This window comes from Equus przewalskii, chromosome 24 (assembly GCF_037783145.1).
Source record: "Equus przewalskii isolate Varuska chromosome 24, EquPr2, whole genome shotgun sequence".
NCBI lineage: Eukaryota > Metazoa > Chordata > Mammalia > Perissodactyla > Equidae > Equus > Equus przewalskii.
In genome coordinates this window covers 19,059,606-19,131,694 of record NC_091854.1, presented here as the reverse complement: position 1 = coordinate 19,131,694, position 72,089 = coordinate 19,059,606, and the positions used below count along the sequence as shown (strand labels likewise).

Sequence of the window (72,089 nt, the reverse complement as noted above, 5' to 3'; positions counted from 1 at the left end):
TTTGGTTTCCTGGGTACTTGAAACGAAAAGTAACTTGAAAAAAGGGCCAAGATATGAAGTGAGGAGTGAAGTATTTGTTTAAAAAAAACGGATTATTTTACAAATTTACTAAAATTGACTTGAACTAGGGACACTTCCCCGTTCAATTTGTTGAAGTTCAGACTCCAAGATAGAGCTTTTGAATTTAATCATTAGATACTTCCTCTCCAATTATTTGTCATAGTTAGTATATTGAAATATGCCATCTTGAGAATTCACCTTGATTTAAGCGAAGCCAGTATAAAACTCTGGACAATTCTTTGGTAAGAGATTCATCATTTCCCTTAATAAAAAAGCATTAGTACATGATTTGATTAGACAAATTCAATTTGCACAAAACTTTCCAGGATGCATATATTGCATAAAAGGAAAGTAAATTTCTTTTATTAATGAATCTATTCTAAACCCTTGATAATAATTTGATATGTGACTTGTGTTTTTATTCAGATTGCAATTATTTGGAGAATCTAAGCATTCCGGAAATACAATCTTCTTCTTTGGCATTGTTACTATTTTCCTCCTTAATTGGGCTGTTAGGTACTTGATTCTCTTTATTTCTTTATGGCCTGTTATTATCTGGCAAACCTGACTAGTCAATGAAGCCTAATAATTTAAAATGAATGTTATTTATTTCACAAGAGATAAGGTAACATTCTGACAACTTAAAATCATGGCCCAGACAATTGAAGAACAGGAGAAGATATTTTCTCTGAATCCCAAGGAAGACTATTCGTGAACAAGAGTAGAAATGCTTTAATTAAATGTTAAAATTATAACATCATGATTGTTTTTAAGACAACCATATGGGTGCATAGTGGTTCTCATATATTTGCTGAATAAATGAATAATCAGAGATTTCAAACCTATTCCAATTAAAGTCCTGGTGCTTTATATTTTAACAGTCTCTAATAAGGACTATTGTTTGTTATCATCTTGGGTCCTCCAGGAAGCAGACACTTAAGATGGAAATATAAGTGGAAGAGAATTTTCAGGGGTGAAGGATGCTATAAAGGATATAGAGGAGGTGAAACAAGAGTAGGCAGAGAAAGCCTTCAGGCTATGATGTGGGTCTGATACCCGTGAAGGAGTGAGGGAAGAAAGAAGGATTGGGTAGTAGGAGCCCCAAACTACAATGAACTCAGAAAATCTTGAGCAGCTTGTGAGAGAATCCCAGAGCAATGGTTTCTCATTGGTGTTTATCTGCACTGGGCAGAAATGACTCAGCTCTAGAACCCTCGTCATGGTCGGTCAATTTATGGGAGCAGACTGGCAAGAAGGTGCCTCAACCCAAACACTGTGTCAGTCCCAGAGGTGTGGCAAACGGAAGCTGTCAGTTGATCATGTTCCTCACAACTGGTCCTCCACTGAAGGGAGACTAAGTGACACACTCCCATGACTGCCAAAGTCTGTGTACTCCAAAATATTTAATTACTCAGTATAGGGTTCTTGATCCCTTGAATTTCTTGAATTTATGTCCTTTTTGTTCCCTGATGTCTTGAAGACTATATGTATCTGTTGTATGCTCTATTTATTCTCTTTTCTCCTAGAGAGCAAACTCAACATTCAATCATACACTCTTAATTCTGTGACTCTTGGAATATAGCAGTTGTAACAATTGGCAAAGAGTGAGCTAAATGGGGTGGCCATTGTCAGAATAAGCAGGTGGATCTATTTTAAGGTCTTGAATTTTCTTCTGAGTCAAGGGGAAACGTTAGGATTTTCAGCAAGCAGAGTCACATGCTCTGACTTATGTTTTAAAGGCTCACTCTAGCTGCCATATAGTAAATGGGCTGAAGGAGATATTATTAGAGAGAGAGCACCGTAAGCATCAGAGAGAGTCACTATGTAAGAACAGAATGTTCAATTCACCAAGGAGATAAAGAAATTCTAAACATACATGCAATTAATAAAATGGCCTTGGAATATATGAAGCAAAACCGCAAGGAAAATTAGAAAAATTATGATAATCATAGGAAATTTCAACACACAAAAAATTCAATCACAGAAAAAGAAGACCAAAAACATTTGATAAATGTAAATAAAATTCTGCAATCCAACAACTAGACAATTTTCCTCAAACCTACATAGAACATTTACACATATTGACAATGTAAAAAGGCCAAAAAGCAAGACCCAAAAAATTTTGAGATAGGGTAGTTACAGGAATAGATATTCTCTGATCACAAAATGATTAGGTTAGAAGTATATAGCAAAAGATATATAAAAATTCCTGAATAATTAGAAATTAAATAATCATATACTGGTAAATAAATCATAAATGAAGAAGTTATATTGATGGGAATTTAAAACTACCCAGAACCGAGTAATAAAGGACACACTACAAATCAAAATTTAGACCTTCAGGTAGGCAAAGTTTTTTAAAATCAGAACAAAAATGTCTAGCTGTGGAAGAAATGCTCCATTTTACTATATTAAAGTTCTTTTTTCTTTTTTTTTGGTCAGAAATGCTAAGTAAAGTAAAGCTGACAAGTTAAAATTGAGAAATAATTACAATGCCTATAAGTAACAAAAGATTATTAATATCAATAGTATATAAAGAATCTATTATCATTTAATTTAAAAAGCTCAAGAACTAATTAAAAAATGGGTGAAAAAGACATGAACCAGCAGGTTATAAAAAACATATATGGTTAATAATTATGAAGAAATACTCATATTTATTAGTGATTATGAAAAATATATCAAGATCACAATGAGATATTTAGTTTTATCTATTCTGTTGGAAAACTTTGTAAAAATCTGACAATACTAAGTGATCGAGATGTGGATCCACAGACTCACTTATGTGTTACTGATGGGAATGTAAATTAATACAGCCCCTTTGAAAAACAGACACTGTTGTGTGGAATTGTGCTTTCTTTATACCCTACAACCTTAGGTTTGTTTTGAGTCAGCTTTCCTAGAAGGGAGACAAGGATTCTCTTTTTTCTTTGCTGAGGAAGATTCTCCCTGAGCTGACACCTCTGCCAATCTTCTTCTATTTTATATGTGGGTTGCCACCACTGCATGGCTTATGATTGGTATAGGTCCACATCAGGGATCTGAACCCATGTACCAGGGTTGCCTGAAGTGGAGTGAGCTGAACTTAACCACCACACCACAAGCCAGACCCAAGGCAGGGATTCTCGAGCAATGATTTGTTAAGGCAGTGCATTCAGGAGAAACTCACAAGGGAGTTAGGAAGCAGGAGAGGGTAAGCAGAGGAGCTAAGCAAGGATGTGATTTCGGGTGCTCCCTCTGCAGAGTCTTCCCTGCCTTGAGGCAAGGTAGCAGGACTTTTGTGCCCTTTCATTGACTCCCAGCTGCCTCAAGTGCGGAGGGTGGGGAGGAAGGGATACAATCCAGACAACTCAGGTGAAGCTGAACCTATTTCCCAGAGCACTCCTTCAAGGAAGGTTGCAGGTCTAAGCTTTTAGCAGCTGTCCCAGCAGCACCCAGTAAAAGGAATCCCCAAGAATCTGGGTGAGGCAGTGACAGTATCTCCTACAACCTGAGAGAAACTTTCCATGTGTACAAGATTGTTGATAGATGTACGGTTCACAGTGGCCAAAACCTAGAAGTAATCTGTGGGTTCACTGATTGAGCACGGATGTATCAACTGTGGGGTATTCACATAATGAAATACTATGTAACAGTCAGAAAGAATTAACCACAGCCACATGCAACAATCTGGATGAATCTCAGCAATATAATATTAAGTAAAAAATAAGTTTGCTGGGCCCAGCCCCATGGCTGAGTGTTTAGAGTTCTGCATGCTCTGCTTCAGAGGCCCAGGTTCGTGGGTTTGGATCCAGGGCGCAGACCTACTCCACTCACTAGCCATGTTATGAAGGCGTCCCACATACAAAAAAATAGGGGAGGATTGGCACAGATGTTAGCTCAGGGCTAATCTTCCTCAGCAAAAAAATTAAAAAAATAAAAGTTTGCATACACTATGAAAACCTTTTTATAAAGTTAATTAAAAAACTAAACTATACAGGAATACACGTAGATGAGTTTTAAAATATACAATCCTATAGAAAGGAAATGAAGAACAATGGATGTGATCATTGTTACTTGGGTTTAAGCATGGTAGGGGGATGAAGTAAAGGGTGAGCAACATGTATATAAATTATCCATTGAGTACTGGTTTTTGTGTTTAATGATAGGGTCACGACTGCTTATTATGTTATTAAAAACAAACAAATGAATAAAACATAAAGAAAAAAACTGTGTGGGCAAATGAGTGTGTCATGAATCAACAAGTAGGATTAACAAAATTCTCTGCACCTATAATATTAAAGAAATAAGATCTTCTAAGTATAGAATAGAGTTTCTGTTCAAAAGATGAATTAGGGATGGTCTTAAAATTTTGACTTGAACCACTGGAAGAGTGTGATTGTCTTTTACTTAAATAAGGAAGAGTAGAAGGAAAGAAAATATGGAAACAGGTTGATAATGGTAATCAAGATATTGGTTTTGGACAGGTTAAGTCTGAAATGCCTATTCAATCCCCAAATAAAGACATCAGGTAGGCAGTTGGATTTTGAGATTGTAGTTAAAGGGACAGTCTTGACTAGAGATGATGTAAGTTGCTACTATGTATTTAAAGCCATAGAACTCGATAAAGACACTTAGAAAGTGAATGTAGATGAAGTGATAATATCTGAGAATTGATGGTTGAAGCACTTCAACCATTAAAGATCGAGAAAAAGAGAATCAAGCAAAAGTGTATAAAGTAGTAGCATATTGAGGTAGAAAGAGATTTAAAACAGAATGGTCTTCCAGGAACCAGATGAAAAAAGTGTTTCAAGAAAAAGCAGATAATTCATTGCATCAAACGTTGCTGAAAATTATAGTAAGATAAGGACAAAGAACTGATCACTGGATGTCAACATGGAAGTCATCGATCTCCTTGAATAGGGAGTTTTAGTGGAGTAGTGAGGTAGGTGCAAAAAAGAATGGAAGGAGAGAAACGGGGACGGTAACCATAGATCCACCTCATTGTTTAATGTGTGTCTAGTGGAAACAAGTTTCAAAACTAGTGCCCTGGCCCAATTCCTTCCCTGAGAGAGTCCGCTTCAGTGTTAGAAGTGACTACAGATATGCTGATTTTAAGACCTGGAAAGCACCCTAGAGAAGGTTTAATGCAATTCCATCATTTTACACATGAAATACTCAAGGTTCAGGAAGGTAACACTAGTTGCATGCGAATATAAAGCTTAGGAGTAAATGAGAGAGCCAGGACCAAAGTCAGTTTTCTGAATCTTGATTCAGGGTTATTTACATCCCACTGAAAAAGTCAGCTAGCTCACAATTCTTATTTTTCCATGAAAGCAGGAATAAGATGTCTTTTATTTAGCTATCAACATAATAGAAAGCTTTGCTGCTGTGCTTTATATAAGATTTATTGAACCACTTCATTTGCAGGTCATACCACATGTCACCACTTTAACCTGTCCAGGTCCTACTCGTCATTCCAATTATAGCATACATGTCAGGAAGGTAGAGTCTCTGGCCCCCAAATTATGTAGTGCAAAACCAAATATAATTCAATTTGTTATTATTCATGCTTTTGAATTATGCATGAATTTACTTCTTCTATTGGCAGGAATAATTGAGACTATAAGTATATGAGAGCAGGTGACTCCTAACTTCTCTGAAAACCAAGAAGAGCCCTTTTCTCTTACCAGTATTTTTTCCTTTAGTTATAAAAATGCAAATATGGGTTGAAAAACTTAGAAAGGTGTTATTGATTACTTATACATTTAACCTGACAACCGATTCAGTGCTCGTCAAGGGGCATTTTCAATGAAAAATATAGTATTACCAACAAATTACAGATTAGATATACATTTTGGGAAAATATTAATTTATATGTATGTTCAAGTCAGGGTAGATATCCACTTAGGAGAAATTGTAAGATAGTTTCTCAGTCATGGCAATTGAAGGGGAAAGGAAAAGTTTCGTTGAAGAAATAATATGTCATGCTCTTTGGGTGCTTTCATTCAGAAGAAAGATAATACCTTAGGAATATTAAAATCCCCTAGAGTGTGGGATATAGCTAATGTCATCTTTTTTCCTTTCCCTCTCTCTGACTCAGTTGGAAGTCACCCAATGAGGAAAGTATGGATTTGTTCCTTTCAGGGCAGGAGAGAGACAACTAAAGCTCATCAGTTCTGAGAATTGGAAGTTAACACAGGGCATCTTAATAACACTCAGGGTAGAAGTCAGTGCAGGTCTTAAATTAGCCTTCCCTTTGAAGGATGAATATATTGATTACATTGGCATAATGTTCAAAAGCGTGGCTATTTGCTAACTTTCTTCATCTTTTTTTGGTATCAAGTTGGAGGTTTAGCATGTCTTTTGAAAATCTCTTTTGTCTTTAATATTTAATATTAGCTTTAAACGTTTGGTATATGTCAAAGAAAATTTAATATGCTCACTTCTGATTTACTTATACTGAATTCTTAAAACTGTTAAGTTTTGATATTTGAGAAAACTGAAGAGATCTTTTAAAGATTTCTCTTAGTGAAAAAAAGACATTGTATTTTACTGAAGAAAATATTTGTTAGAATTGTTAAAATTTAAGAGTGCTCTTAAAGTAAAAGATAAATCCATAGATAAAGATGTGCATTCCATTCCAGAAAGTTCAATCCCTTTTCCAGATGGCCCTGGAATGAAGGGGAAAAGATGGAGGAAAATTAATATTTTGGGGGTAGCTATATGCGTCTTGGTGCCAGGTGCTTTATTTATATTTTCCTATTTAATTCGCACTTCAATCTTTTTTTTTTTTTGGATTTGCATAGTCTTTTATTTTGCCTAAGAGGACTGTCCTTTGGCTGAGTGTCTTCAATAAAAGGCCTAACAATCAAAGTTAACAACCCATCTGTCTCAACTCCAACTCCTTCCTGGGAACAACTCGTTCTATTGCTTGTTTGTTACCTCTCCTGCCCACCTAGAATACCTATCTTACCAGTCACTGGATAAAAACAAAACAAAACACCGAAACCTAGGAATTGTTTTAAATTATTAGATTTCATTAAACAGCCCAGTTAGACACTTGCTCATTGGAATTTACTTCTGCTTCAACCCCAGTTCTTTGACAAATTCTTTTTATTAAAATATTAGCTTGACCCAAGGATGTCAGAAAGTTAGCTGCCTTGGCATTAGTTACTGCAGTCTGAGACCTCCCCGAGAAGTCTAAAAAACTAGAAACAAAGCAAAATATGAACAGGAAACACAGTTTGCAAGTCATTTAATAACTATAGTAGTATAGAATTTTCGAACTGTTCATTTTTTCAAATTATTTTTCTGAATTAAATACCAAATTTGTGAAACAAAATATTTCGTATGGCCCTGGAAAGAATTGTTAAATGGTGGAGCAGTGCCAAGGAAAAACTTCTTTCTGCATTAAGGAAGAGAGGAGAATGCACAGTAATCTATGTGATAGGTAAGTCCTATTATCCCCATTGAAGAGAAGAGGAAAAGGAGGCTCAAAAAGATTAAGTAACCTAACAAAGGTCACATGGCCATGACTGACATGGCACTGCCAATTTGACCATTTTAATTTATTACCTATCTATCTATTTACTTATTTATTTCACACTTCAATCTTGATGATAATATTATTGAACCCATTTACCAGAGAAGGAGACCAAAGTTTAGAAAATTTAAGTAATTTGCCCAACAGTGCCTGCAAATAAGTAATTTGCCCACCTAAGATCTGACTCTGAAGGTCACACTTGCTACTATAGAGCTGAGCCAATGAATACATTAATGACTAAGTAATACATTAAAAATTTTCCTACAATCACGTTTAGTATAGGTCATATTGTTTTTGCATTATTTTCTAGTTAGTTCTCTCTTCCCCACTGGAATTTGAGCTCTTTGAGGCCTTGTAACATTCCAATTTTTGTGTTTCTAGAGGACTTAGCTTAAAGAAGGGATCCAATAAATAAAAATATATATATTTGAATACATGGATGATTCACCAAGAATTGATGTTTACTCTTCTCTTTTACCCTCTTACATAGAACTCAATCAAGCTTCTTTCAAAGTGTTATAGATTTGAACTTTCCGGCTTGGCCATTTTATCAATTTACTTCAAAGGGACCATTAAACACTACATTTTCCTATAATCTATATATAAATCATTGAAAATAAAACTCTGTGTGTATAATACTCATGATTAGCACCCATAGTGTTTTTACTTTTTAGTTTTTGTTTAAATACATTCCATACTGCTACATAGTTTATTATAGTTTATATTAGCTATAAAATACCCCACTGAGTAAATGTGTCATGCTTTCTTGAAATATTTTCCTATTACTAGGCGAACATGTTTCAATACAACTATTTTATGTAGGTCTTTCCTTTGGGATAAATTCCTAGAAATGGATACCTGAGTCCAAAGCCTGTGAATAGTTAGTAAAACTTCTGATAGATATCACCAAATTGGCTTTCCAAGTTGATTTTCTAAATTATGCTGCCCTTAGAATTACTCAAATTAGTCTACTTTTTTGTAAACTTGCCCAAAAAAGGTATTATTGAATTTTAATAAAAAATAAAGTAATAATTTTAAAATGATGCCTAAATTTTAAGTGTTTATTATTTTAAATTAGTGAGGTAGAAGACTTTCATATCCTTTTTTACTCATTTTATTTCCTGTAGAACATAAACTTTTGGACAGAAGTAGACAGTAAATTTGTTACCTTGTCGTACACGACAAAACTACTTTTGTCATAGAGAGGGTTTTGCATAAGCTCTCAGTCATAATGCCATCCCAAAAACTTAGATTAAAGTAAAATATTTGATGCCCAACCTATTATCAGAATTTAAGTACCAATAATCAGAAATTCTGATAAATGGTTACTTTAATGTATCCTTAAAAGTCTTTTGTGAAATAACACATTGCAATTGATTTCAACATGTAAATTGCCATTCTTTGAGGGGAAAAAAAATAATCTTTGGGTTTTAGAGATGACCATATTCTTTTTATAAAAATAAAGGAGACATTCGTAATGTTTTTCAAATATAACACATTGTCATTGTCAGCTGATAATTGTTAATTAATCCTAAGCTATAACCTACATAATTAACAATTCATTTAAGAGTATCTATGTATCACCAGGGATCTAGGCTACTGAATTCAGTATTTGTAGTAGAGCAATATTGAAGCAAGGGAAGAAAGAACCTGAGACAGGACATAGAATAGCTAATTTATGATCTGGCAATGCCACTAACCAGCCCTAAGGCATTCGATTTTCTTGCCAAAAATTCTGAGCAAAAGTTTCTTCTCTTTCATAGTTTACAAAGTGGTAGAGGGGCTACAGTGTGGTACTGATTGTCAACAACCCTTTGTAACCTCTTCACGGCTAAAGTGTTATTATGGAAAGACAAAAATTGTAAGTTTCAAAGCTTTCTTCCAGTAAAATGTCAGATAACATGCTTTCTGTTCTTGGAGGCAAATTGCTTCTGCTGCTGCTATATCATCCTTATTAACAAAATGAACTTGTCTGAAGTCAGTGTTCACATAGAATTAGATGCTCTCAGAACCTGAGCTGTACTCCAGCAACATTTGGGGGAAAAAAAATCAACTTTTACTCAAACAACAAAGTAGATTATTCACTCATGCACAGAATCACTTCAAATACTGTTAGAGCCCCTAGAATGTACTAGTCACCATTCAAGGCACTGGGGATGTAACATCGAGCAGAACATGAATTCTTTTTCTCCTTCCAATGACATGGAAATGTAAGAAAGTAAGAGTACAGCATTAAAAATGGTTCTAGCAGATTCTATAGGAATATAGCAGAATTGTATATTACTAGAAGATTTAATAAGCTTAGCCAATTAGAAGTGTTTTGCAATCAACTTTAATTGATAGCTGTGTGATTACCTCCATCCAGGGTCTAGTCACGTAATATTGCCCCACCTCTCTCAGGTGTGTAGTGGTTCTGATGCAATCATTTGAGGGCTGGGAACTTCCATTTCTGTCAACAGGTACCTCACAAAAATGAGGAGAATATCTGTTTAAAAGCGTTTGATGAACTAACAAGAAAATGAAAAAGACATAGATTTAGGATTAAGAGAGGACTGGAACACAGCATGACATGTTGAACACTGAAGCAGGCTTTAGCCTTGAGGGTATTTGCTAAACTTGATGAACTCAAACTTTGATTTTAACGGATTCGAGGGACACAGGGGAGAGGAGACAAAGCTCAGGGCCTAATCACAATAGGGTGTCTACTAGGGAAACCTCACTTTAAATGATTTATCATAAAGAGCTACACTGCTGTCCTCAGTATACTGGTGAACAAGAAACACCCAACCCTTCACCCCCATCTCACCCAAATGATGAACTATTTGAATCTTGGTATTGAACAGCAGAAGTCTCTGAAAAATCGTAATGGCAAGTAGGACCTCTTAGACCTGTAGCCTATATTTAGAGTATCTGAAATACCTAGAATATATCTGAAGAGACTGGGCAATTATGCTAAAGGGATCTCAAAATGGTAGTACTTCGAGTCACTGAGCAGGAGAAAATGTAAATCCTCTCTAGGGAAACTCATGTTTACCCTGTGCTTCATGGAAAATGTGCAACCTGTAGTCAAGATTCAGAAAGTACACATAAGAATGAAGCCCAATTTATTCAGTAATTTATTCAATAAATAGTTATTAACATCCCCTGTGTACCAGGCATTCAGCAGTGAAGAAAATAGTTGAAAATTCTAAACTTTATGGTGCTTACATTCAAGTGGCAAGAGAAAGAACATAACAAAATAATTAAAATATAAAATATGTTAGATGGCAGTAAATGATAAGGAGAATACATATTGCTGGTTTTGAAGATGAAGAATGGAGCCAGGAGCCAAGGAATTCAGTCAAGCTCTGTATCTATCTACATCGACATCGACATCTACATCTATATAAACGCAGAGTGAATCCACAACTGGATGCCATGTCGTATCCAGTGAACTGGCTGAGACTGACAAACCAAAGTGTCAGTGAAGATAAAGTATAAGAGAGGCTTGCTTATTGTACTAGTTTTCCATTGCTGCTGTAACAAGTTATCACAAATTTAAAATGACAAATTTATTGTTTTACAATTATGCGGGTTAGAAGTCCAACATAGGTCTCACTGGCCTAAAAATCTAGTTGTCAGCAGAGCTGCTTTCCTTTCTGGGCAGAATTTGCTTCCTTGCCTTTTCCACCTTCTAGAGGCTGCCTGCATTCCTTGGCTCATGGCCCCATCCTTCAAAACCGGTAAAAGTTGATTAAATCCATCTCCCAGTGAATCACTTTGACTGACTCCTCTGTTTCCCTTTTCTGCTTTTAAGGGCCCTTGTTTATTGGGTTCACCAAGGAATAACCCAGGATAATCTCCAAATCTCAAGGTTCTTAATTTACTTACATTCGCAAGTTCTTTTTGTCACAGAAGGTAATATATTTACGATTCCAGTGATTAGGACATGGACATGTTTAGGAGGCTCATTATTATGCCTACCACTAAGGGGAATGTTAATCAGAACAGTGATGAAAAAACAATTTGGATTACCTAGAGTTCAAAAGGCACATATTCCAAGACACAGACATTTCACTCCAGGGTGTACACCCTGAGAAACTCTTTTACCTGTTAATGGGAAGACTTGTACAGAATGTTTTTAGCAGAATTGTTTTTAATAGAAACTAGAAAAAACCCAAAGGATCCTCAATGGTAGAATGGATAAATATATCGTGAAATGTCATAAAACAATATTATATAGCTTGTAAACAACAAGAGAATTAGCAACCTGAGTCATGGTGGATCCACATTCACAAGTGTTTGCTAGTTTGGTTTTCTTTGCTTGATTTTTATTTTTTTCTGTACATTATTATTTTTCTTACCCTTTGCAGGATGTAAGGTATATTTTACAACAAATTAAAAAAAATATTTGCTGGGGTGGTCTTAGCTTTATCACATGCAGGCTCTCTGTCTTTGGGTCAGTTACTTTCCTGAATTTCAAGGTTAATCATTTGCAAAATGGGGATAATTATATTTACCAATGTGAAAACAAAATTAAATAATGCATGTAAATGTATGATAACCCGTAATATGAAATAAACCCTTCTCTATGATTGATATAGTCAGTAATCATAAAAGAAAAATTTTAACTCTACACTAGTAAATCAGTCAACTGTGGATATTAAACAGTTAAAACATAAAAAAATAGATGAAATGCCATAATGGCAGAGCAAAAGATGCTTGACTTTGAACAAATAAAAAGATGGCTAGATTATAAGACTTTTTGAAATTTGTTATTAGACTCAGAATTGCTGTGCATCCTAAGCAGTGGGACACAGCTCTCTGTAGGTCTGAGTTGCATTTCTTCTAAGATTAATCATAAATATTCTCTTTTAGTTTACTTCTCCAAATATCCCGTCTCCTTATAATAAATCCCATTATCCAAAATAATCCAAATGTTCTTTCATTAATTAATTCAAAAGGTATTTATTGAGTGAGTCACTGTTTCAGATACTGGGGATACAGCAGTGAATAGGCTATACAAGGTCCCTGTCCCCCTGGAGTTTAGAGTCATTCTTGCTGAGAGAGACAGAACATTAACATATCCATTATTTATTCATCTGTCCACCTGTCCATCTTTGCATCCATCCATCCTTCAATCCTTTCACATATACAATGATTTTGGATAGTTACATGTGACCATGAAGGAAGAGAATCACATTAGATAAGGAGATGAAGAGTAAGAATAGTGGACTAAGAGTTGGCTCCTAACAATAGGGCACTCAAGGAAGGTTTCTCTGAGGGGCTGACCTGAAGGATGATGAGTGAACTCCAGTGAGGCAAGACAGAATGAGGAAATCAAGTCAGAAGGTGTGCCACTCTTCTTCACTCTGTGTCCACCCTTTCCATCTGATGTGTGCTTTGGGAGACTGACTGGCATAGACTGAATCAAAAGCCTCCCTTGCCTTCTGACTTCTAGGTGAGCTTAGCCAGTGGGCAATACTAGTAGGAGATTAGAGAGGAGCAGGGGATTGAGGTGTTGGGGACTTATTTTTCCCTGACGGGTCTACACAAGCTGGTTTTCTCTTACTACGGAAAGTCAAAGTTCCCATAAACTGGCCCAACCATGCAGCTTTCACTCTCCTCTTATCCTTCAGGCCTGCAGTGGTAAAATCTCCCCATTGTCACTATGCCTGGGGTGCTGGACCATTCCTTGTCACTTTTCCTAAACCCTTCCCACACCTTTGCAAATAGTCTCTTCAACTAGCTTCAAGATGCCCCCTCTTTCCTGTTGAGATCCTGATTAATGGAAGAGCTTTGAAGAAAAGCATGTGAGTAAAACAGGAGAGGGGGGATAGAAGTGGGGATGGTGGGAAGAGGTTATTTTCCGTATATATTTCGTAGATACAACCAAAGTAACTCGATGATGAATTAAGTGTTGCATCTGAGGGGGCAAAAAAGAGAAAGAAAGATTTGTAAGTTTGTTGGCATCAACTGTGTGAATAGCAGTACCGTTAAAAGAGCTAGAGAACAGTGGAGAAGAGGCAGTAGAGTGCTGGCAAAAGGGAGGATGGAAGTCAAGTTTTACTTTTGAGCACGTTGCACTTGAGATTCTTTGGTTTCCTTCTTTGTGCTCTTGTACGCAGTCTTAAAGGGTTAAAGGAGATGGAGAATGGTGGGAGGAAGCCAGGCTCTCGGGGATGGGCACTAGGTGATGTTATTAAGGTCAATATTCATTCTTAGCCAGGTGTGGAGCTCCGGAGAAAGGTCTGTTCTGTAGGTATAAATGTGGTCATTAGCAGCATGTAGGTGATATTTAAGGCTAAGACTGAATTCGACGGCCTATGAGAAGAGAATGAATCTACTCCCAAAAACCTGCAAGCTCCTAACGGACACATCTGTTTTCTTGGCCCGTTGCCATCTAAAAAAAATCTCTTCTGTACTCTATTTCCTATATTTCAGGGATTGAGAACTACAGACTTCTATTTACAGTGACTAAGTGCCAAATTACTTCAACTTTTACTAATTCTTTGCTTCCTTCCCTATAAACAGCCTTTCGTCCTGCACTCTTGCTTACCTTAGCTCTCAAATTTCATGGGAGTTACTATATTCCTTCTCACTCTTCCTTGTATATTTTTCACCTTCTCTCCCTTTCTCTGTGACTGTTAAAAGACTTTCTTCTCACAGTCGGCAAATATCTTCAGCGCTCTGCATGACACACGTTTCTGTAGCTGCCTTCTCTCTCAGAATTCAATCTGTGCACTTTTTATTTTTCCTTCTATTTTAATGCTTTATCTCTTAAGTGTTTGTTTTCTGAACAAACTACATCGTAATGGGTAGGTTGGCTCCAGATTTCCCTTAAATAACTCTCTGCAGAGAGAGAAGCATTATTTCTTTTCCTTCAAAAAAGTCCGTTGTTATGAAAGGATAATGATTATTTTTTAAATGGGGTACTACCAGGAACACCATCCCCCTGCCCCAAAAATGTCACTAAAGTAGCTCCCGTTTTTTAATAGCTAATAATCCCCATTCTGTATCTTCCATGAGATGAGATGTAAAGGGGTCTCCAATTCCTGGGCTTCCAGGTAACAGAATAGTGTCTTTAATTCTTTTCTGCCACTACTATATTTGGATTATATTCAGAGATTCCTTGGTAATTTTGCATCCACTAGTGTGACCAGCTGTCCTAGTTTGCCCAGGACTTTCCCAGTTTTAACACTACATGGTCTGTGCCCAGTGGAACCCCTTGGTCCCTGGCAAACCAGGACGATATGTCAGACTTTCTGAATCATTTGAAAGTACACAGATCAAAAGCAGAGAGGTAGAACTTGCTTTTAGATAAGTGGAATGACTTCAAAGTAACAATTAGGCATGGAGCTGATATGTTTCCCATTTATGAGGATGTGGTTACTGGAAAATAAACTGCTTTTATAAACAGTAAAATTAATGACATCTTTTTCTCATGTTTTCATTCTGATAGATAAAGATGAGTGTAATACATTTCTGGTTCTGGCCTAGGATTGTGATTTATATATCTCAATATTTTATAGTGTTGGGGGCGTATAAGAAAACAGAGCTAAATATTATATAGCTTGTAGTCTTGAAGTTTTATAAGCAAAACAGTGACATGATGAGAAATTAAAAAAAAAAAAATACCCTCATCCTTTTTGCCTACTATGTCCATGGCAAATTTACTCATTGTCTATTGAGGGCTGTGGACTACCAGCTTTTGTGTGCATATCTCATGTTCTTGGCACCCTGTACATTAGAGTTTTTACCTGTCTGTCCTACTATTTTTCTTTTCTACAACTCTGTCAAAATAAATTGTTTCCACGTTTTGTACTGCATCATTTTCCTGTAAGAGAGGAAGACCTCCATTTTTCTTATGTCTACTAAGCCATTTTTTTTTTTTTTTTTGCTTATACTCTCCTTGCAAGATTCGCTTAATTCAATTACATGTTTTAAGATCGTAAGTGGAAATGGCAAGAATTTGCTTCTTTTTGCTTCCCAATACCAGCCAGAAAATGTAAGTTCTCTTAAAAATACATAATACACCTACTTTTTCATTATTCAGGCTTGACATTGGAATAGGTAGGTCTTAACCGATTCCTTCCTTACCATCCTCTTCCTCCTTACTCAAAGTGGAGAAAACTGTTTCTACGAGAATGTGTCAGAACTTACTTTTTTTCTTAAGATAACATGGATTTATCTATGAAAAGCTAAAAAATACATGATCCAGCAGAATTTTTAGTGAACCCCTTGGTTGTTTGGCCCATACTGTACAAACAGTTGGGATTCTGAGCCAGAAGAAATGAGGTTTACCCATGCCTTCTCAGTTTAATCAACATTAAAATGACAGAGTCTGGCTAAATTCTACATTCCTATATTCTCTTTTAAGTGATCCATGGAAAGATTTCCATGATTAATAACTCCACTCAGAGAATGCCAGGTATTTGAAGACAAAAATATAGTCATGAGGGCCATGTTGTCTTTGAGGCCATTGGATTTGAAAAAAATAAATAAATAACAAAAAAAGCAAGAGAGCTTTGCATCATCTCTAGCACAGCACAGTGAGCCAGCGACGCGGTGATGCAAGCCTATTGGAGTCTTATGCACCGCTTTCTCCTTTTTTTAATTTTCTCTCCTCCTCACAAATCAATCTACTGCTTGGCAAGTAAACACATAATGTATAAAGCCAGCCTCCAGATTGATGTAATTGAAGAGAGAGTATGAGTTTATCGGCAAGGGACTACATTTCGCCTACATGGCAGCTCTGGTGGTGGAAAGCTGTTCACGATGTTTGATATAAGACCCCTTACATCTGCCACATTGTGAGGGAACAAAGATATGGTCAAACGGGACCAAAGGAGAGTGCAGAAATCCAAATCCTAGTGCATGTTTTCCCCACTTGCGTTTGATTTTTTTTCACAATCTTGTCAAAATTGAGAATTGATTTGTTCTGATGAAAGTAATTTCAGTATGTAAAGACATTGCAATTATTTTATCAAAATTCTATTAAGATTCAGGTTTGTTTGCAGTTTTCATTATGACATTTATATGAACAACTGAAATAATTGGTTACACTTCAACATCAAAATAACATTTCACACAATTACACAAATGTTAAGGGTCTCTGTTGTAGGTATTTTGTTGTGCTGTGTAGCTTCGGAGGGCCTTTCTGTGAAGTCCCTGCAAGACAGAGGTTGGCTTAATATGAGCAAATCCTTCTACAACAGGAGATTTTTCTAAGATAGAATATTGCCTTATGAAGTTATAAATTTCCTATCAAGGTAAACGATTGAGCAAATGCAAGAAGACCCTCTGATGGAAGTGCTGTTGAGGAAATTTCTACATTGCTTCCAGGGTCAAACTAGGTATTCTCAAAATTTCCAAATCTAACATGCTAACAATCTCGGTAAAGATTCTATAAAAGATATTTACTACAGTTGTGTATGACATGTAATAAACCTGACGCCAACAGAACTTTAAAATTTAAAAATGGTTTGAGCTGTTTTTGTGGAGGTAGATGTGAGGATGGCAACCTCTTTTAAATGTAGAGTGCCATGCTTTTACTTGAACATCGCCTTTTCCATTGTACTGTATAGTTCCAATATATATATATATTTTTAAAGAAAATCTGTCTGGAGCTTTTAAATAATTCATGCCTTTTTTCATTACAAAACCAAAAAGTCAATTTAAAAAGTTAGTAAAATTTTTATGAAAGCTGGGGACTATAATAACTTTGACTTTTTAAGGAATGAAGACAACACTGCTTCCTTATATACCTCTTTTCAATAAAAATCGATTTAAAAATTTACATTTTTCAAGGAGGAATGATTCCCATAAACAAAACATAAGTATGCATCACCATGCGCCAGGGTGGACGCCTGTCACTCAAATCACTGTCACGCCGCAAGCTACTCTGATACAATCAGAAAGGAAAATAGAGTTAGTTAGATGGGTTTACAGAATGATGTCTGCATGAGTGGCAAATGTTTGTGCTATAACCACATTATGTGCACTCAATTTTTATTATAGAACAATTGCTTCTAATAACTTTTATGTTCATGATCAATGTGCCATAAATTCACCTGAATTTCAGAAATGACCTAAGAAATCTAAAGAATTGCTCTTCGGTTGTTTTCTCCCAATATATTCGGTAATAACAATAAAAAGATGTAACTGATTTGAGAAGGTATTGAATTGAGTATTCTGACAAGCTGTGAGATCTCAAATACGTGGCCCAAGACTTGCTGGTCCCTGGAAGACCTGACATTGTGTCCAGGACGATTATCAGTCATCAGCTGGACGATATTGCCTGCTGTAAGTGGGTAGTGTGATTAATAACAGCAATTCAAGCATGATCTGGAAAGCTGTGATCTTTATTGACTAAGTGAACTGGCGACTCTCTCTTTTCATGTTGTTTGTACTCAATTTGTGCTGCTTTCAGTTATTGATAGAGTCTATGACTATTTCAGTTATGATATCATTCTACATTATATGAAATCAATAGTAAATGTCACATGAGGGAAGAAACATGTTCATTTATCCGGTAGAAATACTTCTAGCCTATTTTTGTCGTCTTCAATTTCATTCAGCAATAAGCCAATGGAAATAGTTAAGCTATGTTTGATTATCAATTCATTTACGTATATAATAGGCTTTTATCTTCATATTTATAAACATTTCTTCCACCTCCACACAGGCTCTAGGTTTTCTTTCCTCCCAATTTGTTAACATTAATACTTATTGCGACCCCATTTTCAGATGAATGAAAGCAGAAAACAGGCAAAATGTTATTTTCAGACACTGTACATTTACTGACTGTCTTGGAAATCAACTGCTAGTTCATTTTTGTCCTGAGCACATATTTCTATAATTTTTAAATATGGGTTGTATATTTACATATAAACATATGTACACATTGCACTGGTTCCTACCAGAAACAAATCTGATTTAAATTAAATGTCTTCCTGTATTTAGTTTGAAATGCCAGCTGTTAAGCAGCCAGAAGAAATACAGTACAGGCAGGTAGAGCCGGACTGTTCAGGTTTAAATTTGGTTAAATCACTTGCTAGCCATATAATATTAAGAACTGGATTAAGTATTCTCTGCTTCAACTTCATAATTTGTAAAATTATTTGTTGGGAAATCAAATGTATTACATCACATTCTGGCTGTTTTTAAAACAGTTTCTGGCTCATAAAAAAGTACTCAATTACTATTAGCCCTTATTGATTGCTAACCTAGTGAAGGTATCACTTCACTAGGTTGTATGGGTTATGTGGGTTTGGAGCTCATCATCACACAAATGACACTTAGACACGGAACTAAATGAGTTCACCTAGTGAAGAGAAGTAGTCTAAGAAAACTAAGACTATATATAAGTGGTCATGCCCGTATTTAGAGGTTTAACCCGTAAGCGACATTGAGAAGGAACTGCTGATGAGCCTGGAGGAAACAAGGACAGTATTCTGAAAGCCGAGGGAAGGAAGTATTTCCAAAAGGGAACAGTAATCAACTCTTCCTAATGCAAATTTTGGGTGATGGTAGGATTAAGAATTGTCCATTAGTCTTGGCAACAGGGTGGCCTTGATAATGGCAGAGTCAGAGTGTGATAAAGTGAAAAAGAAGTGCAGAAGTGGGAAAGCTATGATAGTGACAACAAATTCTAGGAGTTTCGCTCTAAAAGGGAGCAGAGAAATGTGCCAGTAAATAAAGGGGACATGGAAAAGTATATGAACTTTTTTTCAGTAGGGATATATTATAGAGTGTTTATTTGCCAGGAGAAATTATTCAGTAAATATTGAGGTTGATGATGCAAGAGATGAAGGGATTGGTTGCAGGAGACAAAATCCTTCAAAGGATGAAGAAGACTGGAGTTATAATGTTCTGATTTACTCTCTAGTGTAATTTTTTTTGTTTATTGTCTTAGTCCCTTGAGGAAGACTCTATGAAGGCAGACACATCTCTCATAGCTGTTTCCCACCTACACTAGAGCTAGGTAATAGGCATATAATAGATATAGAATAAATATTGTTAAACAAAGGTATACATAAATAAATGAATGAAAACATTACTAAATAAATGAAGTAGCAGTCTTGTCTTAGATGGGAGCACAGATGATTCTTTCATTGTAACAGGAGGGAAGGAAAGTATATAGGAGTAGATGGATGTAAGTTAGTGGAGTTGTTGATCATAACATATGGATGTTCTTATTAGACTACTTCTATCATATCACTGAACTAAAATATACGGAATAGACTTTGAGGGGAAAAAATAAGAGATAAAAGTTAAAGGAAATCTTGCAGAAAGTACTACAAAAAGACCAAGAGATAGACAATAGGAGAAGACTATATTTTTTAAATGATTAGAGATTTGATTTAGGAGGTCAAACATCAGACTAATGAATTCCAGAAAGAGAAAAGAGATAGAAGAAAATTATCAAATAAGTGTTACAATAAATGTGTTAAAACAATGGTGATTAAAATGCATAATCATCATTAAATTTCCATAATCAAAGGGATTGAAGGAAGAGTTCAAATCTTTCAGAGAGAAAAAAATAAGACGTTTCTCATACAAAATTTTCATACAAGGTCAAGAGACTCGAAATATTGGCAGTCAGAAGTCAAAAAGAGTAACAATTTCAAAATTCTGAAGGAAACTAGTTTCATCATAGAATTCAATACTGGGAAAAATTATCCATCCAATGTGAAGACACAAAAAGACGTTATCAGATATGCAATTTCTCAAAATAATTACCACCTTTGAACACTTGATCAGGAATTTACCAAATTGAGAATGTTAAACAAGAAAGGACATGACATGAGATCAAAGAAACTGGGAATCCAACACAAAAGATAAGCAAAAGATGACTGGGAAGAGAAATTCCAGGACAAGAGCTGCATGGTACACCAAAAGAATAACCAATTCATTTTGGAGCAGGAAGACACAAAGATTCAGGAATGAGAGTTCTGCAACTAAATTGAAGTGACAAATTCTATAAGGTATCTTAATATGTGAAAAATTGTACTTAATGGTTACTGGAAATTATAAATGAATTGATGAGCACAGAAATAAGTATGCAAAGAAAAAAGAAGGCGACTTTTAATAATAGGAGAAATATAAGCTACTTGACTTAGCAGTGTATTGTTTTTATATATTTAAAATAGTATAAACATTAACTATGTAATCTAAAGATTACCTTAAAATGAAAGCTAGAAAAAAATCCAAGGTGGAAATACTGGTGTAAGAGGACTAAATCTGTATCTACCATAATAGCAAGTCATTAGATAATATTTAAAATACAGAATCAATCGACAGCAATATAAGCACATTATAAACAAATTTTAAGGCACTTACAAGAACAAACTGATGGGGATACTTTGGGGACAAGAACAGGGGAGTGAGGAAGAATGCAGCAGAGCTCTCTTTTACACTGAACCCTAAGCTTGTATTATTTAAAAAAATAACTTGGAGTTAATTTGAATGCATGCACATATGTGTGACCACCTCACTGTGAAGACCTCAAAATAAGATTTTTCATATTTTCTCTGTAAACATACTTGTACATATTTAAAATGTGGTTGATTAGTAATGCAGACCTAGGCATGTCTATATACACACAATTATATGAGTACTCACCTAGAAAACACATGTACGCAAACACACACACACACAGACATCATGCTCAGTTAAATGGTAGACAAGATTCAACTGTCTGCACTCAAATCCAGTTATCCTAATTGTTAATTATCTGTTGACAAGTGTAAGTGAGTACAGAATTATAGGTAATTTCGATGGCTGTTTTAAGTTTCAGGTGCTTATATCTTTCGTATTTATAGTAAGAAGGGACAGTGGCTAAATATAGTAATTTTTAAAATTGTAGTAAAATTTACAGCTCTAAGTGTACAAGTGGATGACTTTTGACAACTATATTGGCATATCCAGCACCCTAATTAAGATATGAAATTTTTTTTCATTCCAGAATGTTCTCTTATGCCCTGTTCCAGTCATTTCTCACTCTCCCAAAGACAAACACTATTCTGATTTCTATATACATAGTTATGCCTGTTTTGAATGTCATATGAAAGGAATCATATACTATATCCTGTGTTGTGTCTAATTTCATTTACTCGAATAATGAAGTTCAGATTCATCCATGTTGTTGACTGTAGAAAATACAGAATGTTCTGCTCTGATTCCTCTTCAAGAAAGAATTTGCGGCCCAGCTGTAAGAATTGTGGTTAGCTCGTAGCCTCTCCCTGTTAGCTCCTTCAGGATCCGCCTCAGGTTTCAGACTAAGTTACACTTTCCTGGAGGGCAGCCCACATCCACTGGCAAATCAAGGCAGAAGTAGATGAGGTCATGCTGTTATTCAGACTACCTCCAGCCAATGACTGAAAAAAGTCTTCGTATAAGACATGTTCGCCCCATGCAGAGCCCCTCTAATGCGCAGTCTTTGCTCAGGAGCTCCTCATTGGGCTGGCAGAGACCCTTTGGACTACAACAGCCAAAGAGGTTCTGTCCAACCAAGCTTTCTCTCCTCTCTTTCTGCAGCTGTTACCCGCCAATACTATTTTGCAGTCTTGTCTCCTCCGTCTTTGCTTCCCAATAGACCTAACATATGATAATGGATGTATTAATAGTTCATTTTATTTTATTGATAACTAGTGTTCATTGCAAGAATATATCACAATTTCTTTATCCATCTCTTGGAACTTGGAGTTGTTTGTGGTTTTTTGTTTTCCTACCTTTTCTCCCCAAATCCCCCCAGTACATAGTTGTATATTTTAGTTGTGGGTCCTTCTAGTTGTGGTATGTGGGACACCGCCTCAGCATGGCCTGATGAGCGGTGCTAGGTCCATGCCCAGGTCCTGAACTGATGAAACTCTGGGCCGCCAAAGCAGAGCACCAGAACTTAACCACTTGGCCATGGGGCCGGCCCCTGTTTGTGGGTTTTGACCGTAATGAATACAGCTGCTCTAAACATTCTAGTTCATGCGTTTTTTTTTAAAGGACTTATATTTTCATTTCTTTTAGGAGTATAATGACCAGACCACAGGGGAGGTGTATAGTTAACTTCATGAGGAATTACCAATTTGTAAACGTAGCTGTATCGTTTTACATTCCCACAACATGGGAAAGTCCAAATTTCACTATATTGTCATTGGCATTTGTTGTTGAGAATCTAAAGGTGTAAAGTGGTATTTGTGATTTTAGTTTGCCTTTCCTTAATGTCAATAACTTTCTCATATGGCTATTAATCATCTTTTTATATTATTTTGTGAAATATCTGCTCAAATTTTTTGTTTGTATATTCTATTGGGTTGTTTGTCTTTGCTATTGCTGGTATTTTAGTATTGACTTGTAAGAGCTCTTAGATATTCTGTATAAATGTCCTTTGCAGACATACATGTTGTGAATATTGTCTCCCAGTGTGTAGCTTGCTTATTCATTTTTCCTTACTGGCATTTTTGGTTGAGATTTTTTAAAATTTTGATGACAACATTTTATCATTGAGTTCTTTCATGATTATTACTTTTGTGTTCTTAAGAAATTTTTACTGACCCACAAGTTGCAAAGATATTCTCCTACATTTTCTTTTAAAAGAAGTTGTATACTTTTAGCATTTACCTTTAAGTTTATGATCCATCTCAAATTGATTTTGTTTATGAGGGCTTATCTTGGTATATTTTTTCCTATATATTTATCTACTTGTTCCAGTAACACTTGTTGAAAATATTTTTCTTTCTCTAATAACTTATTTGGGCACCTTTGCTGAAAATCAATTGTAATGATCTGTTTCCAGACTCCCTATACTGTTCTTTGATCTATCTGTCTATCCTTAAGCCCGTACCACACTGGTGCATTGTTGTTGAATTATAGTGAGTCTGAAATTAGGCAGTGTTAGTCCTCCAACTGTTTTTCTTTTTAATATATTTTGGTTATTCTTGGTCATTTGCATATCCATATGAATTTTAGAATCAGCTTGTCAATTTCTACAAAGAAATGGATATTGATTGGGATTGCGTTAAAAGTATGGACTAAATCAGGAAGAATTAATATCTTAATCATGTTGCATTTTCCAAATTGTGAGTATGACATATCTTTCCATTTATTTAGGTCTTTAATTTATCTAAATGGAATTTTGTAATTTTATGTAAAGACATCTTTTCTATATCTTGTTAAATTTATTCCTAAATATTTTATGATTTTAATGCTGTTGTAAATTCTATTGAAATTCTTAAATTTCATTTTCTAAATTTATGCTTCAAGTATATAGAAAGACAATTGTTGCTGGAATACTGCCTTGCTAAATTTGCTTTTTATTTCTGGCAGATTTATTGTAGATTTCTTATGATTTTATATGTAAATTAATACCATGTTATCTGTGAATAAAGAGAGATTATTTCCAGTGCCTTGTTGAATAGAAGTCTGGCAGTGGGCATCATTTTTTGTCTCTAATCTCAGAGGAAAAACATTCAATATTGCAATATGAAATATATAGTTATGGTTTTAGCTGATTTTTTTGAGGAAGATTAGGCCTGAGCTAACATCTGTGCCCATCTTCCTCTATTTCATATGTGGGACACTTGCCACAGCATGGCTTGATAAGTGGTACATAGGTCTGCACCCGGGATCCGAAACTGAACCCGGGGCCACCAAAGTGGAAAGTGCAAACTTAACCACTGCGCCACCGGGCTGGCCCCAGTATTAGCTGATTTTAATTAAAGAATGTTTTTATCAAATCGAAGAAGTTACTAATTTGCTGAGAGCTTTTCAAAATAAAAAAAATGAGATGTTGAGTTTTGTCAAGTGCATTTCTTTCTTTTTAATAACAGATTCGTTGAGGATATAATCCACATATAATAAAATCCACCCTTTTAAATCATGCAATTCTGTGTTTAGTATATTCGCAGTGTCCTGCAATCACCATCACTATCTAATTTTAGAACATTTCATCACCCCAAATAGAAATCCCATACCCATTAGAAGTTACTCCCCAGACGGTTTTTTTGCCTCCACTAGGACCTGCTCTACAATGTAAATAGAAGAGATTGGATATCATTGTCTTGTTCCTGATATCAAGGGGAAAGCACTCAGTTTTTCACGATTATGTATGTTAGTGTGGGTTTTTGGTAGATGTCCTTTAACAGGTTGACACAGGTCCTTTCTATTGCAAGTTTGTTAATGATGTTTATCCTGAAATGTGTTAGATTTTGTCAAATGCTTTTTCTGCATCTACTGAGATGATCACGTGGTTTTTGTCCTTCATTCTGTCAACATGGTGGATTACATTGATTGTTTTTCAAATGTTAGGTCATTCTTGCATTCCTGGGATAAATCCCACTTGTTCTTGGTTTATAATCTTTTTTAGATGTTCCTGGATTTGGTTTGCAATATTTTTTTGAGGATTTTTGTATCAATATTCACAGAGGATATTGTAGTTTTCTTCCCTGGTGATGTCTGTGTCTGATTTTGGTATCATAATACTGACCTTATAGAATGAGCTGAGAAGGGTTCCCTCCTCTTCTCTTTTTTGGAGGAGATTATAAAAGTTGGTACTAATTCTTGTGTAAATGTGTGATAGAATTTACCAACAAAGTCATCTGTGCTTGAATTTTTCTTTGTAGGAAGTCTTAAAATTACTAATTCATTCTCTTTACCTGTTACAGGTTTATTTAAGTTCTCAAAAGATTATTCTGAGGCAAGGACCTGAGTGAAAGGAGTTTATAGGAAGGTGATCCCAGAAATCACTTGTAGGGGCTGGGGAAGGGAGAAGAGGGTATATTAATGAGTTGGTCACTACTGTAGGCTATTGGGACTCAGCTCCTCTGGGAATTTTGGAAGATAGAATAGAAAATTCCTCAGTATTATCACACCCAAGCCATGAGGATGCTGCAGCATTTATCCTAGAACTCTCATGTATCATTGGCCAAGGGCTGCTCTTAGCGGCATTAATGCTTAGATATTTTCAGTCTGCTTTGTAATCTGGCTATGAGAAAGTCCTCAGGCAGAGTGGATGCCATTTGCAAGTCTGGAAAGGTGAGCACCCAGGGGATATGGGTAATGCACCAACAGTGTCTGCTATGTGCTCTAAGGCACAGGTATTGTAACTCTATCACACTCTGGCTTTCATCACAGATGCTTATCTACAAGTCTGTCATCACCAAATTGTATGCTTCTTGGGAGTTTTATATCTTAAACATTTCTCATTTGTAACACCTCCTTTCCATTTCTAAGGCTACTGTCCTAGATAAGGCTCACACAATGATCTTGATTGGATGATTACGTTAGCCTACCAACTTTTATTTCCTCTTCTCTTCTCAGATTCAAAGGAGGATACCTAGACCCCACCTCTTGCCTAGAAGAGTGTCTGAGAATTTTGCAGTCATGTCTTTTTAACTGCTATGGGGGGCACAGCCTACCTCTATTAGATCACATGTCTTCAAAACCAACCTCCACATTGCTGTAGGAATATTACTTTTGGTATACAAATTCTAACATTCTCTCCCCATACTCTTGTACAGCACATTTCAAGCCTTTTAATCCATATTGTATAGAGAGCCCTTTATGATCTGGCCTTGTCTATCTGTCTGGTTCATTTTGTCCCTTTCCTCCATGTACCTGCACTCTAGCATTACTGAGCCTCTTAAAATTCTTGTACACACTTCCTCTTGTCTTTTAATACTACTCTTGCGCCCAGTCAACACATACACGCACATACACACCACCCTCCTTCCTCTCTCCTTCCACCATTGAATCTGGGACCTTATATCTTTTTATGCCAATCCATATAACTACTATGTAATTTTAGTTTGAATATTTGTCTCCACACTAGATTCAGTACTTGTGGATAAAAAAGATGATGCCTTTTAATATTTATATTCCCAATACTAGGCATAGGCTTAACACATGGTAAATTATCAATAAAATATGTGAAATGAATGAATGAATGCACTTATCATTTGCTACAAGTATAGTACCTAGTATTTCCATAGAGCCAGAGAAGGGAGAGTGTACGAGAGAAGACAGTATGATGTAATTGAAAGAACACAATCTTTCAAACAAATGAAATATATTTTGTGTTCAAACTTTTGTTCTGCCTTTTCCTATCTGTGTGACCCAGGGCAAGTTACTTAAACCCTGTAAAATCCAGTTTCTTCTTCTTAAAGAAAGGGATAATCCTGTTTCCTAAAGGTATGAGCATAGGTACAAAAAAAAGAAAGAGAGAGAGAGCAAAGTGTACAATGCTTAGTGGGCCTTTTGGATTTAGGAAGAAACATATTCCTCATCTGAGTTTGTTACTCCAGTCCATTTACCAAGAGACCCAAAAAGCTGCTAGTTTTGAGTGAGGCCCAGAACAAGGAGAAGGCTCTGTAACAGCTGCAGGCTGCTGTGTGGGCTGCTGCACCACTTCGGCCATGTGACCCAGCACATCCAACGGTGCTGGAAGCGTCAGTGGCAGATGGGATGCTGTTTGGAGGCCCCAGTAGGTAAATCATAGCACAAGACCTTAGGATTCTGGAACAAAGTCCTGCCCTCTTCTGCAGATAACTACTTCCCCTTTGAGAAACAGCTCTTGGCCTGCTATTGGACCTCACTAGAAACCATACATTTAGCTGTGGGGGAACCAAGTTACCATGAGACCTGAGCTGCCCACCATGAACTGGGCGCTATCTGACCCACCAGCCGTAAAGTTGGGTGTACACAGCAGTGCTCCATCATCAAGTGGAAGTGACATGTGCGTGACTGGGCCTGAGCAGGCCCCGAAGGCACAGGTAAGTTACATGAAGAAGTGGCCCAAAAGCCCATGGTCCCCATTCCTGCTACATTGCCTTCTTTCTCCTTTAAATTAGACATTATCTGTATGAGATTTTGTATATTACAGGCATAAGCATTAGCTCTCTTATCTCTCATAAACTTATAGAGATAGCAGTTCCAGTGACATGAAGTAAATGTAGTTGATGTAACTGACTTTGGAAATCACTGAATATAATGTTCTCATTTGAAGCCCAGAAAGTTGAAGCGGTCTCTGCAGACTGAGAAGAGTCTTGATATCAGATCTAAAGTTGAATGAAACACAAGTTAAATATTTTTTTTTGTATTGTAGACCTGAGTGTTTCAGTTATGAAGAAATAAGGAGATTGAGGAAAACAAATCTGATAGGACGAACGTGCTATTGAGGTTCTTTTATTTGTCAGAAATTTTATAGATCACAATGACAATGAATTAAATCTTAAATCAGAATCATTTTCATATGGCCCTCAAAAAACCATTTATGTGCAGCGTACTATATATTATAGGATTGACTATGGGATTTTGGTGATGAATAATTTTTGGTCAGGGAATAGAATTCTATGATTTGGAAAAGGTTGATTCATTATGAAATGAGAACAAGTCAAAAACCATCTGGATAAGGATATGAAATATCTTATCTGTCCTTTGAGATACAAAGAACTGGGCAATATTTTATTATACAAGGAAAGTCCTTTCCTTCTCCGTTTAGATGATATTACCTCCCATCAAAAATTTCCTTTTCATTTCCTATACTTTTAATAGGGAGACCACTTTCTAGAGAAGGAAGATAAAACTAGGCATTTCTTGGAACATACTCTTGGTAAACTAAACTGGCAGTCTTTGGAAGTGAAATATAATCTCTGTGAGGTCAATGAACTGTTTCAAGAAGGCCTGTGGTGATTTTCTTGTAAGACACTAAATATTTCATAGAAAAAGTGAGTTCCCTTAGGGACTGATTACTAATTAAACTCACCCGGGTTCCCCTTTTAAATGTAAGCATAGACGATACACACATGAATTTCTTTAAACAAATATTGCAAATTTACTTCATTATTACTAACTCTTGATCATCAGCTATGTGGCAAGACTATAAAATTTCTCTCAGTTATTACTAGTTGGGCAATGTCTGTCTTACAAGCAGAAAGTGAAAGGGAATGACAAATATATATTTTAATTCATCATAATTATTTTTTAATGTGTATGTGGTTAATAGTTCAATGAAAGCTTTATGAATAATTATGAAATAATTGGATATAAGGACATTTTTCTTAGTATTTATTTAAGTAATGTTTTTACATTTTAGGATGATCAAATAAAACATGCCTCAGACTTTTCCTGATGTTGAAAAGGTGTGAAACAACAACAATGAAACCTTTTATGCCTTTTGTACCCCCACTCAGCCCGGCAAGGAACAAGGTGCTGTGTAGAGACTTCTCCAAGGGTGTTGAGCAGATCCGCGAGGGAGTTATGCATACTGTTCCTTTTCAGTACTGGGTTGCCACTTCCGCTTTGTTATCTTCTGTATTAGCTGTATTCAGTGAGCTTTGGATACAGAATGTAGGTGATAAAGAGAAAAAATTTCAATAGTTATAGCCTTTAAATAAATATCTCAGTTTGTATGCTGCCTATTTGCTCTTGAATATATTTTCCTATACTTTCTTTAGATTGCTGCCTAAGTGGAAGCCAGATAAGTTCTAAAGTTATTATTATGTGTGCATTGATGTATATACATGAAACTATTAACACAGGACTCTTTGACAGAGCAAACTTGTAATGACTTCCCTGAAGCTATCTTGAACTGTCTCTGAATTTTCCTTTCCTTTTTGTTGAATGGATTTTTTAGGAAAGGGGTGTAGCACATATAGAGTCAGAAAACATGTAGATTTTGCCCCTTTGTAGGTTCATAACAGCAAAAATATTTCATTTAAAAAATAGGAAAAAAATGCTTCTGTGCTAAGAATATATGCCAAGTTTACGCCAGCATCACATTTTTTATGGCTGATTTATAAACCTCTCAAAAAGGATGGAAATGCTGACACATTAATAACTCTAGCAGAATGAGTTCTGCATACTTCAAGAAAAAAATACAGAAAAGAAATAAAATGGACAATGATAATCTAAAGCAAAGGAAGCTTCTTGAAAACATAGGAGATATTTTATCTTTTGCATGAAGATTTCCAGTTTCTATTCTTGTTTTAGTAAGAAATAAGTAAATATATTTTATCTTAACAATAAGTATTTACTATTTTACTTTATTTATTCAAAATGATCCAATATCAGAATGATATACAAACAAATGATATTTTTAATGCCATTAAACCTGTCTATTTCTTTTGAAGTTATGTGTTAAATTTGAATACTGTAAATCTTAAATTATAAAAAAGGAAGATAAAAGTCTTAAATATAAACATGGTAGTCCCTCACTTTTAAAATGTTAATCTAGTAAAATATCAAATATATTTAAAAATGATAATTCCCAATGTTCCTATTGGTAGAAAAAAAATATGTATTATATTTCGCTTACTAGAAGGCAAATTTGACAATACGTACTCAAAACTCTAAAATTCATGCATGTAGACTCAATCATTACACTTCCTAGGACTTATCCTTAGTTTTTAATTAGAGATTTGGCTAAATATTTATCAATTAATATTGTTCATATGTTATTTAAAAAATTGTAAACAAGTTATATGAACAATAGAGGAGACATTCATTACAGTGTACAAGCAAATGTAATACTGAGTAAATTTAAAGAACAATTCTTGGGCTGAGGAAACTGCTACAAAGTTAAGTAAAAAACAAAGTTTAACCATATAAATACAGATAATGATTTAGATTAAGATGTAACAGGGTATAAAAATTAGATAGTTCTACCAGTCACTGATATAAAATATGCTAAGGTGTTTGCCAAATCATCATATGCATGTTTACAACGAAAAATCTGTAGATTCTGGTTTAAGAATTTTTTACTGTTTTCAGCCACGTTGAGACTTCAAGAGAGTGAATGAGGGATAATGCTTATGAAGACACAATATTTGTGAACACTGTGTTTTGAGTCTCACTCTCTCCTTCGTCCTAGAGGTGAGAGAAGTTCTTGTCCTCTTTCAAGAAACCTATTGGTGGAGGTCTTCTGTGAGGTCCACAGGGAGCTTATATGTGACCCTCTACCATTAGAAGGCATGACAAATTATGGTCTAACACCCACCTACGAACATCTAGGATAAAAGTGGCCTGACCCTCTGCCTTGGTAGCTGATCTGATCAAGTGCTGTTCTGTTGGGAAGAGCTTACAAGCCTGGACTTTGGTGAAGCAAGGATGAATGAGTGGTTGTCAACCCGAGGAGGGCATCTGTAGAACATGTGCATGGTTCTCTTAGGCTTTGTCTCACTGGGCTGCCCAGAGAGGCTCCAGTAAGAAGAATCTGGAAGTTAAACATCTAGGGGCTGAGGAAGGAGTATGAAGTGCTCGCCCTGATCGTCTACCTGGGCTTGCTGAGGGGAACTGCTTACAGAAAAGTCGGCAGACCTCTTTCCTAGGATCCATGAAAGCGAGTTCACATGAAGTCAAGCAACACAGGCTTGCTACTTTTTTTGAGGTAACTTTTGAAGGCTAATACTCTACTACTACAATTAGCGAAAATTAAAATGATCAATTAGGAGACCAGGCAGTAAACTTGGCACTGAGAGGTCTTCTTATAGAGCTTTATTGTCAGAGAAGTCTAATGTGGAGTCTGGCTGTCCCAATGATTAGAATGAGGAATCTCGAATTAATTAACCTCTTCAAACTACAGCTTCATCATTCATTTTGAGAAGGGGCTAATAATGCTACCTAACTCCCAGAGTCAGAGTGAGGATTAAGGGAGATAATGAATGTAAAACATTTAATCCAGTGTCTTGTAAGTAGTAAATGCTCAGTAAATCTTAATTACATTGTTATCATTATATTCCTGGTCATGCAGAGTGGAACACCGGGACAATCAATGTGTCTGCGAGGAGGCTGGGTAAATGCAGCCGAACAGTTATGTTCCAGAGACACAGACGATCTCACCGTGCTTAAAGAAGCCTTGTAACCAAGGCCATTTAAACATTGAACTTCCAATGTTTTGAAAATGTTAAAATGCATTTTTAAATTAAAACTCTCAAGCTTCCTGCAAACTGCCAACTAGGAAAAAAAAAACAACCTACCCTTTCTTGGAATGCCAGTAATAAATGGAAATTCCACAAAAATATCTATGTCTCCACTGGGAGTATGCCACCAAAAACAACATCCTTTGTTTACTCTCAGGACAATTTGTACCTTGCTAGAAAATGACACAGGGTCTCCCTTGCTCTCTTGTGTGTTATTTAGCTAGGAGGGATGGAAAGGTCACCACCTCTCCATTTGAACTCGATTCCTGCTGATGTCATAAATGGTGTCATCAGCAGGAAACTCACAAATGTTTGTAGTTAAAAAACAACTTGACTCCCAGGCACACGTGCGGTGTGTATATAGCAATGCTTTTCACCATGTGAACATTTAGGTTGTAGCCCAAGATTTGAAAAATTAAATTAAAAATATGTGCATAGTTTTTGTGAAGGACAGTCAGTGGCTTGCAGTGAGTCTGCATGATTGTGGTGGTAGATGCACGGCTTTGAATCCCTGATCTGTAATTTACTGAGCTCCTTTCATATATAAATATTCGGCTTGGCAAATCTGATTTCCTTTACCACCAATCCCTGTGATTCATTTTCTGCAACTACACGGTGTGGGCCCCCTGCGGGAAGCCTGATACCGCCCTCCTGCTGATCTGTCCACCTGTTTAGAATTTACATCCAAAATTCATCTAAAACATACCATTTTTCCCCTGGAGAATAGCAAGTTAATATATTTACAAATTCCAGATGAACTAGATACGTTCTGAGGGCTTTGCAATTTCATATTTTGCAAACTACACTTTGATGGAGCTGGCGAGGTCTACTTTTCCGAGTGAAATCAAAACAGAGCTCCCTCCCAAAATAAAGCCCAAACAAAGCAACACACAAAAGAATTCCTCCTCGGCACATTTCATGATATTTTTTCCCTTTAACCATGACATTCAACATGCCAGAACCAGATACAAATGATTATATGCATTTTAAGTTAGATTTTTCTTAATAAAAACAGACAGAATTTATTTTTCATGGGAATTATGCAATTTTTCTGAAGTTCTGGGCTACCTGGCTCCTCAGGCAACTCCCCATACATCACAGCTCTGAGCTCAACTTCCTTCTTCCTTCTTCCCAGTAAATTGCATTAGCATAGATTATTTTGGAGTGAACACTGTATAGACTTATTTAATCAACATCAGGAGAGTCTTCATGCTTCTATACTTATTTATAAGTTTCTCTTTTTCTGTTTCTTAAAATATTTTGAATTGAGAGACACAAGTCGGAGGCGAGATGGCAGAGCTTCTTTAATTTAATATGCTCCTACTAGAAAATTCCAGCTTCTGAAAAGAATTCTGAAAAACAGATGTCTGCCTTCCAAAGTGAGAAGCATGCATCTGCTTCTTAAATGTCAAAACAATAATAGTAAAGTTATAGCACGCACACGCCAAGGTTTGAGTGGGCGTTCTAAAACCATAGAGCTGGCTTTATTTTTAGGCAGCTGAGAAATCCACCCAGAAAGCACACACATTATCTTACCTGTGCACACATGCAGTTTAGGGAGAAGGCAAGAGAAAGAAACTGAGAGGGAGTGGGACAGGCAGAGATTACAATTTATGGAATCGGAATTTATTTGTTGGCTTGGATAATAGAAGTTTGCGATGCAATTATGACTATCTCTTCAAATATTCCACTAGGTTTTCTTTGCATTACTCTATTTTAGACTTACCTGGATTCATTTAGTCACAGTTTCCTATCTCTCCATCAGTGCATAGTTTGGTTTCTGTTACCTGTATATCAGTTTGTTTTCTTCCAAATGTCTGCATTTACGGAATGTGGTCAGGAACTGATAGGGTCCAGAATAAACTAGGTTGATTATTTCTTCCTGTTCAGTACACAAGCCAGCAGGAAGGAAATCCCACCTTTTTTCCTCTTCAAAAATAGTGTTCTCACAGCTATATAAGAGAGAACAGATTAAAAAATGAGGTTAGCTAGAGTGTCAATATTTTCTATACAGAATGGTAAACACTTTAATGTAATTAAGTGTTAGGATTAATTTGTTAATCCTTATATTTTCCCTTGTCCATTCAAGAGATGTATCTCTAATTAAATTTCCCTTTGGCCACACTAATGAAAAGAATATCATCTAGAACTCTAGCCATAGTCAGCATGTGTGGGCAGTGGCGATAAGGCTGGGTAATTGCAGGATTAATAATTGGCTTTTTATTGATGCTGAAAGCTGTGCACTGTATGGAAACTCACTGAATTACTTGAAATCACATCTATAGATTCTTTGCTTGGTACTCTTTGCTTTGTACTTCTTCTAATAATTTCTTTTTCTCTTTTTTGTGTTCCTCTGATTTTTGCAAGCGGGGCAACAATCTTGAAATGGCTACTCAATTGTTTCCAGGTCATTTTCTTATTATTGGTTTTACATAATCCCCATAAGCAAGAAGTGCAACTTCAACAACAGGAGTTCTGTGATTCAGAATACTGACTTTTAATGTCTCCAACTCAGTTTCCCTATTATAGGACAGACCACAGGGTAACTGTTAACGTGGCAGGAGGACGGACATCCCTCTCAAATCTTGCAGGTATGAGGAATAATCTTTTAACAGTGCTCAGAGCTTGTTATTATAGGACTGCTATGTTCAGCGGTATAATTTTGTATCGTTTCCTTGACAGAACTGAGAAGGGTTTTGGCAAGGGTGGCATCACGAAGAACCTGAGCATTGATCTACCATCCAAGCAAGGTTACCATCATCTACTCTCTTCACCTTCTTCAATATGGAAACAAAACATTTATGGCCTGGTACAAATTCTTTCTTAGGAAACCCCACTGATCTGGTCATCAGTCATCAGTCAGGTCACTTTATAGCAATAGTAGAGAGTATTGGAAACAACCCCAATGCAGGGCAGCAGAGAGAATGCCCTCTTGAATTGAAGCTATTTGTATGGCTTGGGCATGATATTTTTCAAATCCTGGAAGCAATAAAAGATAAATATGAGGCTGGTTCTACCATGATGCCTTATAGCAGGGTATTTGGAAACTTGCCACTCATTTCATCTTTGAACCTTCAAGGATATAGGGCTCCCACGGACTGTTTCCTGGTGGACTTCACTTCTGCTTTGGGAGACAAAGGCTTCTACATTCTGCCCTACACCAGTCCGTTCCCTTGACTCCAGTATTCATTATTCAATTATCTGAAGACCTCAAAAATGAGATTAGGGTAGAAGCAAATTCTCCAGGGACTCTAAACCCTACGAAACACTTAAAAAAGGACAAAAAAGACTGGAGTGTGGTCATTTCTTTAGCAAAAAAACCTGATTATTGAATGATGAAAAATTAGACTATATATCTATCAGAATTAATTACCAGCTCTAACCAACTGAGTCAATTCTTCACCTGTTCAGTTGTAGCCACTGCCCATTCCTCTTCTTATGGCAATTTAAGTCATAAAGCTTTAGGACATGTGATTTTCTGCAGCCTCTGCTTTTGTTAATATGTGTAGAGCCCTAAAATACTGAATGGTTGCCTTGAGAACTTTAGATGTATTATTGTTATTTTGGGCAGCTTAATCATTTAAGATTCCTTTTCTAGCTCCACGTATTAATATTTATTAGCATTATCTAGTTAGAGCTTTATTTCATACTTGGGGGATACATTTCCTAGCATCATTTACATAGTTAGTGCTCATGATTTCTAATGCACTTAGTGAAAGAGAAGATTAATCTCTGTAAGTAAAATGTAAACTAAGTACAGTTAAAAACAAGGTGCTGAAATTCAAGGGCAAGTGAAGTGCATGTGGTTCTCTCAAACCACAGATTAACAAAGTATGTTTTAACGCATCACACTTTGACTATAGATTTACTTTAAAAAAATCTTGTTTGGACCCTTTGTTTAAATACTATACAGAAGTTCCTTTTGTTTTAATAATCTTTTCTTATGGTTTACCCTGATGAAAGAAAATGGTATTCAAAGATTATTTGCTACAAATTTCCATAAAGAAAGTAATTTATCCTGCACTATATGCCCATTAGCTATTACTGTCTTCAAACTGTCAGCTCTTCAACAATCTTTCCCTTAAATTTGTACACATAGATTATAAAAACCGTCTTATTGACTCTTTTATTGTTCAGTATGTTAATTTAATATCTTTTGAAAAACTAATAAAATCTAAATGCTCAAGGAAATTGGGACTGTCTACAATTCAGTGAGATTAAAATATATCAAATTTCAAAATGTTTCAAAGAGAAGAGTATAAGAGATCATTTTTTAATATAAAAGTTTAAAGATGATCTATGGAGGGGAAGGAGAAGGACATTTTGCAGTCATAGTTCTCTTTGTGACAGCAGGAAGTAACTTGGAAAAAACTGACTTATCAAAGGAAAGAATTAAAAAAATCAAAGTAGAACTGTAGCATTACAAATCCCAAGGAGGGCTATATCCGGATCCATGGGTTGTCCCAAGGCAAGACTATGAAGTCTGCTTTTTTCGGAGCCTTTAATTCTATGGGCAGAATTTTTAGATCTAGTTGTAGGCTGATGAGATTACAAATGCGCACAGGCATGCACACACAAACACACACGTTTGTGTGTGATAGAGGGTTGGCAGCGGGATTGGTATTCTTAATTGCTTTTTAACTCATTTTGTGGCAAGAACAACTGCCAGGTTTCATACTGTCAAGGGAGCTTGAGGCAGTTAAGGAAGTAATGCTTGGCGTGGGTGTCTGATGATTTAGAATTTAGGTGACGTAAAAGCAGACAGCAGTTCTTTTTTAGGTGCGCTGTATATCTACACCTGAAACACACAAATACACACACGTACACCCTAAATGAGTAAACAAACATAACCAAACAGCAGCAAAACCAAAAAAATATAAACACAAGACAGCCACAGTGGGTTAATATATTCTTTAGTTGACTGGAGTTTGGTTAATGGTGGTAATAACATTAAAGTCATAATGTCTATTATTGTACCAGCCTTTTTGCTTGGCATGGAGAAAAGCTATGCTTTACAAGCTATGCTGTTTTACCAGTAGTTTCAATCATGTATGGCTAGAGTAGTCTAATCCACTGCCTTGCTGGGGAAAATATTCGAAGTCAAGGGGCGTCTGTGATTCAATGACGTGAATGTCACTGTTAAAAAATACAATGTGCTGAACAGGGAAAGGGGCAAATGAGCAATGGTGCCCAGAAAGGATTTTTAAGAGTTGTCTTCCCAGAATAAATAAATCAAATATAAAGGGGAAAGAACAGAGAAGGTGGATTTCAGCAGGGCCTTAGATGAAGAGATTTGAAGGAAATATTCAATTAATTGGTTGAGAAGAATGTTGTTATGTTGGAGATGGAATAAGTCATGGAGGGGTGGTTAACGACTTGAGGTACTGTTGAAGACAGGTGCAGATGAGTGCTTATTTAGAAAGCAATCTACTTCCAGCCTTAAAAAGCAGTTCTGTTTTATTTTGGAGGTGATTGTGGATACTGCAGACTCCCAAAGAAGGAGTTTTAAAGCAAATGTGAGATAGGGTTAGTGTTCTTCTGCAGACTCCCAAAGAAGGAGTTTTAAAGCAAATGTGAGATAGGGTTAGTGTTCTTCTGGGTAGGACAAGACAGAGGAGAACTTTGTAAAAAGCTCTACAGATGGTAGAGGATGAGTTTTAATTTATGCTAATTACCCTATAGCCGTGCTTTTTAGTGGAGAGAGATCATTGAAGGATACAAATTTTAAGGGGGTTATTACAGAAGTCCAGAGATGACATAGTTGGAGCATAAGCTGTGACCTCTGGCAGACCAGAAAACATAGACTATTGCAAGAATCTCTTAACCTCTCTAGGCTGCCAGTACATTTTTGGTAAAATAAGGAGACTAAAACATAATTTCTAAGAATTATTTAGGTTTAAAATTTTGTGATATAAGAGCCAGTAATATTACAAATAATGGATCTGCATATATTTCCCCACATCAGGTTACTTTTACATAAAGAGGAAACAGCATAGGCATGTTGGGGGTCGTTCCAGTATTTTGGGATTCCTGGGGTCAAAGAACTTGGTACCTCCATGGACCATGGGGAGGATGTGGACTCCCTCAATTCATTTTAGTAGGCTCACTCTTTTCTTTGTTTTCATTTTCCTTTTTAGGTGTCTTTTTATTTGTTTTTGGATTGTTTGTTTTACTCTCCACATTTCTTTTGGGAACGAAACTTCTGGCCTCCAAACAGTATATTCATATCAGAAGGGACAAAAGCATGGTGAAATTTGACAAAATTATAAAAGCTGACTCATTTTGCTTTTGATGTTCCTGTGGCGTTACATTTTTGTGAATGAAAATGGGAAGTAGTGGTAAATTTTGATGATGTGACATCCAGGCAGGTTACCTTTGACTAACAGCAGACCTGATGGCACCTAACTTGAGTCCTTGAATCCTGGAGAGAACCTGCAGAAAGACATTTGGTCATAATGACCTACTAATTAGAAAGCCTAAGGCAAAGGAAATCCACAACCAGTAGAAGTAGGTAAGTTCCTAAGTATAGAGTTGTTACAGAAATCACATTCCTTACAGAGGTTGGCTAATTGCATTTTAAAAAAACAGATTTTACTTCTTTAACACCAATGACAAAGTTTATCTTAATGAAGTTGGTAGGCATTTTATTTTCCTTTGATAACACCTATGCTGACCTAACAATTTTGTGTATCTGTAGCATCTCAAAGAAATAAAGATACTGAATTAGCAGCCACCATTCTGGAAATTGGCTTGATGCCCTGGCAAACAAGATTGTGTGTGTGTGTACATGTGGTTTTCTCTGTGCTCCTCCTCATTTTACCTGAGACAAAATGAGCCCCTCTGATTCACAGGAATAGTTACCTGGAAGTCTTTCCCCAGGCATTAGAAAGACAGGAAGAATCCTAAATCAAGTCTATATCAACCATAGGCACTCTCAGGCTTTGCATATGTTTTCCTGTGCCTGCTTTGTTTTTCTATTTCTTAGCATATGGGCCAAGCATCAAATCCATGACAACCTTCACTCCAGGAACATTTTTTTTTTTCTCTTTATCACTACCTTCTACCCTGCCCCCTACACCTTTCATCCTTTCTGGCTTAGTTTGGGGTAAAATCCCCTCTATGTGCTTTGTTGACCACTTAGAACCTGCATTGTAATTATGGATTTAGTATTCTGGCTTTACACTACTCTAAAATGTCCTTGTGTTAGTTAACTCTGATTGCAACTAACAGAAAACAATACAACCTGGATTCAGGAAATGTGAGGATTCTAATATTAAGATTTAGAAATGTTTAATGGAACCCAGGGGCTGGGTACGCAAGTCACCAGGGAAAACAGGAACAAGGATCTGAAAAATCTAACAGAGGCCAAGGGAGGTTTTTCTCTCCATTGTCTGTTTCTTTGTATTCAACTACTTCAGTATTTTCCGTCTTGCTAGACCAGCAGGGCATGATTCTAGCCTCATGACAAAATACATATGGCCACCTTGGAGCTCAAGAGTCCACATGTTATAGTTCCAGCAACATAGAGAATATCTCAACTGCCGTCTCAAGTTTGCTGAGAAGAGAATTTGCTGATTCCAGCTTGGACTGAGAACTCACCAGTGCTTCAATCAGCTAAAGTCAGGGAGCAGAGTCAAACGTAAACATGACTGCTGAGTGACCACCTCTAGGAATAAAAATTGGGCAGAATCTTTTTATTACAGTCTAAAGACAATCTTTTCTCTCTGAACACCCAGCTGGCACAATCTTGGGATATATCTTTCAAAATGTTTTTGAATAAATGTATTAAAAGAAAAATGTCTCTGTTACATTCACTAATACTTATATTCCTGAATTAGAATTTTTCTGATTTTACCTTTTTTTTTTTTTTGCCATCACCAGAAGGGCAATTGGCTTGCCAGTGTAATGAGGGCATTTTGATGAAATTGTTTAAAAATTTTTGCTGGGTTTAATAATTTGCTGGAGCCACGTTAAAAAAAAATAATATTTTTCAATGTAGGGAAAATATATGATTGTTGCCATGGGTTCATTTTAGGATTGGAATAAATGTGTTATTATCTCTTTCTATATAGATAGAAGAAAGGCTCACTTTTTCCTCTCAGACATACAGCCTTTTTTGCATGTTGTTACTCACATATGTTTACCTGGAATGTAAGTGATATTCTAGTGTTTTCTGCTTTGAAAGTTCAGCTCTCCCTGAGAGGTCTGCAGCTGCCATTTGATGGTTTGGGCATTTTTTGCTGTTGTTTCTTTATTTATATTTTTTCCAGTAAGCGGCAACAACATTATTGCCATAGCCATTGACCCATCAATATTACCAATATTTCCTTAGAAAATTCATCCTCTGGTTTAGACATTTTTACATGCCTATTAATATAGGCATGTATATTGTAACTAATATATGGGTGTATCAAATTTACAGATTTAGAATGCAATAGTGGAATCTAATAATGTAAAAGTTTCTAAGAAAAGTATTAAGAAGAATCTGGCAACTAAGTGAAAATAAAGAATAATTAGAAATAATATTGTGAAAAGTCATACCATAGCGTATTATATTAAATTTGAGCACCAATCTAGATGACTAGGTTGTAATTACTTTTAGTAGTCTTTACAATTTTAAGCTTTACAAGATTTGCATAAACATATTCCATGAATTTGAGGCAACTTCTGTTGGTAAGACTAACAACTCCAAAATTGCTAAGCTATATTTACTAATACCAGAAAAGATGCATATTCCTGATATTAAAGGGTAGTTCACCTCTTCCAAAAACTTTTCATTTGATGCTTGATATCATAGGAGTGAATTTAAAGGTCACATTAGCTCATACTCCCTTGGCTTCCACCCTATTGAATAGTGTATGAAATTAGGGCCAAGCTGGTTTCCTGTAGCTTATAAACAGTCAAAAATACAGCCCGTGCAGACAGTGTTAGCTTTTTGTTTACAGAATATGCTACTTACTAGACTGAGTAATCAACTCAGGAACCACACCCAGATCACAGCATCCACTGTACAGAGACACATTCAAGGACATTAGCAATCCATCTATTGTTTTAAAGAAGCATTTTTTAAAGTCCTAAGAGTGAGACATCATAATTAACAAGGGCAGTGGAAAGTATGTCTTAGTATTAATATTTCATCCACTAGGGAATTAAAGTTCTTAATTCTCGCTCAAAAAAAACCACTCAGTTTTCCCCAATACACATATTTACATATGAAAAGGAAAATAGAAATTTGAGATAATTATAAATTTTATGTATTCTCTAATTTCAAATTTTGTTTTTCCCTTGAGAAAAATAAGGTGTCAGTTTTTATGTTTTCTATTCAAATTGTCTGAAATAGTTGGAACTTTGAGTTATCTAAGTACTTCTTGGCAGAGTTCTAGATATATAATAGATGATACAACTAGACAAAGCAACAATTTTACAAATCTTCTGTTATCTGATGGAGAATGAATTCTGATCTGCTTCTCCCTTTGCCTGGATGCCCTTGTAATGCTTATACTACAGGGTATCCAAAGAGAAAACAGACAGAAGGAGTAGTAAGTACAAAGGCTCTAGAGAAAGGATAGGCAAGATCAGAGCATTAGATAGAAACAAAAGCATGAAGGGTCTTGAAGGCCCTGGGGAGGCATTGGTACTTTATTAGCAAAGGACAGTCACTGGAGGCATTTAAGCAGGGGAAGGATATACTCTGATATATTTGTTGAAATTATCTTTGGGTCTAGAGCTAAGGCTAAAAGTGAAGGGTGGGGAAAAGTGGTAGCAGACCAGTTGGCAAGCAACTGATATAATAAAGTTAAGAAAGGACGGATGGTGGTTTAGACCAGGGTAGTAGCAATAGGCTAGAGAGAAGCAAATAGATTCAAAATATGCTTTGGAGGAAGAATAAATATGACCTGTAGTATTAAAGCAGACTGTGAGGTAAGTGGCAAGTACTCTTTATCTTTACATAATGGGTAATTGATTTTGGCATATATTTTCTAAAAACTCTTTATTGGCTGATTACACTTAGAATAAAATCCAAAATCCTTATCAGATCTCACTAAGTCTCTGAACCGGTCAAGTTTATTGGGCTCACCTTCTAGCAGTATCTTTTCAGTCTTCCTAATCTAGGTATTCTGGACTTTTCATAATTATCTGAATCTCCCGTTCTCTCAATTGCCTCAGCATCTTTACACATGATGTATTTCTGCATGGAATATCTTCCCTTCTTTTTGGCTAAGTAACTCATTCTTCTGCTAATTTTACTTCACAAACCTTAAATGTCATTTCCTCCAAGCCTTTCCTGAGATTGCTTTTTATATGTTTAAATTACACCTATATTTCTTCATGGCCCTCATACATGACTTCTGCAGTAGTCAATACAATGTATGCCTCTGTTATTTTTGCATTGTTAGTTCCTAGCCCAGTACCTACAATGTAGTGGGAATTCAAAATTTTGACTAAATAACTGTCTGTATCCTCATTTTGAAGAATCCAGTATCTATTAGCCTATTAAAGACTAAAGTCTTTATACACCTACACACACACACACCACACACATACAAGCACACACACTATATATAGCTATGTAAATATAGAGATGTATATTCATAGGGTGTACAAACATAAGCACATACACCCCTATACATATACAACACACACATACACACTCAACTAACTTTGTTTAAACCAACATCTCTTGATGTTTTGTGTTCATGGAGTTTTTCCTCTTACATTACCTAGTACTTTCTAATGGGAAAGTAGAACATAGTTGGAGAAATACTTGTTAGATTGTGAATTTTGTGGGAAATCTTATTTTCTACATAGATTTAACTAGTTAATATTAAGGAATGTTACTTCAATTTCCTATGACCTTGCAGAGGTTATTTTAACCTCCCTATGCCACAATTTCCCCTGGCAAAATGAGGATAAAATCAGTAATTCTTTCATTGAACTGTGAGCATAAGTGAGCTCCTGTACGTATGAACAGAGTTTAGAATGGTGCCCTGCACATAGGAAGTACTCATTAGATGTGAAGTATTTTTATAATAAGTAATTTGCTACAATATAATTATATCTTTGGGAGGATGAGATCTTAAATTATAAATAAACCTGTAATCTGGTTTTCCTTGAAATACGTTTTCTAAAAAAATACAGTTTAATAATGAAATGCAGAAAACCTTGAATACTGTTTAAATTGCAATTCTCTTTTTTTCCTTCTGAACTATTTTAATCACACAAGTTTTGATATGCTTTAATTTCTGTAGAACCTAGGATGAATGTATAACAGTGTGCCAAAATACGTATTTTTGGTTCCCCAGGTTATGGTTAGGTGAATTATGAGACTAACACCACATTTGATGTAGGAAAACATTGAAAATTTATCTATTAAGAAAAAACCTCTACTGCTTTGGATTTTAATAACATAAAACTGCTGAGGTTTTCATAAAATGAACTCGGAAGTTTTACTTATTCATTTACTCTAGCAGCACTTCGCCTGGTTTAATTAAGCATTACAATTACCATCTATTTTCTAAGTTTGCAGTGATTCATAAATTAGTAACATTAATGATAGCAAGAGAAAAGTAATAATGAAAACATATTCACATTTATTAAATGCCTATATTGTGCTGTGTGAAAAACAGTCTCTATTCTGCTTTGACTATTTCTTCCAGCAACTTCCCTAAGGTTAGTTTTTATTTTTCTAAAACTTCCTCTCCTGTAGTTTCTTTGTCATCTGTTTTATCATTTATTTGCCCTGCTAAGCCTTCATTCTACATCAAATCTTAGCAATTTCAATGGAACTTGGTTGAGAACATGGGCATCCAGTGCTTGTCAGAAAAAGGCAACATAATTTAAAATCCTCAATCATCAAATTATCTCTGGAAAGCAAATAAACCAATTCTCTTCTCATTTTATACCCAGTATTATATAATAAACACCAAAGGCCCTTTTTTTTATGCTTATTTCTACAATTTTCACAAAACAGAACACGTCCCAATGCACTCTTCTTTAGTCTTCCTTACCACACTAACCCATCCACAACTAAAAATGCCTTCCATCTTCCTCCAGTAAGAGACAACCCAGCCGCTACAACAACTTCTCCAAGAACTAAGCGATGTTTGTGCTTCTTTATCCAGATGAAGTGAACGCTTTGCCCAGAAAAAATTTTATGATTTGTTTAATCCACAGATGAGGATGGCAGCAGAGATCTGGTATGTAAGGGAAATTGCATTAGTGTCCTTGGGCTGTCCTACAAAGTACCACAAACTGGGTATCTTAAAACAACACAAATTCATTCTCTCACAGTTCGGGAGGCTAGAAATCTGAAGAGTTGGCAGGGCCATGGTCTCTCTGAAGTGTCTAGGGAAGAATACGTTTCATTCCTTTCTCTTAGCTTCTGGCGCTGCCAGCAATCCTTGGTGTTCTTTGGCTGTAGATGCAAAAATCTCTGCCTCTATCTTTACGTTTTCTCTCTGTTCCCAAACCAACTAATTCTCAGACTCTCTGGACACCAGCTGGCTGTCCTACAATTTAACTGAATTCTGACACTGTCTACTTAGAGATAGCGTCATATCCCACAGGTTAAGGGCTCAGTCCCACAATACTGCGCTCCCTTCCCCTTAAGATGCCAAAAGCAAGTCCAGTGTTTCTGACCAGCTGGCTATAAATCGGAGATTCCTATGAACCCCTCCTTGGGTTCGATTAATTTTCTAGAGCGGCTCCCAGAACTCAGGAAAACAGTTTACTTACTGGATTACTAGTTTACCATAAAAGGATATAACCATAACAGCCAGATGGAAGAGATGGATAGGGCAAGGTATGCAGGAACTGCCTCCACTTGTTCACCAACCCAAGCTCTATCCTTTGGGGATTTTTTTTTTAAAGATTTTATTTTTTTCCTTTTTATCCCAAAGCCCCCCGGTACATAGTTGTATATTCTTCGTTGTGGGTCCATCTAGTTGTGGCATGTGGGACGCTGCCTCAGCGTGGTTTGATGAGCAGTGCCATGTCCGCGCCCAGGATTCGAACCAACAAAACACTGGGCTGCCTGCAGCGGAGTGCACGAACTTAACCACTCGACCACGGGGCCAGCCCCTATCCTTTGGGGATTTTTATGGAGGGTTCATTACCCAGGGATGATTGATTAAATCATTGGTCATATGGGATTAAGTCAACCTCCAGCTCCTCTCCCCACCTCCAGGCTTGGGGCTGAAATTTCCTACCCTCTTCTCACACTATTGGTTGCCCTGGCAACAAGCTCCCATCTTTAGGGGCTTTCCAAAAGTCACCTCATTAACATAAACTCAGATGTGGTTGAAAGGGGCTTTTTATATGAATAACAAAACATTTCACCTTTCATTCTCTGGAACCATTTCAGGACTGGGAACAAACATAAGTATTATAACAAAAGACGCTTTTCTGGCTCTTATATAGGAAATCACAATGGCTTCGGGAGCTACATGCCAGTAACAGCGGATGAAGACCCAATATATATTCCTTGTTATAAACCACAATGTCATAGTTTATGTGTCAAAATTTTCCTCTTCTCATAAAGATACCAGTCATACTGGATTTAGGGCCTAAAATCTCGTTTTAACTAATCGCATGTAATTACTAGTTACATGCGACTTGAAATTAGGTCACATTCTGAGGTCCTGGGTGGACATGATTTTGGGAGTACAATATTCAACTCAGTACACAAACAAATCCCAATTCAGAGTAATCTAAATGACTTTAAGGCACTGTTCCAGTGAGGGCAAATTTCTGCCCCCTTCAATTAATCAACCCAACACCAGATATTCTGAAAGTTTGTTGACATATAAGAGACTTAAAACCACTTTCTATTCCTAGAAAATCAAAAGCTTGGCAATGAGAATAACCAGGTCAGTGTTGAAGGAAAATACCTGTTTTTAGTTAATGCATTGCCTTCTGTGCATGTTTGCTTTGTGATGCGTCGATTAAATAACCAGTTGGCCTTGTGGTTGAGTGAAAAGGATAATAATATGCAGAGAAGGTTTTCACTAGTTACCCGATTACTAAGACCTTCTTCTTTAATGGGAATGGAGAGTGGGATGGAAAGGATCAAACACTGACATTTTCCATCTCTGGATCTATTCTAAAGGATCCAGTTTTCTATTCTCGAATCTCCTTTTGTCTAATCCTCCTCTCTTGCTCCTACCAAGATGCTTAACATCTAATTGAGCATGGTCATCTCACTTTTAAGGCAAAGTGGAGAACAAATGAACACATATTTTTGTGTTCACTGGAAGAATATCACTTTCTCTAGTCCTCAAAGGCCATTCCTTGGTGAAATTATAAGATCTAAACAGTTTACTTTCCACTAGCGTTGGCACAGCTCATTGGGCCTTTTGTAAATGAGGCTAGACGTTTTTCACTCTCAGTCATGCAGTCTTAGGAAACTCTTCATGGGGCCATGGTTGTGGGCTGTGGGACAGGTGGCAATATGAAAATAGTAACACATATTTAGAGTGAACAACTTTCTCATTCACATGTGTGCTTTTAGGGCTATTTGAGTCTAAGTCATCTATTGGTGTGGTACCACTGAGTTCATCTGATAGTACCTGGTTTTTGATGGGCATTTCCTGGTATCTTTGATGGGGATCAGGATATGCTGCCCCCAAATACTGCATATGAAACAGCTTAAGGAAAATTCCTTAAGCTGAAGGAATTTAGAACACAACAGAAGCAGGAAAGTCACTCTGACACACACTCCTGAACCCCCACTCTTCTTCCCTGAAACAGGCCATAAAAGTCCCATATGAAAGGGCCCTCCCTGTACCAGGAGGAGGAAGAACATTGCTTATCACCAGAGAAAGGGAATTTGGGGCCAGGAAATCTAGATAAACAAACTTTGTTAAACTAATCCTTATCATCTTACTTCTACACCATTTACTACCCCTGGCCCAGACACCTTTGTCTTGACAATTCTTCACAAATTTATTGTTTCTTTGTCTAAAAGGCATAAAAATTTCCTATTCTGGTCACTTCTTCTGGTCTTCATTCTCTTGTGAAGTCTCTCATATACATGTAAAAATTCATATGCTTTTCTCCTGTTAATCTGTCTTTGTCAGTTTAATTTTCAGACCCAGCCAGGGACCCTGAGAGGGTCAAGGAATACTTTTTCCTCTCCTACATACTATTAGCAAATATTCAGTCTCCAACATTCCCAATCACAGCCAAGAGGTGCATATCAAAAAAGAATGATTATTTGGTGAAGACAGGATGCTAGTTCCTGCCCCTTCTTCAGTCTAGTGGGTCAACTTTTCCTCCTTTAATTCTATACATTTCTTTCCAATTAATTACAATTTAATAAAGACAATTTATCTCTAATATTAGCAAATAAAGAATTCTAACACAAAAATTGATACCCGGAGTTTAACATTTGGTAGGTATATGGCTTCAGGTCAACAAAGGAAGTAAAAGGCTATGAACCAAAATTTCAATCTATTGGTTCATCTCAACCCAATAATGAATTCCAAATATTCTACATTTCCAAGATTATGTTGCCCACAAGCTACTCTTGCTACTGATTTTGATATCTGTTATGGTTATTTGGTAGCAATCAGAAAGAAATTCTAATTTACACAAAATTGAAGATAACAAGCAAAAAGGGTAATTTACTGAAAAGAAATTGCATAGCTCACATAATTGAAGGAGGAACTGAAAAACCATACCTGTCTTTAGGCAAAATGCCCAGGGACAGAATGAATTTAGCATACGGCATATACCTAAAAATACCGCTGGGCAAACTTGCAGAAGAATGTCTTTGGTTATGAGCCTTTAGGACCTGAATCAATGTGCATCTGGCACAAGCCTCTTATTACATGTTTTCAAAGTAAATGGAATCTCACTTAATGAACTGTGAGTTTCTACTATCCATATGTGATTAAAGCTCAGACAGTTCTTGTGAAATGTACCTAACATGTTTTTCTCAATGATATTTATATATTCAGTGGGTGAATTTTTGAACATCTCTACCTCCTATTTTTACACTCTGTGACTACAAAAATAAAGGTGATGTTTAACCACAGCCAATGTCATTTTACCTAGTATGTAGACATCTCACTTTATTAATATTACGCTAGACTTCTTCTCAATAGTGATTATTTTGGAGATTTGTTGATTTGTAAAATGCTGTCTTTATTCTACCATTGAAAATGAAAACAAAATGGACATTTACATGAAATTGACATTTTTAAATACACCCAGAGAGAAAAATATTCTCACAGTGTTATTAATTCCACAAGATTTATGAAATCTACAGATTTGCATTTCTATATAAAAACTATGCTGTAGATAAATCTAAGCCCTAATTTAAAATATATTCCTTATAGAAAAGCTCACGTTCTTATCTGTCAACTGATTCACCTTTCAGAAAGATTTTTTTAAATGTGGTCAAAGTTTCTGCAATAAAATTTATAAATTATTTCTTCATTTTGAATATTGAAAAGGAGATAACGAAAACTTTGCCCCTCATAATTTAATTCTTTAAAAACTTCTGATAAAATTGTGCTGATTCGTCCATAGAAGAGATTAGCGATTTATAAACTGAACATTTAACAATTTCCCCTTTCCTAACCCCCACTATATTAAATCTTTCAGTGGCTATTTATAAAAACCTAATCATTGCAAATGCAAAGTAAAATAGTCATCTACTTGCATTCAAATTATCTGGCTATTTGGGAATGTAGACAAAATATAGTTTATAACTGCTTAACAGTATTTTTGTTATCAATATTATTACTGTATTCATTTCACAGGAAGGATGAAAAGCTAATTTGTGTAGATTAATAGGTTAATTCACCATCCTTGGATTTTAAAGATGGAAATTTATGCTCCATTGACTTTTCAGGCAAGTAGATTTTTTTTCCTATAGTTCTCTTTATTTCATGTTGTTCGAAGCTCTATAACAGCTAACACGACTACTGATGGTGCTTAAGTTATTTCAGAGAATAATTTAGGTGTGAAGAACTTCCAATTAAAAAATTAAAGGTGTTCGATTTTCTTTATTCATTCAGTAATTCATCAGGCATTTATTGTGTCATTAGACCTTTGTGTCAGGCACTTGACTAGGACTTGGGGGTCAAAGTTTAAAAAGTGACTAATTAATTAGAATTTCTAATTAAAGAGAGGGGACATCACCAAAACCTTTCATCTTTCTCAGAAGCAGGTCTGAATAGTAGTTGATGGTACTCTTCTCAGGTACCACCATGGACTCAGAACAAACACATAGGAATCTTCCTCTAAGTTTTAATTAACATCATTTTAAAGGATATCAATAACCAAGTCTGAACACTAAATGTCTCCTTGTTCATTCTTAGAAATAATTAATCATTCAGTTGGAATTTATACACATATATTAACATTTATACATAAGAGTTATTCTTTCTAATGTGGATTTACAATCTGTCCAATTTATCTATTTTGTTTCTATTAGAATATAGTAATAAACCCAGAAATAATTTCTTTTCAATGGATAAATTGTTTAAGACTTTTGTGTTTAATCAATGTTTTTTGAGTTTAAAATTTTTATTATGGTTAACAGCTTTAGATTTTTTCCCTCATACTTTTAGTTGCAGATGGAATGACTGTTTGCAATTTGCCATGAATGACAATATTATTAGGGATTTTGGAACAATCTCAGGGGTTCATACATGTCAAAAATAGTATGTAAAACAATTATTTCTGAAGCTCTATAAAAGAATTAAACCCATTCTTTTCTGCACATTTGGAACTTGTGTCTTATTGTGAAATTCAGACGAGAATATATATTGAGATCTAAAAGCAAATTTCTAATACTTGCTGAAGTAAAACTGGAAAACGACGTGTACTTAGGACCAGAGAAACACAGTTTAATCAGATTGAGCTCAACAAGTTTCTTTCCAATTCTAACATTCTATGATTGCATGAGTGCTTAAATCAAATTTCTATTCTCCAGCTATAGTCTTGCATGTGTAGACTAAACCACTGCTTTTGCCTCAGACCTAAAACACCCACTCTGCTTTTTTGCCTTTGGTACCTGGGAATTTCCATGGCTTACTATATTGAATGGGGCTCTAATTTTGTAACGTGGGAGAGGAAAGGGATATAGCTCTTATGAGTCAACACAAGGTTACAGAGAGAAGGCTACATGGAATCCTATTTGCGTAAAAATACCTTATAAGCCCTCTTGGGAAAAATGGTGAAGGTTATTTGGGGGTTGTTGTTCAGTTCTCTGGACAGCGAGGATTAATACTCCTTAATAAAAACAAGACACAATGGGTGTGGGCGAATGTCCAGAGCTTACTCTTAAGAAAGAAAGCAAGAGAAGGAATGTACTAGGCCAGAAAACACCAATCATTTGTTGAGAGCAATGCCTTTAAAAATCATATAATACACTTCCATGGAGAAAAGAGTTAAATAGTAGTGAAGAGTCTATTAAAAAGAGGCAAGTTCTAATATAAATATGCTATACTGCTTCCTTAAAACATTCATTCCAAGTGTGCTCTTCAGAGCAACGTTTTTATAACTATTTCAGTCTTTAAATCCTTGGCTGTTTTTCTCTATAACTTTAAAAAATAAACATATTTATTTATTAATCTGTTAATTTTCACATGTGCAATGCAAGATGAAGATTTACTGACTCACACTAGTCCTTATTTCCTCTTTTCCTGAATCAAATTTTAAAGCTTTATTGTTGTTTTAAAATTCTTCTGTTGGCTAACTTAGTAAAATTGTATACTTATATCTCGATTTCTTTTCCTTTTAATTTCATTGTCTTGAATTTGACATTACTGGAATAATATAGTACGTACTCTGTGTCTGGCTTCTTTTATTCAGCAAAATGGTTTTTAAATTCATTCATAATGTTGAGTGATTTACTAGTTCTTCCCTTTTTGCTGATAAGTAGTATTCCATGTGGATATACCACATTTTGTTTATCTATTCACCCGTTAATGGACACTTAAGTTGTTTTGAGTGTTTGGCTATTAGTAATAAAGTTGTTCTAAATACTTACTAATAGAATTTCTGAGTTGTATAGTAGAGGTATGTTGCAATTAGAAAATCCCAAATCGTTGTCTATGGAAGTTGTGCCATTTTTCCTTCCACCAAAAAGCTATAAGAATTCTAGTACCTTCACCTTTTTGCCAATGCTTGATATTGTCAGTTATTTTAATTTTAGCTATTCTAACAAGTTTGTAATCTCACCGTCATTTTAATTTCATCTTCCTAATTACTAATGATATTGAACATCTTTTTACATACTTCTTGATCTTTCATACATTTTCTCTTATAAAGTGTTTAACATATACCCATTTTTATTGAGTTATTTGTCTTCTAATTATTGCATTATGAATTATTTATTTATTCTCAACACAAATTCTTTCTAAGATATAGGTATTAAAAATATTTCCTCCATTTTGTGGCTTGCCTTTCATTTCTTTAAAAATATCTTTTAAAGAAAACAGTTTTTAATTTTGAGAAGATTCATTTTATAATTTTTCTTTTATTATTTGTGCTTGTCTCCTAAAAAACATTGGCCTACCCAAGATTGCAAAGATTTTCTTCTAGAAGTTTTATGCCGTCAGTTTTTATTGTTAGATCCATGACATATTCTGAGTTAATAATTGACCACACAAATGTGGATCTATTCTTGGACTCTATTCTGTTCAATTAATTTCTTTGTCTATCCTATTTTCTAGTACCAGAGTCTTGACTAATGTATCTAGATACGTAGTAAATATTGAAACATGATAATGGGCCTATCATTTGTCTTTCTTTTAAAAATTGTTTTGGCTGTTTCGGATCATTTGCATTTTAGCACATATTTTAGATTCATCTTGTCAATTTGTATTTGAAAAAATAATGTTGCAATTTTGAAAAGGATTGTGTTGAATCTATAGCTCAAGTTGGAGAGAATTGACATTTAGCAACATTGAGTTTTCCAATTCACGAACATAAAATATTTCTTCATTCATTTTCAATGTCAGCTATATTTTACATATTTTCCTAAATATACCTGAGTAATTCATGTGTTTGAATTTATTGTAAATTAAATCATATTTTTAAAAATAAAGCCTAGTATGGCATGTGACGTATGATACCATTTAAATAATTTTAAAATCTGAAAAACAGCTTTCATTTATTTTAATTTCTAATGAATATATGGTAAATTTATTTAAAGAACATATATGGACATGATAAACAGCAAATTCAGGATAGTGTTCACCTCTTGAAAGGAGAGGATAGTGATGAAATTCGAAAAAAGTAGAAAAGAATTTAGCTATGGTTTAATCTCTTTTTCCTTTAAAATCTCTGTAATATATATGACAATATAAATACTCGCCATTATTCTCAATAGTTTTCTGAATGTTATAATACTTCATAATTAAAGTGAGACAAAGAAGGGTGAATATGAAGAGAGTTCCTAGGAGATATTGTATTCGACTATGGGAGAGAGAGTGGTTCCATGAACAATATGACAGCTTTGGAATTGGAGAGATATTGATAGATTCCAGACACACTTAGGGGAAAGAGTCAATAGCACAAGTTGTAGAAATGAGGTAGTAATCAGTTGGATGATATCACATCCAGCCTTTAAAGATGAATGCACTTGAATACTAGCAGCTTTGTTGGTGGCAAATTGAATCTTTTGTTTAAGCACTAAGGGGAAAACATAGGAATAAGACAATGGAACCCAATGCCCCAGATTTATTCCAAGTCTCTGCCTATTTAATTGCTGCACCAATGTGGCTAAATGTAGCTGGATAAAAACATGCAAACATGCTGACAGGAGTAGTTTTAAATTCATAACCTTAAGAGGGTCCTTTACACTTGATCTACTTCCTTAATCTAAAAACTCACCTCGTTGTCTTGTTCTGTTCAGAATTACAAGATACTAAATGTGATCTACAACTGGATCCTCAATGCCCTTCCACGATTTTTCTGTTTTTCTTAAACCCCTTCTCTCATTCCTCTCAGAAACTTACCGAAATCAAGTCTTCTAAACAAAGCCTTAAGCCCGATCCCACTTTTATTTTAGTGAAACAAACAAGTTGGAGTAGTCTGGTCTAAACTCCATTAACGAAACCTTATATTTTTACCATCTCTGCTTCTATCAGTCTCAGTATGAGATGCCACTTCTGCTTCTCAAGATCAATCCCCTTTATCAGTATTCTTAATTCCCATTTTCTCTTTCATGATTTCTTTCCATGAATTATTTTTCTTTCTTACTTTGATTTCTCTTTCTGTTGATTTGTTACATGCAACCTAAAAATATTCCAAGCTTACATTAAATTTTGCCTTATCTAGATTTTCCCTTCAATTTCTTTTCTTTTTAAGTGGACTTCTTGAAGAATAATCTCCAGTTGTGTCTCCATTTCATCACCTTCTGTTATCACTCAGACAATTTCAAGAGGTTTTCTCTCTTCATCACTCCATTAAATTTCTTTAATGAAGTTACTGAGTGAACTTCTAATTATCATATCTAATGGCAAAGTCTTTATCTTATTCTACACCAGTCTTGTATGGCACTGTCGACATTCCTTCTTGGACTCTTATGATCTTTCTCTGTCCAACTTCCTCTAGTTCTTAGGTTCTTGTTTTTCTAATAGCTTTGAAGGTACTTCTTTCTTCTCCCTCCATTTAATCATGAGTCAATGATTAGCTCACAGTTTTTATTACTCCATATATTCTTCCTGGGCATTTTAATATGATTATCCAATCTTAATCTATCTTAATATGATTATCATAAAATTTATGTGCTGCTGACTCTAAAGTCTAGATCTTTGAATACTCTCTATGCTTCAGTCTTATATATATGCTTCAGTTTATATGTAAAACTGTCTTTTGAATATTGTATTTGGCTATCACACAAGAATCTCAAAATCAACTTTCTTAAATTGCACTAGTCATTTCTTCCCCCAGCCCAGACCAATAAATCTTTCTCCCATGCTTTTTATTACTTTTAGTACACTACTAAGGACCCAGTGGCCACGATGAGAAACTAGGAGTTTGCTTGGACTTTTCTCTCACTGTTAGCAATCACCAGGTCTCACCTAAGTTTTCCTACTCAACCTTTCACTATTCTTCCTCCCGTTCCCGTCTCTAATACTGGTTGTACTACCTCATTTCCCTATTATCTTTGACCTGAAAAGCTGCAAAAGCCTATTAACATGTCTTCCTGTTTTCTTTCGTCCAGCCTCTTTCACATGGCCATCAAGATGATATAACATTCTTATAACACAAATGTAATAATAATTTCCCTCAAAAGCTCTTAACTAGCTTCCCATTCATGATGGAATAATGTGTAATACTATACAATGGCATTCATTATTCTCAACATAATGCCACTGTATGTTTTAACTGTTTCCATTCCCTGCCTTCTACCTTACATTCTACCAAAATGAGAAATTGCTAGTATTTTGTGAGATGCTACATATTTATACTGTTAAAAGATAAACTGAAGTATGCTTAAAATTTTAAGAGTTTGAGCAAAAATTGAGTCAAATCAAGCAGCACCAAACAGGAAGTGGTTAGAAGCCCTCCACAAACAGGAAATAAGGAAAAGACTTTTACAGTCAAGAGGCAGAAGCAAAGCAAGGAAATCATTTGACTGGCTATAGTTTAAGAAGTTGCATTATTTGGGAAAGCCTAGTTGGCTGTGATTGATTCTTAGGTTTCAATTTCTTAATCTCAAGGCATCTGTGCCAATCTTTCTCTATTTTGTGTGTAGGATGCCACCACAACATGGCTTGATGAGCGGTGAGTAGGTCCGTGCCTGTGATCCAAACCTGCAAACCCCAGGCTGCCTAAGGAGAGCAGGCAAACTTAATCACTATGCCACCGGGCTGGTCCCCTTCCCCTATTTTTTAACCTAACCAACTTTTACAATTTCTGAGAACTTCAAATTTTAAAGAGAATTTCACCTCTTTAGGTCTTTACCCTTATTTCTTTCTCCTCCTCCAAACTAGCTTAGCATTCCTCCTTTGTTGAATTGTTACATTCGGGTTATTTTTATCATAATACTTATCCCACTGCCTTTATTTAATCTTTTTTCAGGCGACTTCCAAATTAGAACACACTATCTAAGAGTAGAGATTAATTGTCATTCATCTTTTTGTCCCAAACTGCCTAACATAAAGACTATGAAGTGAAAATGAAGGATGCCCTTTATGGTAGGCAGAATTTTAATTTGCCCCCTAATATGCCCACCCTCCAGTGTACATGCCTTTTATAACCCTCTCCTGTTGAGTCTGGATGAGACCATCAATATGATGGATTATCACTCCCATGATTAGGTCCCAAATTAGTTGTATCTTAATTAATGAAAAAGTAGATTATCCTGAAAGAGACTTACCTAATCATGTGAACTCTTAAAAGAACTGGGCTTTCCTGAAGTCAGAGACATTTTCCACCTTCATTGAAGAAGAAACGTCCATTGAGTTCTACAGGTGCAAGGAAATTAATTCTACTAATAATCATGTGAGCTTGTAAGAGTACACTGAGCCTCAGATGAGAGCTCACCCTAAGACAACATCTTAGTTACAGCCTTGTGAGAACTTGACCAGATGACCCAGCCAACCATGTCTATACTTCTGACTCACAGAAACTCTGAGATAACAAATGTGTATTGTTCTAATGTACTATGTTTCTGACAATTTATTACACAGCAATAGAAAACTAATACAGCTTTTTAAAGCCTGCACTGCTAAAAGACCCATCGTTTATTGAGTTGGCCAAAAGAATTGTAGTCACAGGAGAAGCCTCTCCTTTTATAGGATCTCCTGTGGTGGTCATGGCAATGGTGGCAGTGGCAGGAAAACTACTGGTGAATGGCCAGCAACAAGAGAGAGAATCATAGTAGAATAATGATTGATTTCCTTGCAGCAATGACTGAGTGAAGAGAAGCAATAGCAAGCTAAGACAGTAACTAAAGAGGAAGAAAACAATAAAGGGGAGAGTTTGAGAATAGACTGGATCTGAGATATCATGGCCTGTCCAAAAGAGATGCCTCACAGGAGAACCCAAGAAATCCAAAGATTAAGTTCTCATTTAGTTGGTCTGCTCTAGGTTAGCGTCAAATAAGAAATCTCAAAGTAGGACAGAAAAATTGGTCTTACTCCATTGAGGCCATTAAAATAGTCTTTAATGAAAAAGAGAAATCTCTTTAGTTAAATTTTATTTTGCCTTTGATTATAAGAATGCACCCTCAGATCAGCTGTGTTAGAATCTATAGTAGCAGAGTAGAGACGTGGAGATGAGATGACCCACGATGCTTCATGTTTATTTAAATTAAAGGGGGAAAAACTAGCAATCAGTGTAAAATCAAATATCAGGGTTCTATTATTATTTTTAATTATATTTTCCTCAGATGTTTCAAGGAGAAAGCTAAATTGCTGAGCAATTTTCATCAATTATACAGACATTTATGCAAACTTTTTATATTGCCTTCAAAACTAAAAGCTACTCAAGTATTTTCTCTAGAAGTGTCAGGTCATTTGCTCCAACTGAAATTGAGACTTTTTAAATTATAAGAATAGAAAATATGGGAAGCTCACTATGGATTATACAGCAGAGAAACAGGCCTAAAAATAACCTGATCATCTGTGCATCAGAATGAAATGTTTCAGAAAGTGACCTCTCTTTCTCCCTTACTTTCTTTCCTTCCTTCTCCTCCTCCCTCTTTCCCTGCTTTTTAGAATGAACATACCAGACAGAACAATGAGTTTGTGAATGCAAATGAATTTCCACTTGGTGAAAGATAAAATCACTACAAAGTTGATCTGATAAATGATTATTCAAAACCCGAGATATTTCATATAATAATAGAGCTCTGGTAAATAAGTGTATGCTAAAAGAATAGGTTTTTTCTACAAGAAAGTTCCTCTTTTAATATGTTGTTTCCATTCTTCTCTGGCAGAATGAGTGACCACCTGAATACTGAAGAATATCAGTTTGGTCTGATATTTTCTGACAGTTGTATTTGAAAGGAACATATTATGTAAACCCATGCATGTTAGTGGGAGATGAGAAAAAACGATGCTTAGGGCAGTCTGATGGTATTCTGCTAATATATAATGCTGTTTGTGTCTCTTCTTTGATTATCTTTATGTCTCAATTATTAGCAGCCATTAGTGCCCTCAGGATAAAGGAAAGCAAAACAAAGCAAAACAAAGACCTGTCAGTCTGCAACTGACAGATAGGTCTTTGAGGTTATAGATGGATTTGTTGGTCCTCTGTTTCTAAATCTGTCAAAAAGACCTGAACCATTTCCTACCTGAAAGAGGTTGAGGACTCAGCACCTAGAGGCCTTTAATAATGATGATGGTAGGAAAGTGCGATACTTTTGAAGTTAATTTTCAACGTGAATTCTATTGAGTGCTCTGGCTCAGAAAGAAACTCCTCTGGCGAGAGAAAGGGAAATAAAACATTTCCTGAAGAGGTTATAAAATGTTTTGTTAGATTCTATTCGTAAAGGGTATCAACAACCTGGAGAAATAAAACCTCATTTGGGCTCCATTGAACGAGATGAAGTAAGTATTGATATCTATTTTTTGTTTCAATTTTCATACTCCATTGTGTTTTGAAGAACTAAAAAAATCAAATTTAGTGTTTTTTTTTCTTTTTTTGGGATATGATATGGTACGGTCCCCTCCTGTTCTAAAAATTATCTGATTATGACTCTAGTAAATGCAAATAGGATGTGTCTTTCACAATTTTGAACTAAAATTATACCTTTTCATGCCCACACATGAGGAATATTTCATGGTAAGTATGGGAACTAACATTCTACTCTTTATTATTTTTTTCCAATAATGTTTATTGAACTTCTACTATGTGCCAAGCAGGGTACGAGGAGCCAGTGATTCAAAAGTAATAAACATACATGTGATCTGTTTATCTGTACTTCTTTTGTGCTAAGAGTATTTTGAAGGGGATCAATAAATAAGAACTAAACAGGCAATTATGACAGTATACTAAATGCGGTAACAGAAGCGCTTGTTTGTAGTTTTATTAACTGTGTGATTTTTTTCAAAGCATTTGAGCCCTCAGAAGCCCAACCACTTCATCCATACAGTGGGGTTGTGATGTATTACCTGAGCGAGAACAATTGAATGTAGCAGATGCTTTCTTCCAGCCTTTTGCAACCCTGGCATCTAAGAGTCAACAAAATAATAATTTCCTGGGCCAGCCTTGAGGGTCTGGTGGTTAAAGTTCAGGGCTCTCACTGCTTCAGCAGCCTAGGTGCGTTTGCCAGTCATGGAAACACAACACCCATCTGTCAGTTGCCATGCTGCGGTGGTGGCTCACATAGAAGAACTGGAAGCACTTACAACCAGGATATACAACCATATGCACTGGGGCTTTGGAGAGAAAAGAAAAAGGAGGAAGATTGGCAACAGATGTTAGCTCAGGAAGAATCTTTCCTTGCAAAAAAGTAATAATAATAACAATAATAATTTCCTAGAAGTTGCTTAAAATATGAAACATACGCTGACTAAACCCCCACCCCCTCAGTCAAGGCAACAATCAAACACACAGATTCAACCTTGTGCTCCCTTTCAGATTTCCCCAGAAAAGGTCTTTTTGGCATATGGAGATTCACAGTAGGGATGTGGGAGTTAGAGTGACAATACTAATTGGCCATAGCATTTCATATTACTGGATGACTCCATGGTTACCCTGGTATTAGTTGCCAATTGTAGCTAAAGTTTTCTGTCTTATGGATAGGCAGTTGGTATAAAAAACAATGACAAAACTTTTTGTACATTTCTTACTATTTGTATTCTTCTGAACAGATTCCATAAAGCCATATAAGAAATTACTGGAAAAAAAATTAATAGAATTCTTTTGGTCATGAATACCTTATGAAGCTTCCAAAATAGTATTTGGAAAGAAAATTGACATAAAAAGGAAATGAATACACTTCCAAAGAAGGTACGAGTAACTGACATTGGTAGATTTGACATTTTAGCACATGTCAAGCTTTGTATCAGAGTTTGCAGAATATGGTACAAGTTCTGCGCATTTGCCATGTCTTCAAATAGAAGATAATACATGGATGACAACTGCCAATATGTTACTGCATCTTCGTATTTTAAATTTTCTAATTTACATTTTTCTTCCCATATTTAATTTAAACAATATTCTGAGAATATAGTTTAAAAATCTGCCCCCAAATAGGCTAGAATATCATGTATCTAGAATGATTGACATGGATTACAATATTACTGAGATGGAAGAAAACTGGGTAGTCAAAGTCAATTTTAAAGTTAATTTTAAAAATATATTAATTTTCCTACAAAAGGATGAGATAACTCAAATCAGTAATGTGGTGTCATTATCACCATCATTATTATAGGAATAAAGAAATTGGAGTAGATGACAACTTAGGCCATTTCTAGTGATAATAGCTTTTGGTGGTTCTAACTTTATCATAACACTAAATTAAATGAAATAATGTATGTAACAGTGATTTGAAAATTATAGTGTTCTGTATAAGTGCCCAGATCTGGCCATCTGATAGTCAGTTCTTTCTTGTTGATCAGTTAATTCAAACAAATGGTCGATTCAATCTCTTAAAACAGTTTTACTTCTTTCTCATAAAAATGATTGAGTGTGTTACTGTCGTGACAAATTTTTAAGATATTGTTACAGTCCTGCTGTAGCATGTTTTGGGGGCCCAGAGCTGAGAGTCTCATAGCCCAGAGTGTGGCGGAGCTGAGTAGTACCACCCCTCGGTGTTCTGTGGGAGACAAACCTAACTGCTACAGAATGGATTCAGAATTCTTTTACCTGTCACAGAATGTTCATTGGAACATATGCCGGGCCATACTCTTAAATTTACATGGGTCTTTGGAATTTCGTGGAGGAGAATTTGAATCATGTCCATTATTGCAGTTTTAATAAGTATGAACCTCTGTGAGGGAATGGACATTGCTAAGAGAAAGGAGACTGGTGGGAGAGACTATGGGTCCTTTGAAAAAAGCGTCGTTGACTGTGGGGAAACATCTGGCAGACTAGACCCAAGCTAGGAGCAGGTCCACCTGGGTGAAGGAGTGATGTTTCTTAGGCACAGCGACTATAGGAGGGAAAGGCTAGAAGAAAGGAAGAACCAAGTACTCTAGTGAGAGAATTCTCGTGTGAAAAAGCTGGTGACTCAAACAGGACGGCATTTTCCGACTGACTGGGAAAAGAAAGAAACATAAAAAGATGGCAGTTTAGAGTAGGGAGAATGCTGGTCCACGGTTATTTTGGAGTTATGTTTGGGAATTTAATCATACCACGCAGAGGATCATTTAACTAAACAAACCATCAATAACTTTCCTTCAGATGTACATAAACTAGAAAGATAAAAAACGATCATTCCTTAAGTATTTCCTGTGTATCAGACGTCTGTTTACGTGTTATATCATTCACTCTATCGATTTTTTTAACCAATATGTGCCTATGATATGCTGGGCACTGTTCAAGGCATTGGAGATACAGCAATGACTGAAATAGACGAGGTTTTATTCTTGTGGAGCTTACAATCTAGAAGAGCTCAAGCTAAAAAGAAAAAAGCAAATTAAGATAGTTTCTGATGTTATAAGTTTTATGGGGAAATAGTAGTGTAATGTTGTAGAATGACTGGGGAAACTTTGATAGGAGGGTCAAAAGTTACATTTAATATAGAGCTAAAGAATGAAAAGAGATTAGAGTAATATGGTCAAAAAAAGAAGGAAGAACCCAGTTGTATCAGAGTCTGCTGAGAGTTTACAAAAAGACATAGACAGGAAACATATTACCAGGTTTAGTTCAAATAAAGGTCATGGGTAACTTTGGGAAAACATGCTTGAAATTGAAATTGTTGAGAATAAAGACATGGAAGCGGAGACAGTTTATAGAAAACTCTATTAGTGTTGCTATGAAAGAAAATGGGGGTGGGACAACTGATGGAGAGTAATTGGTGCCCAAGAAGTAACTTTTTACTGTTGGGAGATTAGAATATAACCATAGGGGTAATCTTGGAGTAGTAATGATACAGATAATGATAATGCTGATAAAACCATAATAATGGCTTAAAGTATGCCAGGTATCTTTCTAAGGGATTTACCTGACTTATCTAAATTTATTCTCACAATATTCCTCCAAAGAAGGTTCTATAATGAACTCTGTTTTACAGAGAAGAAAATTGAGACACAGAGATAACCCACTTTCTTAGGCTATCTACACAGTAAATGCAGAGTTGTGATTTGAACCCCAAATGTTTGACTCTAGAATATACATTCTTAACGAGTTCTCTATAAACAGAGAATGAGGGAGAAAAAAGAGAGCATTGGTGAAGTGAGACACCATATGAAGACAAGTTTCTTGGAAAAAGTCACTCAACTTCTCTGTGTAGGTCCAGTATTCACATTCAAACCTCTCTGATTAAAAAACTTCCTCTCACAGGTCATCACAAAGTCAACAAACCCCAATCTTTTTAAAGTTACTCAACACTGTGCATGTTTTTGGGTGAGGAAAGGAGGAAGTGAGCAAAGGAATCCATTACATAAAAATTGCCAACCCAATGTAAATACATACCAGGTTATATTTCAGGAAGCCTGCATAGTCTTTTTGAATTGAAAGCTCCTTAATTTTTTAATTATGTGGCCATGGCCAAGTACCAACATTTTTGAGCCTTAGTTTTCAATTTGTGAAATGGAGACGGTAATAATTCTTTTAGTGGATTTTTGAGAGATAAACTATGTTATATATGTGCAGGTGCTTTTCTAGGCTGTCAAGTGTTAACACTTCAGTAAGGCATGGTTATGATAATTTTTACTACGATTACTGTTATTCTTGGGTGCTGGGGTATACCAGCCATCTCTGGACTTTACTACCTCTGTTGGACATTCCTTGCTTCTCCCTGTTGGGGGAAGAAGGGAACAGGGCTGGCATCTTTATAATAAATTAACTGGATTAGTTTGCCCTCTTTTAGTTGATTTCAGCCAACAGGAGACATAAGTAGGGCAGTGAGGGGTAGAAGGAAAGATAGTCCTCCTGACTCATCCTGCCATGCACAAGTTTTGGAATAGCTCTATTTTCCTACAAAAACCACAAAATCCCATCAGACTCTATCTGGTTCAGGTAATTCTTCCCTCCCCTCACCCCTTCAGGACTAGGGGTGGTAATGGCTTTTTGCTTGTTGGTTTCCTGTGCAGCCCACGCCTTTGATAATGGTCCTTCATTAAACACTCTTCAATTAACCTTTTTGAGTAGCCAACCGTTTTTTCTGCCCAGACTCTGACTGATGCCTTGTCCATGAACAGTTCTCACTGTTGTGATTCACAATGTCTCTCTCTAGTTTGGATTTTTGCTATGGTTTCCTAACTTTAGCCAATGGCCCTTTTTAATAACCATCCCCGTCCAGAAGCATCTTAGTGTTTTAAGTACTGGCTCCATTTTTTTAAAAATCAAAGTTACATGGAACTGTCAACGATAATTTTCAATAAGCATGAAAAGGCCAACATTATAATCTAGGTTGTTGTAAGCACAGGCAAACGTTATCACCTGTATTAATCATGTGTTGTAAATACCTTCTACATTTTGTATCTTGTTTTGTTATATCTTCTGATAAGTAAGAGTTTTAAATATTACTATGGTTAAAATTGCCAACTTCTCCTTAATGAATTGTTTTTAAAAACATATTTAATAAATCCTGTTATCATAACTTATTCTTCTATGCTTTCTTTTTTTTTTGAGGAAGATTAGCCCTGAGCTAACATCTACTGCCAATCCTCCTCTTTTTGCTGAAGAAGACTGGCCCTGAGCTAACATCCGTGCCATCTTCCTCTATTTTATACGTGGGACGCCTACCGCAGCATGGCTTGCCTTGAGGCACCATGTCGGCACCTGGGATCCAAACTGGCGAATCCCGGGCCGCAGAAGCTGAACGTGCAACTGCTGTACCAGCCTCTTCAATGCTTTCTATTAAAGGTTTTATACTTTTATCTTTTATATTTAATTATTTAATCTGAGTGAAATGGATATTTTATTATGGTGTGGTATAGGGGCCGTGTCATTTTTTCCAACAGGAATTATTAATTGTCCTAAAACAATTTATTTAATGGTTTATCTTTTCCCCGTTTGTGTGCAATATTAACTCTATCATAAACTGAATCTCCATATTCCTATTTTTTCCATGGGTTATCTTTTTATCCTTATACTAATATCACCATCGTAATATGTCTTTATAGTTGGCCGGACACATCTATTCTACTTTGCTCTTTATTTCTCAAAAATGCCTTAGCTACTCAGGACATTTTGCATTTCCATTCAAATTTTAGAGTTAAACTGTCAACCACTATATAAACATGCTTGCATTTTAATTTGAATTACATTTATAAATTATTTTGAGAGAATTGTCATTGTAATATTGAAACTTTTAATCCATGAGCATTTAAGTAAACCTTCTTTAATGGCTTTGAATAATGTCTCAGAATTTTCTGAGTCATAATATTTATATATCTAGATACCTTATTTTTGTTTTTGCTTTTGCAATCTATTGGCTTTGAAAAATTATATGCCCTAGCAATACACTTTGGTATTTGGGCATTGATTTGTAACCAATTGCTAAATCTTCTCATTTAATCTAATAATTAATTTGTGGTATTTCTTGTATTTTCTATAAAATTTGTTGCATACTTTTTTCTAAGTAGATAATAATATCACAAATAATGAAATTTTTTTTTGCTTTCTAATTATTATTTCTTTGTTTTAGTAAACTTAGTAAGTACTTACTAAGTACTTACTTAGTAAACTTAGGTAAACTCACGTTTTAGTTTACTATCCAGACAAAGAGCCCCTCAGATTAAGTTGAATATAAGACTTTACTTGTACTTGATGCTGAAAACAATGCTTTTAAATATTTAACCTTTGTATGAGTCATTTGCTCTAGTTTATCATATATAAAAAACTATATATTATATATATGTTTTACTATAGTATATATGTTGACATATATATGTGGATCAAGTTAATTGATCTGTAGTGTTAAACTAATATTTTTCATCCTGAACATCTTAAGTGAAAACAAATTATTTTTTTACATATTGCTGAATCAGATTGCTAATATTTCATTTAAGATTTTATAAATTTTAATAATATATTTTATTTAACCTAATATATCATTATAACACATACTCAATATTTTTAAATTGTAATCAATTTTTTAAAAATTACTAATGAAATAAATTTTTTTTTTGTACCAAGTCTCCAAAATCTGGTGTGTTTTTTACCCACATCTCAATTCAGATTAGCAACATCTCAAATGCTCAATAGATGCATTTAACTAGTGGCTACTGCATTGGACAGCACAGCTCTGGAAATGTTTGCCTCATCTCTGTGCTGTGTATATAAGAGCTTTTTCCTAATCTTGCTATTTTTCGTTTTGTTTTCTTTTATTTCAGTAACAGTGGTTTATAACATTATATAAATTTCAGATGTACATCATTATATTTCAATTTCATGTTCACCACCCAAAGACAAATTACAATCCATCACCACACACACGTGCCTAATCACCCCTTTCGCCCTCCTCCCTCTCCCCTTCCCCTCTGGTAACCACCAGTCCAATCTCTGCCTCTGTGTATTTGTTTGCTGTTGTTCATTTAGGATTTTTGCATCTATATTCATGGGTATAATTTTCCTTTCTCATTCTAACTTTGTCTTATTTTGGTATTAGCTTTATGCTAGCCTCATAATTTGATTTGGAGAATCTTTCCTGTTTCTCTGCTAGCTAAAAAAGAAAAAAAAGAGAGAAAAAAGGTAAAATTGGATTGACTTCTTCCTTTTGTATTTGGTAGACCTTATCAGAAAGGTATTAGGATGGATAGTTTTTTTTTTTTGGAGAGTTTTTTAAATTACTGACTTCCTGTCTTTGTTGGATATAAGGCTTATTAAATATTCCAATTCTTCTTAATCTATTTTGAAATTATTGGTCTTAGGAACTATTACTGTCTCCACTTAACACATGAGGAAAGTAGGCTCTAGAGTCCATCGCTTTCCCAAGGTGCTCTCGTGGAAAATTGTGGAGGCAGGATTTGAACCCAGGCAGCTGATTCCAAAATCCAAACTCTAAACTGCCACATTGCACTGCCTATTTAGTTATATGTTTCTAGAAATTTGTCCATGTCATATGAGTTTTCAGGTTTTGAAAAATAAAGACGTTTATGTTTCATTTTCAAACACCAGTGATCAATTATAATTTCATTTTTATTCCTACTTTTGTATGTGGACCTCTTCTCTTTTTTTCTTACCCATCTAACTAGAGATTTTTAATTTTTATCCACTGGTTCAGAATAAACCTTTAACTTTGTTCTACTTGATTGTGTGTTGTATCTCATTTTATTAATCTCTGCTGCATCCTTTTACTTATTCCATGTTCTTATTTTTATTTTGTAGTTTTTTTCTAACTTAAGTTATAAGTTTAGTTCATTAATATTGAAAGTATTTTCTAGCGTTCTAGAAGTTTCTACATGAAGAATTATTTCATTTAATTCTTTTTAAAAATTTCTATTTTGATTTCTTCTTTGACTAATGAGTCATTTAGAATTTTTAAAAAATTCTCCCAAAATACGAGATTTTCCTACTTTTTTCTTTTTGCTGTTATTATTCTACTTATTTCTAATTTTATATCCTTTCTTTGTTCATATTTTCAATAATTGTGTATTTAAACATATAATATCAGTGAAGGTGAAGTCAAGGGCCAGAAAATATCCATTATTTGAATAGGGAAATTTCAAAATAAAAAATTATTTACTGACTACAAAATGACTGACTATGAAAGGAATAAAAATTTAAGGAGTCTCTTCACCAACCAGCTGTTAATGCTTCTCCAGAATGTAACTTTCTGAATGACTAGCATCATCATTTTGCCCTGAGGACCAAGTTAGGAGCCTCCATTATTTTTGTAAATCACCTCCCTCACCTCATCAAGTCGCGGTGTAGCGAAGAATCTAGGTCCATCCAATCCATTTTCACATTGCCACCTTGGTGATAGTTTAGAAATGCAAATTTAATCATTTCTCTCACCTGTTTATAATATTTCTATGCCTCCTTCTTCCCTTGAAGATAGAGATCTGAGATCTTTAATCTGCTTTAAGAAATCTTTAGTCTCCTGCTGATCCTGGTTTATCATCCACTTCCTGCCTTTTCACTTCCTGAAGTACCTGCAACTTACTAATGCACCACAGGCTTAGGCATGTATTTTCCCTACATTTTTATCTCATACAAGATTTCTAAATATATTGTTTCTCTGCACTTGGTACACTCAACAAGAGCAGTCCTACTCTTTCCCCCTACCTCTCTTTCAGATATATTTATACTTGACTTATAAAACTCATATTAGCTATCATATCAATTCAGAAATCTTTCTTCTTCTTCTAGATAGGGATTAAATGCTCTCCCTTAGCATCATCATCACATCCATAATGTAAAATTTATCATACTGTACTCTATTATCTCCAATTTACAGATGAATAAAAACTAAGAATCAGATAAATTAAGCTGTTTACTCAAGGTCAAACAGCAAAGTATAGATTACATTGTATTGCTTAGTTTTCTGGTCTTCTTATTATGCTAATATCTGAGGGACAGACAGAATCCAAATCATAGTATGCTTAAAGGCAACATAATTTGAAAAGAATTTCAAATGTTCTAAAAAGAAACTGAGCATTTTTTTGAAAAAAATATGAAATAGTACTCAGAAACTCGGTATGTAGCGACCACTCCTCTCCCCAGCTTCCTGGGTATAACAGTTTGAAAAACACTGCTCTATTTGTTTTCCTTGTAGTATCAGAAACAATACAAACCTGCATGCCTAACAAATCATCTGTGAGATAATGGCAAGGGGGTAGACAGCTCAAGAAAAACAGGAAACAATCCCCATGGTACTTTAAATATTAATCAAAACAGGTTTTCCTTAGGAAGACTTATGGTGAAGCTAAGATCAACAGAATGAGTCATATCCAGTCCAGAACCAGCCAGGGGGAAGGGAGAGGAACATGTCAGTTTAGGATTCATTCTACTATTGGGAGGAAGGTATGACAATTACAACAAGTATAAATTACATAAAGCACAACTGAATCATATGACATGTCTTTATACATACTATTGCTAAGTTTCATGACTTTATTATTGAATAATACTTGTTGCAGTATTACAGGATTATTTGCCCACATACTTGAAGCCAGTAAAAGCAGGTGACAGTTCAGCTGTAAGCAGTTCTGATCTTAAAATCACATTATTTTCCCCTTCTTCTAGGAGAGCATTTTGTTTCTCAATGTTTAAGAAGTTGAGATTTATGGTTAGGCAGACAACTTCAAAACTCAACTGTGCTATTTACCAACTTGTGACCTTAGGCAATTTGCTTCACCTCACTAAGATTAAGTTTCCCTGCTTTTGTAAATGTAAATAATAATGTTTACACTACATGGTCACTGTGAAGATAAATAAAATTAAACATCAATTATAAAGTGACAAAGAAGTGACAAAAAACTCTAATTAGCATACGAAAAAGGAAATTTATTTTTTGATTTTCATAACTCCCAAGTATAGCCATATCTCTGCTTCAGGTGAAGCTTGATCCAGGGATCAAGCAATCTTACTAGGCCCTGGTTATTCTCTCTATATATCCTAGCACATTTCCTTTGTGCCAGTGCATTTACAGCCTCTTCCTCTAATTGTCACATCAAAAGGTCCTTGCAGATCCTCATATCCTTTTCTATTCATCCTGTAGCAAGTTTAGTATAAAAGACAAATCTTTTAGAGGCATCTACCAAAAGTCAAATCTATTACTCTTCTTAATTATGTTGGATTGAACAAGTAAAGAAGATTAAAGCAAAGAATTGCTGGGGTTTAACAACAGGATCATTTTATAAATAATGGTCAACTGACTGGCAGAAAAAGAGTCAAATCTGTGGCGCTGAGGTAGGACGCATGAAACGAAGGAAGTGTCTGGATGTATTTACTTCTCTTAAACAAGTAAATGTCCACTCAGTCTTGTAATGATGGTGGCAGATTGTCCTCCATCTGGCTGTGAAAGGAAAGTCATTGTCGAGCTTGTTCTTCACTATACTGCTCTTCCTGGCATCATGCATTTCAATTTGTTATGGCTTTAAAGAAAACTTTCCTTGTTCAGATCAGACTGCACAGTTCTAGATGTTTCGACTTAGTGTTGTAACTTGCCCCTCAAGTCACAAATAACAATGACATGCTTTCTTCAACTCTTTCTACCCCAAAGATCCAATATCAGTTTCCAGCAAGCCTGCTAGGATGTGAAAGTAACATAGAACAAGCTGTGTTCATTAGAAATAGTTTTAAATCTTCTAGTTGATGCCCAAACAGCTAGGGTAAGTTGGTGCTTCCAATCGCATGATGTTGTGGATGTGTTGATTCAACAGTGACTGTGTACAAATAAATTGGCATGAATTTAGCTGGTAATGGGTAACTACTAGAGTTGGTTAGAGACAGCTCCTGGGATATTTGTAGTTTTTAAGTACAATACTGCTATAATGGAATTGCAGTTATACTTGTTAATTATACTAGCACATGTCCACTACAACCAAGAGGAATTAGTTGACACCCGAACAGAATTAGCATGCTTATGTGGATAACATAATTCTTGAGATTATTGATGTTTCTTACTTCTGATACTAGGAAAGAGTGGGAAGCATTTTGTGAACTGACAAATAATTTGGGATGTTGAATTGTGTTTGGGGACCACCTCAAGATGTATAATTTATCCTATTTTGACTAAAATTGAACTCCTGTGAGAAGAAATATATCATGACTCAGGCTGAAAAGATAAATGGCAGGAAAAGGTTCTCACTTGTCATTTTCGTAAAATAGTTTCTTAAAGGGAAAGTATTTCCTTAGATTCTAAGACGTTCACCTCAAATCACCATAGGATAAGCCATTTGGTCGTGTGCACAAGAGGCGCTTTATCGTTCTAACCTTCAGGGCCGCACTGATGTCCAAGTTCCTCTCCAAGAGGGTTGAGAACATGACCCTCCTCAGGCATTCCTTTGTAGCTTAAAGGGCAAATGATTGTTAAGACCTCTTTTGTTCCAAAGACTTGAACTCTTACCCAGTCCTATTCCTGGTGGAAAACAGTATCGAAGCTTTAAGGCATTTTCAGAAATGTAAATGCTTCTTCAGCATCTCCCCTGATTTGACTACAACTTCAAGTTTCAACTTTGCCACCTGATATCTGCTACTATTCACCTTAAATTTTCAGACGTTCTACCCTATCTCTGTGAAGATTTCACTTTTTTAGGCCACTGAGGAAGAATTTAGAGGAATTACTTCTTTTGGTACCGCGAAGGGCGCTCTGGAGGCCGCGAGGTGGGAAACACCTCCCCTGGCTGAACAGCGTGTGCCGTGTCCCCTCCAGGATCAGCCCTGAGGAGAGCTCAGAGGTTGTCAGTCAGTGATAGCAAAGGGCGTGGGGAAAACTGCTAAAATGAAATCAGAAGTCTGTAATTCATCCTACCCGATTAAAACCTATTATCATATTACCTTGCATTTTTACAAAGGCTTGTTTCTACCTTTTGACTACCCTTTGAGCATTCACTAAAGAACTCTCGCAACCCACTTGAGAGACATGGTTTCTTATGCCAGGGCTATTATTTTCCTGGAAGAAACATTAAGCAAAGAGAAGCAAGACAGTTGTCCGCTGGCCCTTGGTGAGTCAGAGGCCAGAGCGTAAACAGGACTCTGCGGTTTTGTTCCCTGCCAGGATTACAGGCTCTAAACTGCTGTCTTATATCCTGGTCTTGTTTCCTGACATTGAAAAAAAAAAAGTCAACAAATATGCTGTTGAGTCATAGTTAAAGTCTGAGCCATTAAAATCACCTGTCTTTTTCAAAGGCTTAAGTGTATTCTTGCTTTATGTGAACCATTTAGAGGGACTATTTTTAAGTGGATCTGCCGAACATGCTGCGAGATTGACCTTGTTTAGGTCAAATGCGTCGTGAGGGTCTAGGCCCTAGGCCCCGCCCGCCCCCTTCTCTGGCCGTGGCGCCCACAATGGAAGGCGGGAGTCTACACCGCCCCCTTTGAGTCCCTCTTACCCAGCTGCTGAGTAGTAACAGAAGCACTTATGAAAGATGAAAAGTGATTCTGACATTTTACCCAGATGTTGATTAACAGCTAGAGACAGTACAAATAAAAATGTTTAATCACAGTTTTAAAGGAGCAATATAAATATAACACCATCTGACCTTTGGAAAAAAGGAAGAAAAAATGTTGACCTTTGCAGTGTGTATTTCTTACCTTTATCAAAAAAGCAGACCCTTGTCCATGTGTTCTGTGTTGGCTCTAGTCCAAAATAACTTCCTTCCAGCTTATCTCCATAAAAATATTAGAGTATAATTTCTGTAACAACCCATTTTAAAACACAAGAATACGTCAAGTAACTCTAATTAAATATTTTTCTATTGTCTATTAAAAGCCACATCAAATGTACTGAGAAAAGCTCAATTTTTCCTCAGAAAATTCAATATATATTTTGACTTCTAAGATAGCCTACTGTGGCAAAGCCTTAGAAAGCAATGGTTTTAAAAATAAATTTAGTTATTCTTTAAAATTTAACAGACAAAACAAAACCTTTCACAGATCCTTAACTGCTCCACCCACCATTCTTTTTATGTACAATTAACAACTTCCCCAATCCTTTCAATGTCCTGTTCCCCTCCCATAACCTTGGTAATGAGAAATAGAAAAAGTGATATTTTATTGTTTTACATCTATGTATTTCAAGATGTAATTTTGTCAAAATGCACATTAAAAGCTATGTCTTTGCATCTGTAGAGTTGGTTGAAATGTGTACATAGGCATTTTTCATGAGCTGACTCTCTGTATGTGCATTAATACTTGAGTGGAACACTTCCCTATCTCCTAGTTTCTGAACGTAGTTAATAATTTTTTTTCAAAAAATAGATTCAAGTGGGACTGGTTTGGCTTGAGTGCTCCCCTTCACCAGCCTGGGGTTCACCAGTTTGGATCCGAGGTGCAGACCTACACACTGCTCATCAAGCCATGCTAGGGTGGCATCCCATATACAAAATAGAGGAAGATGGGCACCAAAGTTAGCTCAGGGTTAATTCCTGGGGAAAAAGAGGATGATTGGCAACAGATATTAGCTTAGGGCCAATCTTCCTCACCAAAACAACAACAAAAATTTCAAGACTTGGAAAAGTGAAATGTAATATATATATTCTCCCAGAGTAAACATTCCCTGAAGTGAATCTTACAAAAACCCTCTTGGAAGTAGTAACACATAACATTACATCTCAGCAAGTGTGTTTTCCTAAGATGTTGTCATGGGGAACCAAACATCAATCTAGTTAAATCTGCTTCATTAAATTGCTTAATCTTTGAAAAAGGGACTCATTTCATACTACTTTACAAACATCATTCAATTACCTAAAAGATGCATTGTATGAACAATTCTGTTAAAATTGGATCAGAAGCTGCCCTTACTCTAAATTGGATTACCTAGTAAAAGAAAGTGTCACTTTATTCAAGGGCTTGTTTTTACTGTGGGCCCTGACTAGAAAGGAAGCCCAGAATGGGTTTTCAGATAGAAATCTCTGGACATGAAAAGGTCAGGATTATTCATGGACTTCACATGGGAAGGCCATTTGCTCAATGGTCCTATTCCTCCACATTCCTTAACATTCCTCTGTTGCCTTTTCCTTCAGCTTATTCTCTCTTTTCACTCCCGCCTGAGTCACTGCACAGTTGTAGGCTTTTCACGTGCAGAATGAGATACATTGTCATTTGCTCAAAGCTGTTTACACTTAGTAGTATCTGCAATATCCTTCTTCAGAAAGGAGCCCTCATTACTGTTCCAATGTGTGTGTTTAATGTGCATCATTACAAATGGACTGTCTGTGGTGTTAGGTTGGGTAAGTAGACAGGTCTTGTGGCTAAAGTGTCTTTTGAAACCCTGAGAGTGAAGGAAGAAAGTGTGAGAAAATTTAGTGGTTATTTTACAACAGCAATTTTTGAGGAAATAAGTATTGATGGGGAAAGGAAATGGAAGAAGATGAATATTACAATCGCTGCTTAAAGAGATGTATTTCTTTTCTATGTACTTCACTCTGAGTATTGATTCGGGATAGTGCTTTTATCACATGCGGTATCATTCGTTCCAAGTGCTTTCATCCAGAAATCTTGCTCATTGTGCTATCTGTGTGCTTTCTGTTTCTCTTACATGAACTGCCCTCCTCTCTCTGCCACTCCACAGCAAATGCTTCTTCAGGAACAGAAGGGGCTACTGACGGGTGTCAGTGTAGTACAAGTGATATGAAGCCATTTCTAGCAAAATAAAGGGAGCAAGAGCTTCATTATTGGGGGGTGCAGATTTTCCTTGGAACTACGGTGTGTAAAACTGAACAAAGTATGCTGGGATTGGTGTTCGTGGACCCTCAACCCCACATGGCCCTGACTTACCCTGAGCAGAAGTGCCGTGCTGCTGACAGAGAGGCTGTTCATTTTCCACTTGAATGGAATCTGAAAGCGTGGAAATCTCACAAGAAACTTGGGTCTCACAAGGTTTCAAACCAAATTTTGCAGATTCAGGAGTGAAGTCAACT

At 35.8% G+C, this 72,089-nt stretch overlaps 1 long non-coding RNA gene across 1 annotated transcript; it reads right to left on the bottom strand.

Moving 5' to 3' along the window:
- Window positions 1-28,606: 28,606 nt before the first annotated feature.
- On the bottom strand, window positions 28,607-54,878 carry LOC139079063 (uncharacterized). Its single transcript, XR_011532336.1, has 3 exons — window positions 54,821-54,878; window positions 33,264-33,428; window positions 28,607-28,891 (listed from the first exon to the last, which is right to left on the bottom strand). It is a non-coding gene; the product is annotated as an uncharacterized lncRNA (long non-coding RNA).
- Between the last annotated feature and the right edge of the window lie 17,211 nt (window positions 54,879-72,089).